The sequence below is a fragment of the Lytechinus pictus genome, chromosome 5 (genome assembly GCF_037042905.1).
Source record: "Lytechinus pictus isolate F3 Inbred chromosome 5, Lp3.0, whole genome shotgun sequence".
Lineage (NCBI taxonomy): Eukaryota > Metazoa > Echinodermata > Echinoidea > Temnopleuroida > Toxopneustidae > Lytechinus > Lytechinus pictus.
The window spans coordinates 31,676,885-31,733,158 of record NC_087249.1 but is presented as its reverse complement, the minus strand read 5'-3'; the positions used below and the strand labels follow the sequence as shown (position 1 = coordinate 31,733,158).

General features: G+C 36.9%; 1 protein-coding gene across 1 annotated transcript; it reads right to left on the bottom strand.

The window, feature by feature from the left end:
• Positions 1–19,504: 19,504 nt before the first annotated feature.
• Positions 19,505–38,343, bottom strand: LOC129262090 (glutamate receptor 1-like). The gene is made up of 10 exons (XM_064100245.1): positions 37,609–38,343; positions 28,887–29,075; positions 28,193–28,441; positions 27,161–27,336; positions 25,839–25,892; positions 24,918–25,211; positions 24,270–24,389; positions 22,816–22,962; positions 21,836–22,036; positions 19,505–21,551 (listed from the first exon to the last, which is right to left on the bottom strand). Exons 1-10 carry the CDS (start codon positions 37,679–37,681, stop codon positions 20,322–20,324), a joined length of 2,733 nt encoding a protein of 910 aa, XP_063956315.1. The 5' UTR covers positions 37,682–38,343; the 3' UTR covers positions 19,505–20,321.
• Positions 38,344–56,274: the final 17,931 nt, after the last annotated feature.

Genomic DNA, 56,274 nt, shown 5'->3' with positions numbered 1-56,274 from the left:
CAGGAAATACAGTGAATATATTTCTTGAAGAGGGGATTATACTCAACAATCAACAGGATGTATCGACGCAGAGTGATAGGGGCTTACGAGATGGAGAACACAACCAAAGAATATCACAAAAACAACGTATGAATCGTCTTGATATGGACAGTGCTCAGAGGAAAAAAAAGAAAGATGACTACATCGCTCAATTTGGTGCGTGTTCCTTGTCTCTTCTGCAAAAACTAGATGAAATCGAAATGGTAGACACACAGATTGAGGCCGAATACCAAAGAGGAGCACCTTTCCTTCAGTACTGTGACACATCTGATAACAAGCCCGCTGGTGGAGAGGGAAAGGGATCAACGATGAACAGAAGAAAAAACAACTCGGAGAAGTAGATAAGGGAAACATCAAATCCAATCGGATGAAGAGCAATGCCAAAAGACTTCAGAAGAAATATCGCATTGACGATAAGACCCGTACTAGGACAACTGCTATAGGAACCCTCAAAATGAAGATAAATGCTCTCAAACACCGTGTTAACATGGTTAAGAGATACACAAAGAGTAACAATTTCAAACGGCAGAATAGTCTTCCATGGAAACAGAAAGAAATTCTTTCGTGAGCTGGATTCAAAGATGACTGAGGCGAAAGATGATCCATCGGCAGATGATATGAAGAACTACTGGAAATAACTTTTGGATAATGATATCACTAACGAAGAAACTCCCTGGATTCAGTCGGAAGCAGACAAATGATCCAATGTGCCAGCTCAGCAGCTAGTAGACCTGACCTTACCTGAACTACACAATATTATAAGGAACACTCAGAACTGGAAAAGCCCTGGACCAGATGGTGTACAAAACTTCTGGATAAAGAGGTTTTGTAGCAACCATACTAATCTACTGAAAATCGTCAATGACATTATCAGAGGGAACAGGACTATTGAGAAATGGCTGCCAATTGGAAGGACATATCTACTGTACAAAGGCATGGACCCAAACAACCTAAGAACTATCGTCCAATCACTGGCCTCAATACTATGTATAAGCTGCTGACATCAACGCTTGCCATGCACATCGATGATCATGACATAATGGAGGTCACTCAGAAAGGTTGTCGGAAAGGAAAGAATTTGTAAAGATCACCTAATGACAAACAAAGCAATAATCGGTAATGCTCGCCAAAGACAGACCAACCTATCCATGGCTTGGATAGACTACAGGAAGGCATTTGACAGCGTACCACATAGTTGGATCATCAAATTTCTAGAGATAGTCTGATGTATCACATCAATCCACACATAGTCAAGTGCATATCAGCAGGTATGAAACAATGGAGCACTACTCTTTCGCTTACGATAGGCACCCGTTTGATGACAGTGGAGGGGGTCCAAATCAAGAGAGGAATACTTCAAGGAGATTCCTTATCTCCTATTTTATTCTGCTTAGCTCTCAATCCAGTATGCTCTCTCTTATACGCTACGAGTTATGGCTACAGATACAAAGGGCAATATGTATCTACGACAATAAATCATCTGATATATATGGATGATATCAAACTCTTTACAAAAAATGACGATGAACTTCACAAGATGATAGCAGTAGTTAAACACTTCAGCGATGACATCAAGATGTCGTTTGGTATAGACAAGTGTGCCAAAGTTACACTTATACGAGGAAGGAGGGTAAACACAGGCGACATGTTTGTGCAAGATGAGGAAACATCAATCAAGGAACTGACTAAGGATTCGACATATAAATATCTAGGCATAGCTGAGAATGATGTCATTAGTCATAACACAATGAAGGAGAAGGCAACATCAGAATACAAAAGAAGACTCAGGCTGATTCTGAAATCCGAACTGAATGCCAAAAATAAGATTGAACCGATCACACTCTAGCCATTCCTGTGCTTAGATACAGTTTTGGTATTGTTAACTGGAGACTAGCTGATATATGTGGCATAAATGTTATGACCAGAAAGCAATTAACGATGCACAGATTACATCACCCAAAGGCCGCAATCGAAAGGTTGTACCTACCCCGTGATCTTGGAGGAAGAGGTCTACAACAAATTGAGATGGTCTGGAACATGGAAGCAACGAACCTCGCCAACTACCTATCCAATCCACCTGATATACCATGGACCTATAGGTCCATGGATATACTGACGAGTATATCCCTCGATTATGATAAAAGTCAAGCAATATACTCCATTAACAAGCAAGCATCTATCTTATTGGTACAACATCGACTGACACTACCCTACGGTGAAAAAGAGAAGGCAAGACTTAAATACCCCTTTCACAAGAAACTTCAAGAGCAACTTAAATCCAAGCGACTTCATGGCCACCATGAAAAACAGACGCATCGGGAGTTCGTAGACCAGAAAAACACCCATCAATGGCTTAAGTCGGCGAGACTAAGAGGTGAAACTGAAGGGTTCATCTATCATGTCTATGCTATTCAGGACCAGGTGGTGAAGACCCGTGCCTACGAAAAATCTATCCTCAGAACAGACACAGACGACACTTGCAGGATGTGTGGAAAAGACACCGAAACAATCATGCATTTGGTATCAGCATGTTCGACTCTTGCTGGAATTGAGTACATCACAAGACATGACAATATTGCCAAACTTATCCATTGGCAACTACTGAAGGATCGCGGTAAAATGACTTGTGATCACGCTTGAGAACATCAGCCACAAACGATCACCGCGATCAATAACTGGGGAGCGTTTCATGAAAGGACATGTCGGACGTTTTATCCGACAAGTCCCATTTTATCCGACAGTTACCATAGTAACAGTGCTTCTCAGCCAATCATCAATGAAAGTGTCAGACGTGACAACTTGTCGGACAAAATGTTGATTGAACGCTCCCCTGCACCATATATTGGAACTGTGGCATACTAACGGATAGAACCATCAACTGCAACAAGCCGGACATCATCGTCATAGACAACGACGTAGTAAATATCATTGAGGTCTCTGTTCCCCATGATATCAACATTGCTGTAAAGGAAAGACTGTAGGATTGAGATCGAGAGGATGTGGAACGTAAAGGCAGAGGTCACACCAGTCATCATTGGTCACTCAGTTATGGCGAAGAAGGGAATGGAAGCCTGCATAACCAAGATCTCTCCTCACCTTCGGATGTACGACATTCAGAAGGCAGCTATCTTGGGTACAACCAGATTGATAAGAAAGACTCTCGGACATTAGTAGTGTAAAGTTCCTAGCTGCACTTGAAATTACTTGGTGCTTTTTGTTAGAGCAAAGTTATTCAAGAAAAAATACGGACTTGATCCTGTTTAGAGGAATAATAATAAATAATATAATAATAATAATTATAAAAGAAAAAATAGAAATAATAATAAAAAATTACTAATGATAATAATAATAATAGTAATAATAATGATAATAACAATAATAATTACAATGATAATAGGATGTTTGTATAAAGCAAATATCCACCTTTTTAGGTGCTCAAGGCGCTCCTATATTACCCGGTTAAGCGAGTCAATAGATTTCGGTGCTTTGAGGAATTACTTCCTGCCGGTACCCATTTACCTCTTCTGGGTTCAGTGAAGCACATTCTGGATCAACTTTTTACTGAAGGAAATTACTCCAGAACTGGGAATCGAACCCATAACTCCCCATTTCAAAGTCCGGAGACTAATCCACTGGGCCACGACCCTTTATACGCTGATGTTTTAGTTGTGGAAGTCACTCCTAAAGATGGATTCTAGTACCGACAATACAAGCATATTCCTAATTCTATATGAATTGCACTTGTCTTGAAACATATCTCTGAACATTTCGAATTCTCTCTGAATTCGGTTGTAATTGGGGGATTTAAAGTAAAAAATTAGATTACAAGTCAGTCATTAATTCAACTCAGTGGTGATTACGTTAAAATGTCAAAATATCATATTTGATTCATCCCTGTGTTCATCCATAACTGCGACTCTTTAGGACGTTTGAGAAAACACTAGATTGACTCTTCTCAGGCACTAAAAGTTTCGATTTTCTGCCCTTTTGTTTAACGTCCTTCACTTTAAAAATCTGAGGATGACAAAACCCTGAAGAGCAATAAGTTGATTTGTGAGTTGCCCTCACAACGGGTCGAAGCCCGGTCAAACATACCAAACAGGACGAAAATCATGTACCATGGCTACATTCTTGGATGGCTGACAAAAAAAGAAGTTCAAATAGACCTGTCGCCAGACACATTCTGCCTTGCAATTTAATACCATTGAAAAAACTCATCGGTTGAAATAATGTGAGCAAACACGGAACATTACCGAAAAGGCCGAATGATATCCATGTTCTTATAGAAGGGAATACGATATAACCAGCGAGGGGGTGTTATTCTCTATTATTCGGCTTTGTCACCGTAAAATTGAAGAGACTTTTGTTTTCTCTTTTAAAAAAATGTTTAACAAAAAGTGATTGAGAGGAAATGTTGGCGTCGTTTGTTTGTTATGAAGGGTTCAGAAATCAGTCACGGCGAAAATCAAATAAAATAGATGGCAGAATAGAACACTTGTGGGGAAAATAACAGATAATTTTTCATATTTTGTGAGAGAAAAGGTGCCGTGTTTGTCGCTTAACCTTCGACAGTGGAACACAAATAATCTACAGTATGGCAAGCTTTTCTGGGATTATGATGTTTGATTTGTAAAGCGGGATAATACTTGAAATTGATCAAATAAGGCAACTATCTTCTTGGTGAAAAATTAATCTACCGATCATTGCTTTGTCTGTATTATCGTTTCTTCACCAGTTTATGCAGTGACGTGATTTATTGTGAGGCTTGCAGTATTGAAGAATGTTTACTGAAATGATCGTTTTGAATGTTATTATGTTTTTATGATGTAAGAAATTTAAGTGATATATTTTGTTCGTCAGTGGAATGGGGGAGGGGTCCCTTACTTCGCCAAACCTGCATTTATATGTGTCCATTTTCTCGTCATAAACACCAAATATCGACGCGAACATTATAAATGAAGAGCCCCTCTAACTTTGTATGTTTTAGAGTGTAGAATAAGCCGAGGTAGTCCTTGTTGCCTGTATCAGACACCCCTCATAAGGCATTTCCTTCCTCCATCATGACATTGACAGTGCATGCTCATCAAAAACAATACCACGAATTTTACCCTAGCTCATCAATCCAACGAAAATAAAAGCTAGGATGACCAAAGACCGCAAAATGCTGCATATGCGATTTTAGTGTGATATAAAAATAAAGATGATAATTATAATGAACATTCATAACAATGACAGTTGAAATTAAATCCCAAACCACAAACAATGTCATGAGGGATTGTGTAGAGCTTTTTCAAAATAGTAGTTTTGTCACAGAATGGCTGTGATTAGCCTCCAGCTGAGAAACTGTGCTGATAAATTTGAAGAAAATTGTAGAATAATAAGAACTTACCCTTGGTTGCTAAAGGTAACATAAACGAGGAGCATCAGTTTTCATGAATGAGTAGTTTAAATTTTATGAGATTGACGCTAAGTGGTGACGGTGGTAGTGATTGCTGGAAATGTTGACGAAAACGAAGATACTGGTAACGATGGTACATATTGTGGTGGTGGTGGTGGTGATGATAATGATGACGATGATGACGACGACGACGATGATGATGATGGTGATGGTGATGATGATGATGATGATGATGGTGATGATGACGATGATGACAATGATAATGATGATAATGATGGTGGTGGTGATGATGATGACGGCGACGATGGTGGTGATGGTGGTGATGGTGATGATGATGATGATAATGATGAAAGTTGTGGAGGTGGGAATTGTGAACATTGTGAAATTAAAGAATAATATTCTTACTTGCTAGATTCGTTTAAATTTCTAAAACTATATACCAAATCATGGAAATGTGCTGCTCTAATGCGTGAGTTCTCAACATAAAAACCCTTGAATTTTACTGTTTTTACAATGTATTTTGATAAGACCACCCTTTCTTGTTAAGCCCATGGCGTAGTTGCTCCTTCGGTATACCTCATGTATGTCATGGGGGGGGGGTCATGGTCCACACGATATCCACACGATATGACATGACCCGGTTCTCAATATTTAGAAAGTTTTCCTTCTTTAAATCTTTATGGTGAGGTCGATACGAAACTGACCCGTATTTAATTTATTGGAGAAGAATATTGTCAAGCGGTCAGTTCGAAATATAGGTTCTACTTGACCAAACAGGTGGTCTGGGGAATTAGACCATCGAGGATTCTTCTCTGACCTACAATCTGCAGAATCTTGAACAAAAATATAACAATATTGTTATGGTTTGAAAAGATGACCCACATCATATTGTTCAATTTTCTTTGATATAATACGATGGAATCAATCAAAGTAATATATCATCATCATTATCATTATGAAGTGCAAGCAATGGTGCCTATGTCTCTGGCAATCCTGTCACACCGTACAATAATACTGGGACAATAATGGCCCTGTTTATCCAGACAAGAATAATTTTTTAGAAGTTTCAATCGTGCATAAAACATAATGCCTAAAGTGTTCAAAGTGTTCAACTTTTAAAGTGTTGAAATATATATATATATATATATATATATATATATTCAAAATTACGAAATGATCCCTTTGTCAAATTCTATGACTTGTCCTTTCTGCATTGGCGCCAAATCACCATACTTCGTTTACACCGTATTAAAGCATGGTAAGAAGTGGTCCGTTGCAGAAAGAGTTGCGTTTAAACGCAAGTCAGAAAATCAATTTCAAGTCCCAAATGCGCGCTGTTAATTTGGTTGAAAATCAAGTTGCGCATGATTTTTTGAGTTGCGATTGATTGCAACTCTTACTGCAACAGGCCCCTGGTGAGGAAGTTCAGTTGAACCTCTAGTATGTCTAAACTAAAGATGGAACTGGAATGATTGATCATTCCCACGAAGAATGAACTTGGACCGTGCCATATCTTGACCCGACAAGCGACGCCAAAGGAGCTGTATTTTAGTTGACCTCGAGAAATGATTCCCTATACCTTACACCCATGCATGTACCCTTCACAAGTCATAATGCACACGCATAGAAATGATAATGATATGATTTTATCAGCCTAATTTGAAAACTTAGCATATAAAGTAGGTAGGGTTCAACAAATCAGTACATTCTGTATATCAGAATTATCATTTTCACCTTAATCTTGTCATTCCTCATCCAATCTATCAAATGCTCGTCTGATGTTGATATTAATGTTTGAATCTTACTTGATAGTTTTGGAGTGTATAATCTAAAAATAGTATGTAATTGAAAAAGAAAACTTGTTGAAACCCTTTATGCTACTTATTCAACCAATTTAAACGTGAAAACGTGAAAGCCTGGTGAACTTTTTCGCTGAAGAGCTTTGTTCAGTTGTTTCGATCAACCATTACTTTTAGCATAGCAATTTACTATAGGACGGGGCCAAACCTTTCCCCATGCCCCATCTCTCTCCCTAGCCATTTCATCTCTTTTCTTTTGATATCATATTTTTTTAGTTAATCTGTATATCTTTATCTGCAACGCACCCCACGTACCCCCCTCACTCCCACACATATCGTCACCCGTCCACCCCCCCTCCTTCCTTCTTAAAGGAGAATGAAACCCTTGAAACCAGCTGAATCCATATCAAAGAGAAAAATCAAAGAAACATATTGTTGAAAGTTTGAGGAAGATTTAATGAATAATAAGACAGTTATGAGCATTTGAATATTGAGATCACTAATGCCATGTAGATCTTCCTATTGGCAATGCGACCAAGATCTGTGATGTCACACACGTACAACTCCCTCATTACTCTAGTACTTATTTCACTTATATTCTCACTTTTATAGAGTCTATCACAAGGTGAGGTGTTCTCTTTTATATGAGAGGACAAGTACAGAGGTTTCACAACATTATATCATTGATGAATCGTTTGTCATATTAGAATGAGCAAAAAGAGATGTTTTGGGGTATATTTTCAGTGTCCAAAAGGGGAGAGTTGTTCATCTGTGACATCATAGATCTTGGTCGCATTGCCAATAGGAGGATCTCCATAACATTAGTGATCTCGACATTCAAATGCTCATAACACTTCTATTGCTAGTCCTATTTTACTCAAACTTTTATTGATCTTATTCTTTTATTTTTCTGCTTTCACAAAAGCTAACTTGCTCCAAGAGTTTCATTCTCCTTTAACATCCAAAGTCCCGACCAAATATATTGACTAGCATACATAAGTTCAACTTCATATATTATATAGAGTCTTAAACTCGAGTATTATTCGCCTGCGCTCTTATTGAGGTCAGCATCGGAGGTAAGGGGTTAAGCTCTTGGCCGATATATGTCAACATTTCAAAGCAACTCCTTCTTTGCAGCATAATTTGTATATTTTGCCCCTGACAAACAGCTCCTAATATTATAGAAGAGTTTCGGTTTTTCATAATAAGCAACCCAGCATTCGACTGACTGTTACATTAAAAATACAATGCAACCCCTTAATTTTTATAAGTTGCCAATGATTGTACAAATTCAAGGCAAAGCATACATCTACCAGTTTTTGTGACACTTGCACACGACTATATTGACCACGGTGACTGCAACCTTCTGTCACCCCAAAATTTTAATCATGATATTCACATTTTGTTGGTTTGGTTGAGCCTGAGGGCACGTACTCTACCATGAGAATGTCAACTTGTAACCCTAACCTGCCCAAAATATGGGTGCGATATTGAACCAAATCAGATTCATCTGTAATAAATATTATAAGTAACAGTGTCTTGTTCTTTTATCCTTTGAAATTGATTCTAAAGCATGTGTTAAAGTGAGAAAACCCCCACCATGACGGATGACTCCTAAATGTGTGACATTCTAAGCTTCAAAATTGTTGTTTGTCAAAATGTGACCCGAATATTAGAGGCCCCATATTTAATCAAATCTGATAGTAGTTTTAACAAAAGGAATTATTTCTTCACCATTTTCACCCTTTAAAGTTAAATAAATATATAAATATAAAAAAAAAAAACACCTACTTGCCTGAAGCAAGATTCAGGGGCAGGAGAAAGGTAAATCTGTTCGCTTAATGTTGAATCGTTGCAGATAGTTCAAAATATACTTTGAATTTGAAAATGTTTACTTTTATATATTTTCTTTGATATTTGCGGTGAAATGGGGGATACGGTTGTTGCAAGTATACAGGTTAGCCCTGCCTTGATATATAATACTAGTAACTGCTCATTACTCGTGAATTCAACCGATATTTTATTTATTTATTAATTTATTCATTTATCTATTTATTTGTTTATTCATTCATTTATTTACTTGTTTGTCATTGTTTTTTCTTTTATTCATTATATTAATACATTTATTCATTAAATACTTATTAATAATTATTTTTGTATTTGTTTATCTATTTATCTAATTATTTATTTACTTTGTATTCTTTCATTTATCTCAGTGGTGGGGCCATTTCTATGTAACAACATGGAGAAAACCTCTTACCTCCATGATAACAACATGCATGTACCATGCTATTGATTCAAACGTTACATAAATTCAGTTGATTGGGCAGAGGGGGGGGGGGTGTGGTTCCCCCCCCCCCCATAAACCCTGTTTAACCCGTTGCCTGCTGGAGCAAATGAATGAATTATTCCAAATGCCTGTATGGAATCACGTGATCCAGTAGCCAATGCTTGGGCCAAGGGTGTACCTGACAATGCTGGGATGATATTTCCAAAAATGTATAAACAAGTCATGATCTCAGGAGATAAATCTATAATTGCGAGGCTCACTCAGTCAATAAGTAAATGATTATTGCCATGATTGTGACTCCCTTATTGTGTTTCTTGGTTGGTAGGCAGCAAAATAGCATTTAACAACAAATATAATCATCATTGTTGGTTAGCTATAATACCCCGTAATGGTTTCATGACCTGCTGTTGCCCTTGCGATTATCGTTTAATAAAATATTCGCAAATAATGAAAACAAAAAGATCTCAGACAATGTGATGCAAGGCCATGTGACCTAATAAGTAAGCCTTTGTAAGGTTGAACTGTCGTAGATCTGTGATACAATGAAAGGGAAAACCATGGAATGCAGTTAATGGGAGATTTGCTTGACTTAGATTTGAAAACTGGTCCATTCATTGAGTTTAATTACTTGGGGTTGAACGGCGGTCAACTGGTAAGCAACGACATCGTCAACAGAAGTAACAAAAAAATATCTAAAAAAGGAGAAAGATTGATAGAATCAAAAGGAAACATGTCACTTGAACACACTGTTTTTTTTCTCTCTGTGAACGACACAACATGACATTATGAGATTTTCTACATATTGGCATAGAAAACCGGACTGGTTTTTTTTTCGAACAAACGAGCGACTCAAATTAGCCATGAAAATCAAGAGCTCGAGGATTGCTAATTTTCTTATCAAATGAGCCAAGTACAATACATGTATTGTGAAAATAGGCTAGCATCTTAAAAAAAACAATCCCTTTCTCACAGACAGTCAACAATGATTTGGCATAAAAGGAATGCTTCAAAGTTTCCTTTTTTTCAGACGAACTCATTTGTAACTAGCAGTCTCACATCCGATTAGATTGGTCAATGGGACACCAGACATTTCAAGTTATTGGTAAATATGATAAAAGCATGTACTCGATTTGACCTAATTTCAATCTGTCAGTGGTCTGTCAGTACTAAGAGCTGAAGCCAACAAATGCTTCATAAGTTTAACGTATAGCATATTAACATGATTAAGAAGGCAAAATGAAATATAGACAATAGTTAGAGTTCTCATAAGGATTCAGATGGATTGAGGGAGGGGTAAAAGGTTTCTTCGAATTCAATTGTCGATCGTGACTTATTAGCTGAAATGCTTTTCTCATCACCACTTGATCATCCCTTTCTCATAAGGATTCAGATGGATTGAGGGAGGGGTAAAAAGGTTCTTCGAATTCAATTGTCGATCGTGACTTATTAGCTGAAATGCTTTTCTCATCACCACTTGATCATCCCTTTCTCATTAGGATTCAGATGGGGTGAGGGAGGGGTAAAAGGTTTCTTCGAATTCAATTGTCGATCGTGACTTATTAGCTGAAATGCTTTTCTCATCACCACTTCATCCCTTTCTCATTAGGATTCAGATGGATTGAGGGAGGGGTAAAAAGGTTCTTCGAATTCAATTGTCGATCGTGACTTATTAGCTGAAATGCTTTTCTCATCACCACTTGATCATCGGTTCGTATTCAATCTGTTATTGGCATTTAGCGACAAAAGTCAGATTATTTAAACCATGCTATCATAATCCATTGGATATTTGTTTATTTAGACTATTATGACGACTAGATTTTAAAAGTTCGTCTAACCCTTTAGAAGATAGTTGTACGTACATACCTTCTCATATCTCCTATTTGTGTTCAACATGACATTGACATACTTGTGGGCCCCATAAATTCAATAACTTCCAGCAAAATTATTTTCAACAATGTAACAATCATTGTTATAATCATGATAATCGTTCCATTGGTGCCAGGATGTTTCTTTCTCTTGCTTCGGTTTCTTTGTAATGTCATTGCCTTGTTTGCAATATAAATGTTGAACATACCAGTGGTGGTATAGAGATTCCCCCCCCCCCCGAAAAAGAGAGACTCTTTTAAGAAATACAAATATACGACTCCATAAGGGCAATATATACCTATTTAATATTGGTCTTTGCGCCAGATACACTTTTCAATGTATCAAACGCTACAACCCCTACGATGGTAGTTTGGGGATCGAGCTTTGTGCAAGTTCCAGAAAGATTACTTCTTGTCGCGTCTGTTTAACTTTTGTTATAAGTGAGGGATTTTTGCCTTGCCCTATAATTCATATCTTTTATTCGAAGTATATACAAGGAAGAGACAAATTAATAATCAATCTTTAAGTTCATAGTATACGGTGGAAAATACTAACTCATTTTGTTTCTTAGTGCTATTGAATCCCGAATAAGTTCCAAACTCTTTTGAATTCGGCATTTTAAACGAAGATGTAACAATAGATGTAAGTATAATGAATATTTACATTTAAGCATGGGTTAAATACACCTTTACGATGTATTTAATTGTATACAATATGCCATTGTTAACTGAGGATAACAGTTTTATTCAAGAACATAAAAAAACTTGAAGAATTGTGGTTAATAAATTCTTTATAAAATCATGTGGTTTTTTTTATTAAAGAATGTAGACAGGCAATAAAAATCGAACATTAGAGGACACGTTTTTAATCGTATATTCATATTCATCGCGCGAGAAGTCGACATGAAACTTTTATCATGTCTTAACCATTGTCAAATGTCCTTCGCCTTCTCAGCTTAACAAACAAATATATGTATACGGTATACATGGTATATGCGACATGACATGTTGGTTATGATAGAATTGGGCGCGCGACTCACAGACAGGGAGGTAATAGATTCGAACTCAAGCTGAATCAGTATCAAAGAATAAAAACAATACAACAGAAGGAGGGAAATGCTCGACGGACGAGCTCGACCAAAACTTTTTTTTTTGCATTCTCACTCTCTCTCTCTCTCTCTCTCTGACATTTCACGTGCCTTACGCATGAAAGTTCTGTGCTATCTGAATGTAGACAGCTGGTAAGTCAAAGGGCAAAATAAGGACTCATGATTCGCTCTTAATTGTATAATGTGACATTGATGTAAGCACAAACTTAGTTTTGAAGTGCCATTAAAAGTAATATCTTAAAATAGGAATGATTAAGTAAAAATCCTACCCAACGTAGTTATTTGTCTCCAGTGAAAAAAAAAACTTTGTTATTCCCAATAGCACAGAATTATGGCAAAATAAGTATATTTCCAGCATATTGCACTATGTGCTTATTGAAAAAGATGGGGCTATTTATGCGTAAAACGATGTATATGCATCGTTTGTAATACTAATATTCAAGTGCGCGAAAGTGAATTGCGATATGTATGTCTTTGGTTTGTCAATCTTTCAGCTGTTTTGATAGTCCTTATCAACGGTGCACCCCCCAAAAAAAAAATTGACAGAATTCACCACCTCGAAGATGAGAGGCTAAAGACATCATAGCCAAAGCAATAGAAAACACACACCCACAAACAACAAATATATTATCATATCATATCACTTGAGAAACTAATCTTCCCAAAACAGACCCTATATGACGTGTTGCAAGCTGATGAATTATATAATTTACTAAATAGGCTTCAAAGATGAATATTGTAGAATGGTAGTAATCATGTAGATAAATGAGTGGCCTCATTCTGAGCTGAATACCATCATAGTATAACTCAAGATAGACAATGAGCTGAAAATGACGCACGTGTTATTAATACAAGCAGAACGAAGAGAAAAAAGGGGGAAATAAATATATGTTAGCTCGTGAGAGATAGGAGTCGTGGGTCAATGTCACAGAGCTCCTGTCCTATGTAAGAGTTTGGAATGCGAGACTATCGGAGCCGAGGCATCCAATCATAAAGTTCAATTCCATACAGTCGCAGTCTGCATTACGTCGTGAGCCGTGGCTGGCAGACCTGGCAAAACGAGCCCCTCCGAAAATTTCACCCTCAGAAGAGGAGCTCTGAAAGAAAAGCCCCTCCATCCAAGTACGTACAAAAGATTTGAATCCCACGTCGAACGAGTCAATTCATTGATAAAGCAGAGTTGTCAGTTGACGTTTTCATCTATCTTTTACTCTTCATTACGTGCGAGCATCCCAAAATGTCTAGACTGCTGGAAAAGCCGATGTTTGGGCGAACTTTGCCGAATTTCCTCATAACTCAACGTTTCGTCAACATGGTCAAGGAGCTAAAGATATCCGGGGAAGATGATAGAGATGATCTCTAATCAGGTAATGATACTCATGGAGTTTCTTAATTTCTATATTTCTCGACAGCGTCGCAGTTACAATGCTAATGTATAATTTAAAGGGAACTGATCTGGTTACTTAAAACCTTCTTAATAAACTTTAAAATGTCGTTATTTACGTTTCATGTTATAAGTAATTCCAGAACAGAATAGTCATCCAAGAGTTCCAGTATTGACAGAAATAAGCCACTCTTATGAAAATGAGAATCGTATGAACTGTAATCATAGTTGAAGAAAGAAAGGGAAAATCTGGTAGGAAACTGAACAAACATACACTGTTAGAAAATTTATCCTTAAAATAAAAGAAGTTCCTGCAGCAGAGTCTCGAGAACACCTGTAATCTTACCAGATTGCGTAATCTTACATTTTATCATGTAAAATTACAGGAAATTGGTATTTGGTGTATGTAACCATTTTCCCCATTTTAACAGAACTGTTCTGTTAAATTGCAGAAAAACTCCTGTTTTCGAATTTACAGAATGATTCTGTAATTGCTTTCTGCAAAATCTTGTTTTTTCTGTAAAATAAGGGTTTTTTTTAACAGTGTACAGCTGAAAATGAAAAATTATAAATGTTTAACGTGTCAGTTTGTTTGAATGTGAAAATTACATGTATGATGGTGACGATGGTGGTGGTGGTACTGATTTTGTTGTTTTTGTCGTTGTTGTTGATGTCAATGAACGATAATGGCAAAGAGGAGAGGGCAGAAGAAGATGAGGGTCCTCATCGTGACGATGGAGAAGAATAAAGCTACACGCTGAGAAATAGGGGTTCAATACAATATCAGCACCCCAAAGGGTGTGATAATTCACCTGTTATGTACCTTATATGGTGGAGTTGGGTGGAGTTAGCTACCTTATGCACACTAAAGGGTGCAAAGTTGTACCCATTGAGGAATTCAAATTTGCACCCTTTCAAACGTAAAATGTTATAAACCGACTATTTCCAAGTGCAAACAAGAAAATTACAATATTTGTTACCTTTTATTTAAAGGACAAGTCCACCCCAACAAAACTTTGATTTGAAAAAAAGGAGAACAATCAAACAAACAAAACACTGACAATTTCGTTAAAATCGGATGTAAAATAAGAAAGTTATGACATTTTAAAGTTTCGCTTAATTTCACAAAACAGTAATATGCACATCCTGGTCGGTATGCAAATTGGCAGACTGATGACGTCACCCACTCACTATTTCTTTTGTATTTTATTATATGAAATATTCTCCTCCTTGTCAAGTGAAAAGAAATGAGACTCTGTGTAAAGAGTTTTAGGGATCGTCCCATCTAGAAAATAAAAAAAAATATTAAGAAAATAACAAGACACAAAACACGGTACAATAAGCCGATGCGGTTAGGAACGTTCTTGGAATAATATTCAAAGATTTGTCTTATTAGGGTTTAACAGTTAGGCTGTGCATTTGTTGTTTCTTGTGGGGCTTTAAATCCCAATAGCTGTACAGACATGATGAAAGATTAAAAAATGAGGAGAAGATGAGCCGATACGTTGTTCTTGGTGAAAAGAATTTTGCCTCTCTGTTCATCCATTCCAGAAAATAAAGCGAAATTGAAAAAAAGTAATGGGAAATAGAAAGCCGGCCGATAGAAACGTTCGAAGAATAGTGTATTGTTCCATTTCTTGACTTTTCAAGACTATAAAAAGTTAGATAAGTAATATGAGTATTCCCTTTCCTGTAGGGCTTCGAACCCTAATAGCTGTCAAAACGTGATATCATCGGGGAAATGTGTTAGACGATAAGCAAATCAGAAAGAGAAAAATGAAGGAGAGAATATACCATACAAAGCGCTTCGTGAAATGAAAATACGGCTCCCTAACAATTTAGGAATTCTAAGGCTCATCTCTCTGAAAATAAATAAAAATGGAAAGAAAATAATGGAGGAAGGGACACGCTTAGTCGATATGTTAGGAACGTTCCACGAAAAGTATATTGACCTGTTTTTATTCTGTTAAGGTCTAGAAAGTAGGTTTGGCACTTGAGTTTTTGAGGGGCTTCTAACTCCACAATATTTAAAAGTGTGTTATAACAATGTCATGTATAAACGGTTTAAGATGACGAAGGAAAGGGGGCAGGCAGAGAGGGAGAGAGAGAAGAAAAAAGCAGGAGAGTTGATTCGCTGCAGTTGGTGAAAAGAAATAAGACATATTAAGACAATAAGAGTTTGAATCTTCAGAATCATCCATTCTTGCTATCCGAGTTAAGTATTTAGGCTGGGGCACTGTAATTGTTTCTTGTCATGCATGTACATGATGTATGGCTTCGAATAATAGATGTAGAGACGCGTTATCAACCGGGGAAAGTTTATAATGAAGTGAAAAAAGAGAAGAGAGATAAAATGTGGGGGAGAGTCGATAGCAGTAGAAGCACCAACAGCAGCAGCAGCATCAGCAGCAGCAGTAGCAGCTGTAGTAGCAGTAGTAGTAGTAGAGGTGGTTATTTGTTATAGTGGTAGTTGTAGTAGTAGTAGTAGTAGTAGTAGTAGTAGTAGTAGTAGTAGTAGTAGTAGTAGTAGTAGTAGTAGTAGTAGTAGTAATAGTAGAAGTAGCAGCTAGCAGCAGCAGCAGCAGTAGTAGTAGTAGTAGCAGCAGCAGCATCAGCGGCAGTAGTAGTAGTAGTAGTAGTAGTAGTAGTAGTAGTAGTAGTAGTAGTAGTAGTACTGTAGTAGTGGTAGTAGTAGTAGTAGTAGTAGTAGTAGTACTGTAGTAGTGGTAGTAGTAGTAGTAGTAGTAGTAGAAGTAGTAGTAGTAGTAGTTGTTGTAGTAGTAGTAGTAGTAGTAGTAGTAGTAGTAGTAGTAGTAGTAGTACTGTAGTAGTGGTAGTAGTAGTAGTAGTTGTAGTAGTAGTAGTAGTAGTAGTTGTTGTAGTAGTAGTAGTAGTAGTAGTAGTAGTAGTAGTAGTAGTAGTAGTACTGTAGTAGTGGTAGTAGTAGTAGTAGTAGTAGTAGTAGTTGTAGTAGTAGTAGTAGTACTGTAGTAGTGGTAGTAGTAGTAGTAGTAGTAATGTAGTAGTGGTAGTAGTAGTAGTAGTAGTACTGTAGTAGTGGTAGTAGTAGTAGTAGTAGTAGTAGTAGTAGTAGTAGTAGTACTGTAGTAGTGGTAGTAGTAGTAGTAGTAGTAGTAGTAGCAACAGCAGCAGCAGCAGTAGCAGCAGCATCAGCAGCAGCAGTAGTAGTAGTACACTGTAAAAAATGAAGTGCTAATTTAGCACTTACAGTGCTTGTATAGTGCCTGCACTATGAGTGCTTATTTTCTAGTTTAAATTTGAAATAGAAAATCAGCACTTATAGTGCAGTCACTATACAAGAACTGTAAGTGCTAAATCAGCACTTCATTTTTTACAGTGTAGTAGTAGTAGTAGTAGTTACACGAAGGAAAGGAAGAATGAATGAAGGAAAATGTATCACCTACCCCCACTAGCGTACCTACGGGGGGGGGGCAGGGGGGGCACTCTGCCCCCCCTGACGAGTCACAACCCATGCAAAAACGTATCTTTGCCCCCCCCTGACGGGCTTGAAAAACTTTTTTTGCCCCCCCTGACGAGCTTGAAGACCTTTTTTTTTTTTTTTTTTTTTTTTGCTTGTCAATTTTTTTCTGGTACGAAATCCTTCATTTGTGATCGAAGACCTTTTTTTTTTTTTTTTTTTTTTTTTGCTTGTCAATTTTTTTCTGGTACGAAATCCTTTATTTGTGATCGAAGACCTTTTTTTTTTTTTTTTTTTTTTTTTTGCTTGTCAATTTTTTTGACGGACGGTTTTGCCCCCCCCTGTGGAAAATCCTAGGTACGCCACTGCCTACCCCCCCCCCCAAAAAAAAAAAAAAGAGAGAAAGAATGAAAGAAAGCGGTAAGAGTAGTTCTAAAACAACTTTGCAAAATGTCATATATACGTTCAGCTTTGCTTGTGACCGAAATTGTATCAGGCTGGTAAAATGTCTATTTTTTCAAAGAGAATTATTTAGATGTAACATGAAAAGACTGGTATACTCAAGGAGGTTAATATGACATGTGAGGTCACATTTAAATATCAAATCACGGTCCAGGTATATATATTCATCTTAAATGAGGATTCTACTCTCTGTCTTTTTGTCTCCTTTTCGTAGTTCCGAGGTTATCCACTGACGTAATACTGTAATAAGGATTAATTGACCTCCCTATATATACCCCCTACAAAAATGGCTGGGGAATCAGATTTTTTTTTTCAAATAACCTTTAACAAAATTGTTTTAAACGCCCAAATTAACCCCCCAATAAAAAAAGTCATTGATTTTGATTTTTTTTTTCTACTCGTTCGCAATTTATCAAAAAAGTGCGTTTATTCGAAACTCAGCTATGCTTAACATGCTTGCCTCACTCATCCTTCGTGAAGTTCATATAAACCCTATAAACGCCTTTCACTCTCATATTCCCACCAGCACCAAAATCACCCCTTACTCACTCACGAACCTTATATTATACATGTATACATCTACATTATTCCTTCACTTTGAAAGCCAGGTCTACCCCCAAACAGAAAATATAATTTGAATAAAGACAAATGAAACAAGCACAACACTGAAATTTCATGAAATCGGATGCGAAAAATGAGAATATTTTGGCAATCGTTAAGTTTGCAAAGTTACACAAAACAACGACATGCGTTGATGGAGCCAATGGTGGTTTAACACACCATATGAACTTATATAAACATTTAAGTATATAGCTTTTGCTAAAGAAATATTTCGGAAACAGAAAAAGGTAATTATTCCCTCTGATTATGTTCCAGTGTTGAAAAATATGAAGCAATGAAATTACATACATCGTGATATTGCAATGTGTGTGTAACATCGTCAACTTTCTCTTTTACATTCCGAGTTTGATATACATATCACTGTTTTCTATTTTAAAAATACCAATTAAAAATGAATTTATTTTACACCCGATTTTGACCAATTTTTTTACTTGTTTAAAGTTTCGCTATTTAAATCAACTTGAAGCTAGGATAAATAATTGAATTTGAAGTTGTCATCTGCTGTGTCCCACGTCGTATCGTCTGATTTTTTTTGTTCTTTCTGTCAATATATGGTATTTTTCTTTCGCACCCCTAGTGGAATTTCAGCTTCTTTCGACTCCCTTTACCCGTTTCTCTATTAGCCAAATAGGCCTATATCGCCCCTTTCATCTTGTCGACAGGATTTCAACAGTTTATTAATGTTACCCCCCTCTCTGTCTTATCTGTATCTTTGCATCAATACATTTCAATGATTCTCTATTTCCTCTCTCTCCCCCTCTCTCACCCAAGCACACATCCCTTATCCCATTCCACCCCTGTTCCTTTCTCTCCCTTTCCCTCCCTTCTCTATAATTATCTTCATCGGTATCTTTCTTTGTTTCTCCCCCCCCCCCTCTTGCAATGACAGACATCTATTCTCCCTTTAACCACTCTTCTCTCTGTCTGTCTGTCTGTCTCTCTCTCTCTCTCTCTCTCTCTCTCTCTCTCACACACATGACATGCTATGCCATCTTTCCAGATACCCTCACATTCTCATTTCTTTTGCATATTCTTTCCTTCATCTATCCACTATACCATCTGGTCAGGTACACATAATTTGAGTCACCGACCTTCAAGTTCCTGATAAAAAGACACATTTATTGAAAATGTACACAGAACTACAAAATGGTACAAGTGAAAGTTTCATCACTTCGAGCCAAACAAAATACAATTTCAGCCATTGTGTTTAACAATCAACAGGCATTAACGACATGATTTTGAAAACTCATTCCAGAAAATGAAACATCCCCTCTTCCCAATATTTAGAAATAACCCCCCCCCCCCCCGCATTTTATGTTTTCTGAATCCTGGATAGAAAAGTCTAATTTATTTCATATAATTTGAAATATCCGAACATATTAAAACACTACACACTAAGAGATATCTTAACCTTAAAGGTATTGTTTAACTTTGTGAGCAGCCGATTAAAAAAATTCTCAAACCAAGATGAAACATGTGTACAAGTGCATGTATTAGAACTAATAAACCCTGAAAACAACCATTATTGAGAATGAAAAGCTAAAACTACAAGGCAAACCCCGATTTTGTAAATGGGTGTCTAATAGACGCCTAAATAGTACACATAAGTGTATGGGATGAAATTAAGATGGTGTTTTCGGTCACTTTATATTTCAATTTTTGAAGCACTAAAAATTTATTTTCGAACGCAATTTTTTCTGGGCTTCATTTTTGTAACATATCACAGACACAGGTGACAAGTGTGACCTTCTAGCTCAGATTTTTTAAAAGTCAAAACAATGTTAACCAATCACTTTAAGCATTTTAATACCAGTAAAATAGGGAAGAGAATAGTTGAGAATAGAATAAGAAACAAACTTCAGGACACAATTTTCAAAGTGTTTAAAAGAGTGGTGGGATAAGGGGAAGGGTTGGACTAGATCCACATTTTGCCATCGTTGGCACCCCCACTTGCACCTCCCCCACCACCACCACCACCCATTCCACCACCGACGCCACCACCAGAAGAGGCCTGAACGATGCGCATTTCACGAGCATCGTTCCGACTGACCCGTGGGGCGTTGGTACCTACACCTAGCTGGAATGCGAGAACTTCGAGCGCGAAGATGATGACGGCAGAACCCATCCCAATGATCATGAGGTAGTACATTCCTTGGAGATCGACAGCGGTGAGTGAATAAAGCGCTTGCCGCTCCCAGTAAGTCATTCGTTCATTGTTGCAGGGTCCACGGCGTTGTGGATCCACCCAAGTATTGTTGTTCCACAAGCTTTCCAAGGTACCGCGTTCCTCGAGCCGCTCGATACACCAGGACAGCTGATCTCTCAAGGGTGACCCTGACGCAACAGCCAATCCATATTCAACAGTAGCAAAGCTTCCCCCAGTAATGACCAAATTGCAAGGCCACTGCCGGGATCCATGCTGAAGAACGCGTCGGTCGTGGATGAAGGCGTACTTGCCGTTGGAGTGTCTTGTTCGCAGGACACCATCTTCAACCTCAAGGACAATACCACTGTCGTCACGGTACATGGAAACGGCAGATTGAACAGTCTCCCAGAGACGACGGTACTCTGGGATACGGTTATCACGGAAGAAGTCGTAGGCAGAACTGTCCTTGACGAAACCGACATCGACTGTGGTCTGATCGAAGAGATCGCCGACATCGCGCACTTGGATGATGCCTTTGGATGCCCTAAGGAAGGGGGTCAGGTTGATGAGGTACAGGAACACCATGACGAGCATGAAGAGATACCAGAAGGCACTGAGGACTCGTCCAGCCACAGAGCGAGGCGAGACATCGTAACTCTGCAGGTACATGGTTGTGATCATATACCAAGCCGTATTGCTGAACTTGAAGCTCTCACCCTGCTCGGAGGAAGCTTCGCCTCGCTTCGACTTTGCGCGCCATTCGTAGGGGCTGAAGTAGCAGATGAGGAAAAGGAAGACACCGCTTACGAAGAGGGCGGCGAAGTTGCAGATCCAGACATTCCAATCGTAGGGGAATACAGGCACGAAAGGATGTTCCCACACATAGCTAGGATGCTCGATCAGGATACCCAACTCACTCCTCATGAAGGGGACGGTGTAATCAATGTACTTGTCTCGCTCACTGGTGATAGCCATTGGGGCAGCGGCGATATCAGCGTACTGTTAAAAGAAATAAAGATAAGAAAATAATATGATAATTAATATAGATTCCTTTATATAAATTCCTTTATGTAGTAACGTTTCTTTTTTCATGACATAATGAAGTTATCCTCACTGATGACTCCATTAGTTTGTTTATATTCATCATATTCGCTATATAAGATCAATTTTACGAACAGGAAGTCATCAATCTGCCTTCGCTGACCCTCGCTGAAAATATAACATGGAATGAAGTTTTTCTGGAAGCTTAACCTCATAAATTTATAAGTCAATCATCAACTCACTCCTTCAACAAGCTTCTCCATCAGACCGCTCCATCGGCCAGTGGTAGCGTCGAGACGTCCGTACTCGCCTTCACCGACCAGTTCGATCTCGTAGTCGAAGGGGAGTCCGAGTTCGTTTTCCATGACGATCTTGATGTTTCGGAGCAGTTCAGGGACGTAGCCGATGAACCCCTGGCCGCTGTCGATGAGGTATGGCGCTTCCTAAAATAGAGTTTGAACAAAATCAAGTCAAGACATGGAAATATGACTGGGTTTCGATTTTACTTTCTTTTGAAAATGTATACTTATACAACAATATATATAATATGAATTATAGTTGTGGATAAAATAGCGATGACGTGGATGACTGTGACGCGGAGAAAGGAAGGGGATGACGGAGTAGGAGGATGGGGCTGTATTTGTTATGGTCTTATCGCGATACGGTTTTGACGATGATTGTAGAAAAAAATTGTAATGATAATGAACAATGATGAGGATGTTAAACATGATGGGGATGGCAATGATGAAGATGAGGACGATAATAATGATCATGATAATGACGACGACGAGGATGATATCGGTGATTGTCTATGAAGAGACGATATGATTGGAAAAGAGGAGATGCATATGCAATTCTTCATAAGATTCTGAGCTAAATAGAAGAACCCAAGTACTACTAGTATTTCATACATTATCAAATTGCTTGCAAATCATGATACATTATGCTTGAATAATATTGATGGTACGAAATTAATCATAATGTTGCCTCTGCTGATGATGGCGATGATTATAGGTGATGCATATGATGATGGTGATGATGATGATGATGATGACGGTGATGACAATGAGTCAGTGATGACGATGATGACAGTGATGACGATTAAAGTTTATTTATGATGCAGGGAAGAATATTTCAACGGTTCATAATACAACCTCTGAGAGTGATGATAAAGGCCCATGACTAATATGGGCGTGGTGGGGGTGATGGTACTCTAACTCACCTCTAATGACGTCACAATGATGCTCTTCAGTTCAGCATTTCTGAACTCGTACATGTTGAGTCGAGAACCAGGGTTTGGCCAGGACATGCCACGATTAGCTTGACGCCATAGCGAAATACTCTGCACCCATTCGCCTGCAGCTCGATACTGGAAGGCGGAGAGGAATTGGAATGGCAGATAGAATAAAGATAAAGGAATAATCAACACAAATGATATCAGGGTCCCGTAACACAAAGGTTAGCGATTAATCGTACACTTGATTTTCACGATTAATTGTACATTGTAGTCAATGCAATCAATCGTAGAAAAAATGTTCTGCGATGATTGCTAAACTTGTGTTACGAGCTCCAGGTCATGCAGAATGGGATACAAAAGATAAAGGAACAAAACATAACGAAAACCTGATTATACTACATGTACATCTCTCGCAGAAGTACTTATAACAATCAAGTGACTATTTTTAAGACATAATTCTAAGACAGAATCGGCAAGTGGTAGGGGATGGGAGAAAATATACACACGGGTTTATAACACGGGCGTTATCATGAATGAAATATGACTTATCATCCATATTTCATTCTTTCTAGAATATTGATGGTTGGTATAAAGTACTTCTTATTTTATGACACAATTGAATCGACCAATCATGTCTACCCTTTTAAAAATATTCTATTCCGTTGTTCTTTACCATTTACACATCGAGCATACTATAAATAAGAAATCACCTGACAAAATAATCAGCAAAAATAATATGGCGGAAATCAAATTTCAATAGTACTAAAAACTTTCAGTGCTATTGTTCTTCCATGGGGTAGATAGGATCCATCTCCCGCACCGAAGACTTAACGAGCGCAAAATCTTGGTTTTGGTACAAGCATGGACCTACTACTCTTAGTAGGTCCATGGTATAAGTAACTAGTAACTAGTATTGTATAATATCTATTTTCTTAGAGAGAGAGAGTAGTTTTTTTTTTTTTTAATCTACCATCAACAGTGCTTGGATATAACATCGGGTTATTTCAAGGTTAGTATACGGTGTTGAAATCTGGTGCTGGTGTTGAGATAACACACATAATGAAATCCCTCATTATGACTTCTTTCTTCAAATATATATATATATATATATATTTGTCATTGTTCGAAACCCACCTTCACCCGACAAGGGAAATTATAATTGGTATAGTGTCGAAAATCTGTCTATCTGACGGTCAATCGGATCGGGGTCGCCCTAGCCACTAACCCGTCTCTGTGGTCTAGTGGTTAAGGCACCGGCGTTCAAAGCTGGGGGCCCGGGTTCGATTCCCGGCAGAGACATTTTTTCGGCATCACCAATTTTTCCAAAGGGTAGATAGCTCTGGGGAACCTTGATTTAAGCTACGCCTACCATTGTTCTCTTCATCCATTTCTTTACAATATATATATTATATATATATATTCTGTAATCTTATTCCTACCTGATTGTCAGTGTAGAAATAGACAGTCTGACCCTTTCCTTGGTGGATGGTGATGGAGTAGTTGGTTCGTCGATACATGTTATCAAAAGAGATGTGTCCACTCAAACCCTCAAAGTTTACCTGAATAAAACATCAATATCAAAGAAAAAATTAATAATGCAACATTGCCAAATAAAAAAAAACGGTGTCTTTTTATACGTATATATTTCCTTAACGTTTAGCTAGCAATCGTAACAACATCATCAGAATCTAAAATCCATCAAACTCTTTGAAGAAATAAGATGTGTTACTCTACGAATTGTATCATTTAATCACATTTCAATTTATTGTTTTACGTATAAATTGAAAATGATGTAAACTATGTCAAAAATCATTTCTATTCAGACTGGTCACAGACACCAAAAGAAATTATTTTTTTACATAGAAATATAACACTAGGGCCTTGTTACCTAGATATGGAAGTCTTACCAGGGTCCCTGGTGTTACGGAAAAACTTGATATTTATTAAGATTGTGTTTTATTTAAGTTGATTATAATGATTGTTGCATCATCAGGCATCGACATGTCTTTTGCCTATCTTTTTCGTTGTTCAGCGGCATTCACATTCGGACAACTAAAGCACAAGTACACAAAGTTGAAATATCTTACCTCTTTTATATCTTGCATAACAGATGAAAGTTGAAATGACTCAGAGGCAGTCGGGCACTGCGCAACCTTGGTCGGGAAAGTACCAAGACGTTGAAGATGACTCTCAAAGGCCTCGCCGAGAAGGACGACGGCGTCGTAGGCCATCTTAAGACGGAAAGGCCATTCCTCTTGGTTTTCTGGTCGTGTGGTCGTGTATCGCACATTGACGTTCGATTGCTTGTTCATCTGGAGTCGGGTGATGTAGGCGCCATCGAGTCGGATTTGACTAACTTCTTCCCAAGTAAGCGGTAAGTCCTGAATATGACATAGATGACAAAAATATGCAACATTGTATTAACAATGGTCTGTTATTATTTGTTGGTATATATTGCAATGTGTTGAATGAATATGATCGATATCATATATTCAGTTGATAGAAGAAGCTAGGAGGGGGAAGTCGCTATTTATTTCTCACTCGGAAGAAAGTTAAACATTCATCTTTTTATAGGTTTGAATTTCATAGTAGAGTATAGAAGTGTATTTCCCTAATTTTGAGCTACCGCGAGATCACCCAAAGGATTCAAAATTATTCGTGTTGTCTGAATCGCTCATCAAAGAGTGATTTTCTTTTTACTCTTATATGCATCTTTGTAGCACTTGCTGTTGTTATTGTTGTTGTTGTATATAGAGTATATTTAACCCTATCTATATACATACATACTTCATACGACATAAAGACAATAATTTCGTGATACAAAGGATCATGTTTGGTATATATTCATCAAATCAATTTTCCTTTGTTTGTGATTTTCATCGCCTTATCTAAATAATTCAAATGTAGGGCCATACTGACCATCACCAGTTTCCCACAAATTAGCTTGGAGCAAAGTTGTAGTGAAGGTAAATTCTGAGATTTTTCTTTATCGTATTCGCAGTACTTACCAAATTCCCTAAGAACCAGTGGTACCCGTCTATCATCAGATTTTCATCAATGGCCTGAAAGAATTGAATAAAAACATAACGCATATATATAGCATTTACCAATAAGAAGACCATTTTATAACACACATTACAATCTATAACATTAGTGGACAGTATAAATATTGTGCATATCGCCATTTATTAAAAATTTGGAACAATGTCAGAGGGGAAAGTCCCCAAATTGCATGTTTTATCTTTTCCAGGTACTTTTTTTTAGTTTTATTTGATAGTTTGAAACAATACTGTCCTCTTTTTTTTCTCTCTTTTTTCAAGAAAATGGCATTCGAGAATTCAATTAAGACGAGTGTAATGTATCAGGAGGCGAATTTTGGGAAAAAAATATATGGATTTCGTCCCTTCGTTTGGGATTTTTCTCAGAAAGTGAGTGGAAGATAAGAATGGAGACTGAGATAAATACAGTGTGTTTTAAGAACGGTAGGGGCAAGGCGACGTAAAGGTCATGCCTTTCTTTTCTTTCATTTAAAAATAATGATTACAGTGTGAAAAGATCCAGACATATATCACGTTATGTTAGCTTTCTATCTTCTTTATTTAATATTGTACTAGTACTTCCTATTTCTCTTTTTTCCCCACTTTGTCCCCTTACTTGAAATGCCATAGGAATGTCCCCTCTTCCTCCCCTGTAGCGCCGCCCATGACAGGAATAGAGAGACATTGGGAAGGAGGAGGAAGATATGAGGGGGTAAGAGGAAGTCGTAAAAAGACGATGACATGGATGTTCTATACGAATGAAAGAACATTTGAAGCCGACACTGGTAAAGAAAGATGTAAAAGAGTGGATTAATGAAGGGGGATATAGCAAGAGCAAGATGGATATGAAAGAAATAAACAGAAAGAATAGGAAATGAGAATGAAGAGGAGGAGAGAAATAATTAAGAAAAAGAGGAGGAGGAGGAAGAAGAAGGAGAAAAAGAAGGAGAAGAGGAAGAAGAAGAAGAAAAAGAAGGAAAGAAGAATAAGAAGAACAAGAAGGAGAAGAAGAGGAAAAAAGAACAAGCAGAAGAGGTAGGAGTACAAAAATTAGAAGAAAACAGGGGAAGAGATGGAAATAAAAGAGAGGAAGGGGAGAACGGTGATGAGGACAGGAGAAGAATGATGAACAGGAGGAGCATTACAGAAAAGAATGATTAGGAACGATAGAAGGAAAACAAGTCCGTTCATGGAACGCTCCAAAGAATACTCTTATGAAAAGCAAGAAGAGCAAGATGAAGATGTCTTTAGTTGTCGAAATAGAGTATGACACTGATGTCGCAAGAACGTACCATTTTGACAACATCGAGACAAATCTCTTCGTACTGGCAGAAGAGTAGAATGTTCTTGATAGAGCTTCCTGCAAGTGTAGTATGTAGCTCTGTCAAGTCTTCAGGAATAGGTAGCACCTTAATGGTTTGGTTCCTGTCATTGGCCTGTGCGGTCATCTCCTCAACGATACCTTGGGCTGTGCAAGAAAAGGAAATTAAAAGAATAAATGGACGCGTCTCGCTTCAATGTTCCAAGCAGATTCTGAGACAATGGAAGTGAGATACAATTCAACGTAACAAGATCTAATAATCTAAATATTAGGCATGTTAGGGCGGATCACATACACTCATCATTTTAGATTTCGGAAAAGGCATTTCAAGGTATTAAAAAGTTGTACTTCAAGCTGGTGTTGATTTAATACAATAATTTTTTTAAGTAATGGATCAAGCAACACTATGCCAAATTAATTCCTTTCAAATTCCGAGAAACAGTGCAACAAACAATCATAAATTTGTAATGAATTATAGGAGTTATGATGATTTAGGGAGCCATCATTGTTTATTGATAACAGCAAAACTCTTTTCGACAGGTAGACACTGCATTCTGTCAAGGACAGAGTGCCGAAATTTCTAGCGTTTGTTTTGCTAAAATCTAGCTTTTTCGAATTGTGACTTTTTTTTATTGGTTCAGTTAATAAGTCTGTCTACACTTAGAGCATTTTCTGTGATTAATTTGCCAAACCATGAAGTTGTTATTTCATATTTGTAAGAAAATATGAACAAGATTGTTTTGAGGAGCTGGGAAAGAAATCAACACTCCGTTGTATAGGGTCAGATTATTTTAAGGTATAAATAACATTATAATCTGTGTCTATATTATCCTGTAGATGATAGTATTCAGGGTGTTTTATAACAACGATATTGATAGTAATTAATCATCAGTTAGAGATGTATGGTTGCTTGCTGTCAGTGATATGAGGCATAGAAGAAAATCAATCCCCATAAAATGATCCATGTGACATCATGTCTAGAGCGACGTCGTGTTCGTCTTACCATTGTCACCGTCGTAGATAAGGAGGAAATCACGCCACTTGGTGTAGTTGATGACTTCGGCAAAGAGATCAACGAGGTCGCCGACATCGGGGTAGAGCTTGACGGAGTAGTCTCCGCCAGCCAAGTCGATGGCGACTGTTGGGTTGATGGCGTCACCGATGACACCGCTGATGTCATTGCAGTCCATACAGATGTCGTGCGGGAGAACGATGCCACGAAGACTGCTGCTACGTGCATGGGCGCAGACCTCTGTTGGGAAAGGCAAATAATATTGTGATGAGTATTAGTGACGGGGTCATATCATTAATTTGAAAAGGGAATCACTTTTCATATATAAAATATCAAGTCATAATATTTCCAATTTACTATTTGAATGACTTAAAATTCGCCTTTTTTTTGCATCCATTTACTTTTTAGAGAGAAATTCTGAGAGAGAAAATTACAGAAAGATTGATAGAAAAAATAACGATAGATAGGAAAGAAGAAAGGAAGATACATGAGAGAGAGAGAAAAAAAATGGGGGGGGGGTTAGGGAAGCACAGTTAGTAGTGCAACTTCGCACCGTCCAGACCAAAAAGGTGCAAAGTTGCATCTGTAAATTTGCCCCCGATGTAATTCTAATTTAAAAATATGAAATAATTAATAATATAGGATCAATGTATTAAAAAAATATTAGATAAAAATGACCACCTACCAATCTGGACAGCCTGGAAAATATTGGTACTGATCTCAGGTTCTCCTAGCGCATTCATCTCAGGCTGAAAGTGGGTAACTCGAAGGGTGTTCTGGTTGCTCCATGCTTGCCTTGTTACGTAATCAACGGCGTCGTCAATGATTCTCTTATACTCGTCATCCTTGTCGGTCATGACACCGTAGAAGGAACCTGTGGCAAAGGTCAAAGATCAAATCATTGCACATAAGCAGTGGTATATATAAATATGGGGGATGTCAATATCAATCACTACAATAGGTCTTTTTAGAATATTTTATGTGCTCAGTGTATTGGTTTTGACTATCCGCTTTATATACATATTATATTGTACATTCCTGAAGATTGGATCGAAAGCTATCTGGGTCAAACGACAAAAACTTAAATATCGCTCTCTAACCAGGGGCCGCGGAACGGTTTTCAAAGTGGGCGGGGGCTGACCATGCAAAAAATCACAATCCTATGGTCATTTTTACGTTTTTGTACACGGTTTTGGAAAAAAAAAGTGGGGGGTTGAAGCCCCCAGCCCCCCCCCCCCCCTCTTCCGCGGCCCCTGCTAACACACTTCGCAGCGCATTTAACAGGAATGATGTTGAGATGTAAACTTTAATCCATATTCCATCGCTAAGATACATGATCGAGTTACGACTCGTCTTTTTTGCATCAAAATAATGATGGATATGTATTTCGAGATGTGTGATTGAAAAGGGGTGGTTGTGCATTTCCTTCCCTTGGTTTAAATCAAGTAGGCATTTTTATGAAGATTCACAGGATTATATGTCTGTCGGTTTTCTCCAAGATTAGCGATCCCTCCACATTATCAGTAGTTTGCCCGTATGTATACTCTTTCTACCAAGAGCTTACTCCATCATCATGGACACACTGTAAAAAATATTTGGCATAATTGGGTAAAATTTTAACCAACACGAGGGTAATTATGTGTCCAACCAATGTGGCAGTATTTTACCCACTGCGGGAAGCGTAATATTGTCCAGTAAGGTTAAAAAATAAGCAGCTACTTTAGAATGGACAAAATGCCCCAAAGAAATGCCCAATGTTGGTTGGACACTTAATTACCCTCATGGTGCATTTTACAAGATATTTTTTAGATTGCATGCCTGCATGGGATACTTTTAAGTTTTATCGATAACTAAAAAAGAATAATGACTACATTTTTTTGCCCAAAATGATCAGAATTTATAAGATCATAATTTTTAAACCAGAATCTCCAATCCACAAAAGTTTTCTTAATGGGTGGATCGTCTTTTACTTCCTCCCCACACACGTAGTAATGCAATTTCTGGAAACCTTACATGAGGGCGTGGTCGTTAGATCTTGTCTTAATTTTCTCATTATACAGTGGGCCTATACACATCATGTATGGATGTACTCAGAGGCGCTGGCGGATCCAGGTGGGCACAGCCCGCCCATGCCCCCCCCCCCCCCTTGAGAGCACCATTAAAATTTGTAATGTAAAAATGCAGTAGTGTGCCCCCCCCCCCTTAGAAAGTGAAGACTTTTTTTGCTTTATAAAATTTTTCTTCGGGAAAATGTGCCCTCCCCCTTATCGAAAAATCTTGGATCCGCCCCTGCTCTAAACGGGGAAATCATCATAATCTCATTTACTATGAGGTTTATAATAATCATGTGCAATCAATATAGGCATTCGATGTGAATTCGTGGTTAAATATTTAAAATCCATTTTTGCACGTGCTTGTAATTGCCTTCCCATGGAAATCGTACCCATTGCCTTCCGATTTTTATTGAAAGTTTTGCCTGTTGCTGTTTAATTAATGAACATTATTAATGAAAACATGATTTGTCAATAAATGGCAAATCTCTTCTTTTTAAATGACGAGGCCATCATAACAAGAAAATGGCGACCTCGGTTTACCTTTTTTTATCAATTGAACAACTCACAAAAGCTAGAGTACCCTGACCCGATTTATGGCTCACCCCCGCAAAACACAGCCCCCCCCCCCCCCACCGCCTCGGGTGCCAAGATGACTATCTGTATACGGATTCAATTTGAAAGGATATAATAGGCTAAGGCAGCCTTTCATGATATATTATCTATTCAGGGTTTAGAAGCCGCAGCTGCTATTCAAAATTCAGTTTCTATACCCCTTTACAAGGTTCCTGGGTAGTTTTCGGTTTTTTGAATGTGTGATTGTTGAAACGCTTCACGGTCGGTGACGCTTCACGGTCGGTGACGCCTGGACAAAAGGTTGTTTTCGAAATTCCGCGTTCCTTTTTGGTTTGCTCATTTCAAAAGAATTCACGCTTTCTCGACATGCACACAAATTTTGAACAAGTACGACCGATAGATGGCGACATTTAGCCAAGTGCAATGTACCCACCGGTGTTTGTGTTACACTTCTTTGATTGTATCATGTGTGAGAATTAAATTACAGAATGTATTTGGTCTACAGAATTATTCCTTCATCAAATCCATGGTCATGCAATTTATTCAGGCCCGTTTACCGATTTGTGCAAGTAATAGTATAAGTTTACAATAATATCTAGCATATTGAAACGCGAATTAAGCAATCTATAAAAAAATAATCACTTGTGTAAATAGGTTTTAAGTGAAAATATTTAGTCATATCAAATTTTGGGATACCTGAAAATCGGTTCGGTTTCAAGATAAGAGCGCATGTCATTGTTTTTCAATAATTTTGCACTTGTATTGACTATAAGCTGATGTTTCTGGGTAACTTAAAAGGGAAGATTATCAAGTTGCTGTAATAGGATATTGTATCCGCAATGCATTTCTCAAATTCTTTCTATTTATTTTGCCAAGAAGATTGGCTACATCATTCAAATGCATCACGCCCTTTTCGTTTGTTAATCAAAGCCTGGTACGCAACGGTACAATTTTATTGAATTGCGAAATTTATTACAAGGAAAATTCCCGCGCCTGACTCAACGGACAATTTCTATTGTGGTCTACAGACCACACTGTTCGGTGCTCCAAATATTATAATGCTGTTAGTACGTTGGGGGTAAATCGTTCTATTAATGTTAGATGTTTTATAATGTGTTCAGCAAAGCATATCAGCTAGATAAGGACATGGCGTACATCGATCGTTCCATTAATAAACTATAGCTGGCGCTATTGCTGATGAGAAAGTAGGGTTTGGAAAGCAGTGACGGGTAGTATAGGATGCAGGGCTAACATTATTTTGACGACATGTAACTTCATAAACATTCGCTAATAGAGGGAATTGATGCACAGAAAGGGGGGAAAGTTGGGTCGTGAGCTATGGTTTCTTCAAACATATTTTTCAGCGATTTTATTTATGCCATTAAATCTATCAAATATTATTTTTAGCTATTCTTCGAATGGATTATTAATACTGTAATTATTATGCGTGTATATGGTGTATATCACATTAATAATACGGGCCGATTGTATCAACTGAGTCAAAATCAACGGAATTAAGATTTATTTGTATAAGAAGTGAGCGATATATTAGTTATTTCTGGTGTGGTTTTTTTTTTCTTCAGAGAATTAGACATAAGGTTTCGATTGTTTTTCTGTTTCTCAATCGTAATAAGCATATTGTTGTTGTAATTAGATTTGAATATCTAAAATGAAATGTTTATAAGCAATGTGATTTCCCCTATTTGGTCATGAATAAGTACGTCATACATGTTTACCCAAATTTTCAGAGCATATTTGGAGCAAATAACAGCGACCCCTCTGTTGCCTGCATCGAAACTATACAGGAATAGCCCAAGAGAGGGCGACAATGCACATCGCCAACTCGGCTGCTCAAATGCCAACATAATCAATCTCGGGGAATTTTTTTCTCATATAACTTATATTCATTAATTTTACGTCGTGGTGATTTATGCCAAATAAGGAAACCAATGAGCAGAAATCATAGCATTCAGGCGAAAACACTTTATTTTTTCAATATATTTTTTTAGGTTACACCACAAATTGATGCATTATTGCAAAAGGTCTAATACTGGGCAATTTAAAAATTCTTTCGTTCAATCATGGCTCAATCGACCGGCCAAACGAATAATGCTTCGCAATGGGGAGTCCTTAGACCAACAATACACAACGCAAAGTATGCAGTCGTTTTGAATTCACTGTTCCAATTCACTTGTAAGATACAATTCTTTCATTCACCTACATAGAAGTAAATAATAGCCTTTTGTTATTCAAAAGCACTCTGAAATAGCCTTGTAGAATTATTGTAAAACGTATAGCTGCCTTGGTAAACCACTATCATTGTTATGATCGGTGAAACACATTGATTCTTATATGTATATCGACATAACTGATTTGGGCGGGAACTTCCCTTTCGTTTGAGCGTTGTCGAAAAGCATGCAGTATTCAAACTATATTAAACATTATGTTTAAAAAAATGGCCAATTTATTGGTCCATCTAAACATCCGCTTTTTCTACTTTCCGTATTTTTTCTCCTTATCGGACTCTTCCTCTTTCTCCTCCCTCCTCCTCCTTATTCTTCTTCATTCTTCTTCATCATCATCATCTTCTTCTTCGATCTTCTTCTTCTTCCTTTTCTTCTTCTCCTATTTCGTATCCCTTTTCTTTTGGTCATTATACACACTCCTACCCATCTCTGCTTTCTGCTATATTTGTCATGATCTCGTGTTAAAAACTTTCATCCTAGTATATTCTAACTCCAGTATGAGTTGGAATGAAAAGGGCGATTTGGTTCTCATTACTTTACCGCCCTTTGTACTTTTCCGTCTGTATTTTCACCGTCGTAAATAGTTCCCCCATCTCCCTTTCACCCTCATTCTTATTAACTTTGGAAGCCAATGATGAGGCCCCGCCCCTCTGTTATGATGGTTACCAGCGGTGGTGTATAAATCGTATTTTACGCTCTTGATGTGAGAACGCTGGCTCCGCGTCAAAAAGGGAGAAACAGAGGTCAAGTTCGAAGAAGCCTAGTAAACTCAGCCAGGCTTTCCTCTTACTTCAACTCTCCCTGACTCTGTTCTCTCCCTCGCTCTCTCACATTTTTAAAAAAATGTATTAACCTAAACCTATACAACTTACACGTGGTAATTGCATCTCCCTTCTCCCATCATCCACCCCTTCCCATCTCCCTCCGGCTTGCTTTGCTTACATCAATCATCCCCCATGCCCCCCGTCATATCCATCTCCCCCTCTCTGTATCCTCCACTGCACCGATCTCCATCAAAATCTTAACCCTGTATATAAGCATCACCCCAACTTTAAAAAAATATTTTATCCTTCTGTCCGGATGATTACCAGTTACGCTGTGCCTTTTTTTTTTTTTTGGGGGGGGGTTCTTGCATACAGTACAATTATCCATCGTCCCATTTACCTTTCGCCGTTCACAACCGTCATCTATTCTAAGTAGCTTTTTATCTTTCTCCCTCTCTCCTCCTCCACCTCATAATATCCCACCCTCGTTCTCCATTCATCGTTTTTGTATATATCACTGACGTAAACGAACAAGATCCTGGCACTCATACCTCTTTGCCCCCGTAGTATATTTCAAATTTCAAGTGTGTTTAGACGCCGTGACAATCTCAAAACAAAACATTTTTTTAGCAAGACAGAGGGAGTGAGGATGGAAGATTTACCTTTTGATATGTGGATCAAGGTTGACTGAGATTAGTATCATCATCATTTTAGGGGGTTTTATTTTCATACAACCAATAAATTTCTAGACTGAAGATGCAACTTTATACAGTCAATGGATGTTTGTATAATGTCTCAACTACAGTCAAAGAACCATTCACAGAAGATGTTCTGTTTTTTCTCTTCTGCTATTTTGTAAGGTAGTGGTATATTGTGAGACTGTCTTATCCGCATGTAAAACGTAAAAAATAATTGAGTGTCTTCATCGGCATCCTCTTAAAAAAACTTAAACAAGTCATACACTTGAATAATTCAACAGTTGCCGTCAGGGATACTAAATACAATGCGTTATTATGACAAGTCATAAGTCATACACTTTAAAGGAGAATGAAACCCTTGAAACCAGCTGAATCCATATCAAAGAGAAAAATCAAAGAAACATATTGTTGAAAGTTTGAGGAAGATTGAATGAATAATAAGAAAGTTATGAGCATTTGAATGTCGAGATCACTAATGCCATGTAGATCCTTTCATTGGCAATGCGACCAAGATCTGTGATGTCACACACGTACAACTCCCTCATTACTTTAGTACTTATTTCACTTATATTCTCACTTTTATAGAGTCTATCACAAGGTGAGGTGTTCTCTTTATGAGAGGACAAGTACAGAGGTTTCACAACATTATATCATTGATGAATCGTTTGTCATATGATTAGAATGAGCAAAAAGAGATATTTTGGGGTATATTTTCAGTGTCCAAAAGGGGAGAGTTGTTCATCTGTGACATCATAGATCTTGGTCGCATTGCCAATGGGAGGATCTCCATATAGCATTAGTGATCTCGACATTCAAATGCTCATAACTCTTCTATTGCTAGTCCTATTTTACTCAAACTTTTGTTGATCTTATTCTTTGATTTTTCTGCTTTCACAAAAGCTAACTTGCTCCAAGAGTTTCATTCTCCTTTAATAATTCAACAGTTGCCGTCAGGGATACTAAATACAATGCGTTATTTGTGTTATGCTTTAAAAGTTCTGATTATCTTCTGTGACCGTTTTTAAAGGACTTCGAGACACTATGAATTATTTCACATAATCCCGCCCTATCCAATTTCCGATTTAAAAGTCTTCATCATTTGCTTTGATTTTGATTTAAGAGAGCTGCACAAGTCTGCACAATGTTTCTTGGTATTCAATAAGCAGTTTTAAATATCCCATTTCGAACTTCCCGGTAGTGACAAGGACGAACTCGATATTTAGGCCTAAAATGAAAGAACATTTCGAGAGAAGGGTTAGACCAGAGACGTGAGAGGGTAAAGATCTGCCTATTATATAGTCAAATTTATTTTCCACAAATTGGAGAAAATGCAAATAAAGTGAGTCACTGTGTCTTTAGAAAAATCAGACCCTACAGTAGAAACCCGCTAAATCCATATATTCCTGGCCTAGTTAATTGACTATAATCTCAATCTTATCTTACCTGGTTAACTTGACATAATGTGATGATAAAGCGGTTGTCTCGGAGAGAGTTAAACAAAGACAAGATTATAAAAGCTAGGGCGCCCAAACAGTATTTATTATAGTGAAAAGGAGTATTGTATTTTTACCGTTAGGCTAATTTGTTCCAGAAGATTGAATTTTCCACCGTATTATCAAACTGCATGGGATTCTCAAAAGGTACATTGTTCAGGGATCACTTTATTCCATTGGGTGTCATAATACTGCACAAATTTTCTGCACAAGATAATGTTCTGATTTGTTTTGCTTTAAACACAAAACTTTCAATTGTTGGATCCCAGCTTTGGTGTTGCAATATGTAATTTCTATACTGTTCTTTGTATTTCTTGTAGTTTTCAGATGGAAAAAAAAACTTTAAAAAACACGAAAGTCTGCCAAAGCATGACTATAAGATGTCTTTAGACAGAGTTTAGTTATGAAACATTTTGAACGAGTAACTTAGTTGAATTTGAATTAATTTATATGAAATTGACAATAATATGTTTCGGACACGTCACATAATGAAAGTCACAATGTCTGTTTTGTAACCCCTTGACCATGCATGCATGCACGGACAACATTCATTTCAGTGTATTCGGAATTCGAGTTTGATGTAAATGCTGTAAAATCCAAATGCAAGCAGTTTCTAACTCACTTTCTTCGTCAATGAACCACTAACAGACTCAAACTCAAACATATATCTGGGATACATCACATCTCGGTCTCGAAATGACCTCGGCATTGGAGTTCGATCCCAGTGACTATTCATTCATTTGGCCAATGCAGAGGAAATGTTTTGCTTTCAAGTGAATTGGAAAGTCTAAGGTTACCGAACCACAAAGGTGTTTTATTCTTCCCCCTCTGTTCCTTGTACGCCTTCAAGCCCCCTTTTCGTCACCCATCGACCCACCCCATCCCTTCTAATATGCCCTCGGTGAGTTTCTCCTGACCTACAACGGAACACCCGCTGCTATGGCACGGAGGAGTTCTGGCCGCGAAATCGACTGACGTTCCGTATATAATGAGGCATATACTCTACTGCATTTTCTTTATCGCATCAATGCTGTATACAAATATCGTGTTCTAAAATGCATTGTTCGATTTTTATGCAAATGGGTTCAGCTTTCTCTATCGGTATACCGTATGGGGATGAGCAAAAGGGTATTGAACGACTGCATAATGATAATCGAGCGTTGCATTGTGGCGGCTGTGAATTAGTAATTAGTAAGCGAAGCGCAGATACTGCACAACAACAGTTGGCATTGCTTATAGTACAATATAGAAAACTATACACACGTTTGATTATGATGGTATAGGCAACACATTTATATAATATATCAAGATCATGTTTGATTATGAGTATGTTTCGACAATAAAAACAGTATAAATTTCAAAAATGAGTTCGAAAGTGTTTCCTATCAAATCGAGATACAAATTGCGGCTCCCCGCATCATTCTTTTCCCAAAGAATTACTTGCAAGCATCTATCCCTCTATGTAAATACGGACGAAAAAAATCATAGCCTAGTCGTTCCATAATAATATGGATTAATATATGATATAAATTTCTGAGGTATGATAATTTAAATACAAGTAAATAAATCTTTCACTCACCGATTGAAATTTCGGCGGCAAATGCCTGTTGTAAAAACAGGATGCCCACCGTGAAGAATAATGTCTTCTCCATCTTCTCTTGATGTTGTCCGGAGATAGCCTCACGATATCCTCTTCCTCCTTGATTCGCTTTTGGATGATAAAATCTCCTCCAGAAACAAACGTTTCTTGGAGGTTATGTTGGAAATTCGAGAGCTATTTCCAAGCCGGCTTCGTGTAGTAGTCGTGAGGAATATAGTCTTTGGAAAACGGTTTAGCGAAAGCGAAGAGACGGCAAAAAAACTACCTCATTACGCATTCATGTGGTATGCTAATGAGGCGATGATTGACAGCCTGTCAATCAAATTGGCATCTCCGCCCGGCTGATGGTCGATTCCATTAGCTGGCGTGGGTGCATATTGCGGTAAGAACGGAGGGACGATGCAAAGCGTTCCACGCGAGTGGGTACCAACGTGTGCCGATGCCGAAATTATGACGTATCGACCATAAAATACTCGTCAAAACGGCATAGCCAGAAATGGATGATCAAATCATGAATAATGCACCAATTTGTGATTATATTGAACATCAACAGAGATGAAGAAATGAGAGTAGGCATTATGACTTGTCACCATGATAATATGAATTTGCCTATAGATCTACAACTAACGTTGTAGGTTTGCGTCACTATCTTGATCTAATACTAACTCATTTAGATTTTGACATAATAAGTGCCCGGATTATGTGGAGTGAAAGAATTTCGCTGTTCTTCTCTCCACCCACGATGAAAATCAAATCGTCGTCATCGTTATCGTCCGTGATCGTGCTCGTCATTACGATGACGAATGAGACAAGGGTGACGAAACCCTGATCATGACCATGTCCGACGAGAAAGATCTGCACAAGTCTTCCTTTGGAACCTTTCCCCCCAGGCGCGTAGCCAGGGGGGGGGCGGTGGGGGCGGTCGCCCCCCCCCAAAAAAAAAACGTCCCCAAAAAGAAAAAAAAAAGAGAGGAGAAAAGGAAAAGGGAAGGGAGGAAAGGGAAGAAAGGTAGCTTTGTGTTTTTTTTTTTTATTCTTTATTTTTTTTCTCAAAAGAGAAACTCCTTCACTCTTGCTCTAAATTTATATATGAATTTTGCTTCCGCGCTGCGCGCGGTTAAATGACAATACTGAAGTTCTCCATTGTTTCCCAACACTGTTTTTCCACCTCAGCTATATGTGTTTCTTGCCAGTTAAAGTTCAAATGTATACATTAGGGCATGGAATTAGAGTAAGGTTAGGCCGAAGTATATGAAGTTATCGTTTTTTAATTGATCGCGCAACTTCTGGTCGGGTCGGCTCTGGGCGTGTAAAATCTTAGTCAATTTCTGCCGTCACCTCCTTAAAGTCAACTTCTCCCGCTTTTCAGCTCATTACTAAACAACCATAATTTTGGGGCAAACAGGTTCCTAATTTTAAAAGAGGAAGGTATAAAATTCGTGTCGTATTAAATAAAAAAGTACAATATTTTTAAATCAAATTCTATTAAACTTCATGTCATTTTCCTGCACATTCATCTCCTGTCCTGTTTTGCGCCCTCAGTTTTAAATTTTGAATGACACTTAAGTTTCTGTATAATTCAAAATGAAGCGCTTCAGGATAAGTCAAAGAAATTATCCTTTTTTTATATAATTTCAATAAATCACAGAAGTTTCAACTTTTTGCGCACTATTTTCCTTGTAATGAAGTTCAATAATCTTAGAAAATCAATTGAATTAGAACCGATGGGGTATTAGAGATATCTGCATTTGATGAAAAGTCCGCTCTTTGAAATTCCAGAGTTTCATTGCTCTGCGCGGGGAGGAATATCTTCCTCCCGGCATATACACTTTTTCTCCTCTGTTTTGCGAGTTAAATATGTGCACTGTCGCTAAATTGTTTTGTAATCAAATCTGATCTTTTCAAGGGAAGTATTCAATATATCATTGAGAATACCCTTTTCTCTGGACCCTTTTCATGGCAAAAAAAAATTGATAAAACGCTTCAGCTTCCGCGCTTCGCGCGGGGTTAATATTTCCTCCATTGTATTCCTTTTTTGTGCGTTCACAATCACTTTTGAAAACAAGGTTCAAAATCACAATATAGTCAACTGAATTGGAGCTGATATAGGTACTAGAGACAAGAGGGACGGCTCCTTTTCATTTTAATTTATGAAACACAAAAAGCTTCGCGCGGGAGGGGGAAACTTCCCCTCCCTGCACCCACCCCCTAGGGAGCGCGCTTCGCGCGCTCTGTAAGTGTTGGCACGCTTCGCGTGCATTTACCGCCCCCTCCAAAATGAAATCCTGGCTACGCGGTTGTTTCCCCCATGTCACACAATAACCCTCATGGCCAAGAATATAAGATAGGAGTTTCCCCTGCCAATTTCATACCGCTATAGGATCGTTTAAAGAAATGATACCATGAATAGTAGCATGTGGCTTTAATTGCAAGCAATATACCACTGACAGTATATAGGCAGTATAATAGTCTATAGGAATTTCAGGGCTAAAACTTAGGATAAAGTTAAACATTCGATTGCGGGGGGAGGGGGTACAATCACACTCGAGATTGACGAGTTTTCTGATACTTTCATTGGTATTGCCATTACATTGGGTTTATCAGAATTTAGGAACGAAATGTAAACCAAATGTGAATTACCAGCCGTGTTAATTCACAATTCAAACAGATGAAAGACAATATCAATTCCACGTGGAAATTTATAAACAATATGGGCAAGAATATTAATTGGCCATGCAGTTGTTACTACAGATGGTCAAACCATGTAATTCACTAATTGCACATTAAAGGGGAATCCAACCCAATAAAAACTTGTTTTTATAAGAAAGAGATAAATCAGACAAGTTGATATGTGAAAGTTTGAACAATATTGGACAAACAACAAGAAAGTTATGAATTTTTATAAGTTGTAAATATTGGTAATCACTATACTCATGGAGACTTCAAATTGGCCACATATGGGATGTCGTATGATGTAAGGCAAGGACTACTCTTCCATGTACTCCACCATGTCCACTACATATTATGGCTAAAATGTAATTTTTCCGAAAAGTTTTATTTCAAATTATATTTTTCTTTCATGAGGACATTAAACAATATACTACCTGGGATATATTTAGATTACTGCCCCAGGGGAATGGGTACTTAGGAGAAAACCACAAAACCCTGATAATAAAGTACATGGCCTATGGGAAAGTTGTCCTTGCCCCTTGTCATAATTTACTTACCCAGTTGCCAATTTGAAATCTACATACTATTAGTGATTCCAATTTTAAAGCAGCTATAACTTTCTTATTGCTTGTCCGATTTCTTTCAAATTTTCACCTTCCCAACACAACATTTTATAGCCAAGGCTGGATTCCCCTTTAAATGTGATTGTGACATTTAATAATAACAATAGATAAAAGACATAATTCATGTAAACATAAACAAAATAGAAATAAATGAAATGCAGGGGCCAGCTATCATAAGCAAAACGCTTGAAACAGGGAAAAGGGCTACATGAAAACCATTTGAAGGTCAAGTCCACCCCATAAAAATGTTGACTTGAATAAATAGAGAAAAATCAAACTAGCAAAACACTGAAGACTTCATCAAAATCGGATGTAAAATAAGAAAGTTATGGCATTTTAAAGTTTTGCTTATTTTCACCAAACAGTGATATGCACAACTCAAATGAGACAGTCGATGATGTCCCTCACTCACTATTTTTTTGTTGTTTTTTATTGTTTGAATTATACAATATTTCATTTTTTATAGATTTGACCATAAGGACCCACTTGACTGAATCATATAGTAGTAAACAATGCTCACTCCACAATCATGTTCCGGGAGGAATTTATCGTTGTTTCACTTGACAATGAGAAGAAAAATAGAATATTCCCTATTTCATATAATTTAAAAAAAAAAAACGTCATCAGTCTCCTCATTTGCATACCCACCAAGATGTGCATATAAGTGTTTCGTGAAATTAAGGAAAATTTCAAAGTGTCATAATTTTCTTATTATACATCCGATTTTGATGAAATTTTCAGTGTTATGCTTGTTGGATTTTTCTCTTTTTATTCAAATTAACTTTTTGTTGGGGTGGACTTGTCCTTAAATAAAAATCATTGGTCTGTATTGTAAAAGTGATGTCACTTAATTTCATGTCAATAATTTTGTTTGTATTATGTACTTATGGCAATACAATCAGTTGGAAACTGAAATTTAATATTAATGATTTTGGTTTAAGTATTATGGGAAATAATGCCAATTATCATGATTATAGCGTCCATATTAGGTGGACCAAACGCATCACAGAATGGAGACCATGGCTAGGATCACGAAATCGGGGTAGACAAAAATTGAGATGGAGTGACGAGCTCACAAAATTCATTGGCATAAAGTGGATTGCATCAGCAAAAGACAAGCACCTTTGGAACCAACTTGAGGAGGCCTTCCCCCTTGCAGTGGGGTGAACATGGCTGATATGATGATGATGATGATAGCGTCCATGTCTTCAATTCACCATCAAACTTTAACTAAACATGGGGATATCATATACATTAAATTGAAATGGTAAAGCTCTCAACAGAAACGCATTTTATTTAACAATGTTTTATATTTCTATGAAAATATACATTTAGGTCGGGTTCAATAACTGACACGCGATCAGATTTGCTTATTCATTGTTAACTTTTCAGATATACCAGTAGCCAAGAAAATGATCCCATGTTTATACCGAAATGTGATAATGATTTATAAATAGTAATGAAAATCTTTGTCTGGTTGTGTCAACCTTTGATCCAATGTTTCACCTTTTTATGGGAAGAAACTTGAAGTTGATTGTAATTCGATAAAGTGTTGTCGATTCATTTCAAAGAGTTGTCAACCTCACGTAGATGACATAGCTTCACTAAAAGTGTATCCTGCCAAAATTGCATCAGTTTATAAGTCATCTTCGTGATAATGCATTTTGTCGTATGTTGGAGATGTCAAACAAAATATTAGTAAAGTTAATGATAGGGTCTATATTTATGCTATGGCCATTTACGAAATATTTTTTGCGGTAGATGACTTTCTACATATTGTATATATTAAGAAATATTTGACATTCTCTTAAAATGGCACATTGTGAGTTTTTTTTACATTAAGTCTGGCGGACTTGATTTCACCTGAAAACTGCTATTGATATGTACTTGAATCAGCCAATGACGTCATCCTTGTACCTTATTGGAGTCATGCTAGCTTTAACTGATGTATTTTTCTCCCTGAAATTTATTTTTTTAAATATAATTTTTATTACTCAAATGTTTATATCAGAATATAAAGAGATTGAGTTGACTTAGTTCTGTCAATAGATTTTTGTCCATAGTCTAATAATTGGTATCAGATTATTGTTTACATTTCAACCTACACAAAGTGTCTACTTCAGATATAGGTAGCGATTTAAGACAATAAACATTTAGTAATATTTTTATGGAAATTATTCTTTTGGTTTGTGTTAAACGGCACAAAGCAAAACTTTCCAAACTAGAATGGTATATATTAACCAACACTAGTATGATCTTAGTTCAGGGCTTCAGGCCTGTGTGAAAATGTTCTACAAGCCCTATGTTTTGGAAGCAAATTTCCTTCCATTCTTCTGGACTTTTCTGAGGGACAAATGGTCATATTTTTGTAACATAAATTGATGTATTTACTGATCTAATATCCGAAGGTGACAGTGTCATAACATTACATTTGGTAAACTGATCGCAAAACAGTAATGCGAAAACGTGGGCTTGTGTTTGATCTAATTTGACTTGAATTGACTTTTTTATCTAAAATTAAAATTTGGATTGGAGGAAAGAGAGAAGGGATGAAAAGTTCCATCAAATTGTTTAGATAAGAAACATCAAAATGACATTTTGTTAAAGTACTGATCTCTAATTGCAACCCTAAAATTTACAAAGAATGATTTCAAATACGGTGTCGAAAGCTGGGGTTAATATTTTGGCTCGTTGTTTGTTTTGGAGCAACACCAACAGCAGTCGGTCACAACACCGTACTTGAAATCACCCTTTTTGGCAGCTAAATAAAATGATTAAATTGTTTCTTTATTTTCACATGATGGTAGATGCTTGAAATCTGAGGCATCGGTATACCCCTCACAGATGTACATGTATGTTTGTCCATGCATGGATCCTAATTATCCACACTGTAAAAACTGTGGTGTTAAAACTGACACCAGTTGGTGTTAATAGAGGACCACACCCCGAGGTGTTAAAATTACACCCTAGAGATTGAACATAACACCAAAGAGTGTAAATGTAACAGCCAAAGGTGTTGTAATAACACCTATGGGTGTAAAACTAACACCACTAATTCAACACCGGTGTAAAACAACGGGTGTGGCCCTCTATGTACACCGGTTAACACCACAGTTTTTGCCGTGCATGGTTTGTTGGTATCAGTGGTTATTATGGGGTCGTCTTTATAAGGCTTCAAGATGTTTGAAATAAATGGGCCTATCGGACTGTATTTCTTAAATCTCCTCATACAGTCATAGGTGAACGAAACTATTTGAATCCGTAGATAGCTCTCCATTTATCCTATTTTCTGAGTCAGAATAATGCTTGGATTTATAGACATCTCAATTATCATGTGATCACCATGTGAAAATTCGACTTCGACATGTGATTTTATCAGACTCAATGACAAGACTCGTTTTTAGAATAGAATTAACATCAAATTTTTAAGGATTCCGGGATCCGATTTTTCATTCAATAATTGCGACAACACGAGATCCACAAAAGGGAATTCATTCATGCAATTGAGGACTAGTGGTTTACACGTGTTTCTACAACTAAAATCCATGTCTGAATTTTGGTTGTGTCTATCAGGAGCACATTTTGGCGCAATTCCTTCCTTATAAAAAGGTCCATATTAATCAATTCCAGAAAAGGTGCATGGTTTCAAATACCACGATTATTGCATAGGCCCCACTTTTCACCAGCTACATAGTGTTGGTTTATTTCTTCATATTGGTATACTGCCGTCAATATGCAAAATATATTGACGGCAATTAGGCAAACTATTTTATTCATTGTGGATGAGGGTTTGCGCACTACTGATTAACATAAAATTGTACAGTTCATTTTTATGAGATAAAATTGGTAATAAGTATACAGTGATATGCCTACAACAATAGCTTTCATTATATATTCTTTTAAATATTTTTTCGAGATATTGCATAACTACAGTTAATGAAACATCCATGTATACCCATACTTCTAACGTTTTTCCTGTACAATTTTATATCTACCCTCATGCACACGCGAACGCGTGTACAGAGTTTACAGATAGACTAACAAATTGTGGTCGATCGTTTGTCACATAAAGTTTTGCCGTAAATATGGGCATAACCGGAAGTCAATATACTGTTTATATCATGGAAGTTGTCAAACTGTCAATATTTCGATTTTCTTCCTAAACCAATATCGTGTCATCGAATAATTATTTGTCCCAAGGGCATGCGATCTGATGGACAATGCCTTGTTTAGCAAACAATTGGTCAGTTTGTTGGCTTCTGGTGTTTATGACAAACAATTTCGTCATTCGGGCGTCACTGGTAAAACATCGTAAAAATCAACCATCCGAATACTATGAACAATTAGGTGACTGCAAATTTGCTATGTCCAAAAGTAGCAGTCATTTCTATGAACAACGTAAATACACCAACCCGTGTCTTTATCGGGGTCTTTATAACATTTTGTCATTCTTAATTTACGTAATTTTCAATTTTCAATTTTCTTGGTCAATTTTTAATTTCTATCTGATCTCATAAACTGTTACATCAGAAAAATTAATGTATTGAAAAAGTATAGTCATAGTATCAAACTTTTCTATCATTTCAAGCTGTAATCCTGGAACCATTCAATAATTCCTAATTAATACTACCCCCACGCCCTCATATATCGACACCTTTTTTCTTTTTTTTTCAACATGTTTTTATTAAGGATTGCTTTCAAATGAATTACATAAACTCCAGATAAATACCAAAAATTACAAATCTTCATTTTATATCAACAAGGATATGCACAAAAAAATACATATATATTCACCAAAAAATGAAGCAAATAAGGACGGAATGAAATTCCTTAAAATTATACTTTTATATCTAAAAAAAAACTTACTTAACTGAGCCCCCAACCCTCTATGTATTATAATAATTAATATCAAATGACTAAATGATTAAATGATTTGCAGGAGAACAGAAATCAACCTACATGTATTATCATTGCATCCCATTTTACATGAGCTTCAACATAACTTTACATAATTATACACACATACACACACCCCCTAACACCCATACACACATGCACATACCATGCATACGTAAACAAACATAATATATACAAATCTGCATATGAACGTTTAACATTTTGGCGAAATAGGATACAGAAAGAAAAGAACCTGCAAATCATATTCCTTTCAATTGTATCAATATGATTTGCAGGTTCTTTTCTTTCTTTTTTCTTTTTTTTTTCTTTTTACTAGTCTAGTAAAAAGAAAAAAAAAAGAAAAAAGAAAATCATCAACATTCACACCAGGATTCACACTCGCACCACACTAGACACATCCACCTGTTCACATTCAAATCTCTTTTCACTTTCAGTTCATCCCATTTCTGTAAATGTAAATTTAATTTGCCTGACTTTGTTGCCAGGCGACTTTCTTCTTCTATACAACCCGTAATATATTTGTGTATTTTAATGAATGAAGGTACCCGGCCTTCAGCTCTGGAATTAAAAATTGCATATTTAATAAAAAGAATAACAAAATTGACACATTTCATTCTACAAGAATTTCCAGGTAATCTCAAGAATATTTCCTTCCAATTCAAAGTTCTTAATTCAGCTAAACAAAAATGAACAATACAAAATTGCCACAGAGGTTTAACTTTTATGCAATCCATGAGTATATGAAAGTACGATTCAGTTTTTGTACAACAAAACGAGCAGTAATTATCTCCCACGAAACCAAATCTCATCAAAAATTAATGTTCTTTTGTATATATTGCTCCATGTAAAAGCATAAACTTAAACTCCCTTTGTTTTCTTATAAGAGTTGTACTCCTGATATATCCAAATAATTACACACACACACACACATACAATACACACACAATTTTAAATTTTAAATATACATTTGCACACACGCACACGTTTGCACATGCACAAACACATGCAAACACGTCAACTGTGCACATAATATCCGGCATACAAGGTCCTTGCATGTAATTATCGTATTAATAATATCTGTTTATAATTTATGTAAGTCAATGCCCGATTTGTATTTGACTTCGTTTTCTTTTTTTGTTTATTTCGCTATTACGTTTGAGGCCGCTACCCTAGTCAAGCACTGCTTATGGTAGCGGTCTCCAGCATTTTTTTTTTGTCTACTCAACAAAGTACAACTTATGATATTGCAAATTAATATACATTTTTATGCCAATTAATTACTATTTGTATTTTTTTTGTAAAAAGAAATGTATGTATTTTTTTTATGTTGTACACTATGTTTGTTAATAATTTCTGTTGGAAAAATGCTGCAATAAAATCAAATCAAATCAAATCAAAATGTGGTAAGATTGGGACCGGCTATTTGGTCAATTACCATGGGCAACCTACTGATTTTTTCTTGCACTGCTTTTTAGTTTATGATGGATTGTATCATGAAGATTTCTTGAAGATTTCTACCCCTGTGTTTGCATCAGTCATTCTCCTTGTGTTATAAACCAAGACTAAGTCTAACTTTAATAAAATAATAGAATATCAAGTTTATCATAATTCTCACAAGATCATGTGGGTAGCATGCGTCGGGGGGGGGGGGTACTCCCGGTTTAGATTCCACTTCCTTGACTTCCTCATAATCATTGTCATTATTGTTTACGACTTCTTTCACGCGATCGTCCACGATCACCTTCTTCCCCTGATCTAATTCGGTTTTCTTTCCTGGAGGGTGTTTCATAAAGCTGTTCGTAAGTTAAGAGCGACTTTAAGAGCGACTGGTGAACCTTTCTTACGCGCTAAGCTATCACCAATGAACATTGAATGGTGCATATTTACCACAAGAAAGGATCACCAGTCGTTCTTAAAGTCGCTCTTAACTTACGAACAGCTTTATGAAACACCCACCAGAACTACAAGGTTTCTATAAAAAAGGACCCGCCTGTTTGAACGCATGCCCCCTACTTGTAAACGGAAATTTTACCCTGCAGAAAAATTTGTTTGAAAAATACCAGAAAAAAATGAAAATCATTACAAATATCAGTGAGGATTTGAGGATAATCCATCAAAGATTAAGAAATTTATTTGAATGTGAGGGTTTTTTTTATTTGTGACGTCATATACGAGCAGCTGCCCCATACGCTATGTAATATCAAATGCATACTTTTTATCTTTTAATGGTTTTTATTGTTTTTTTTTTTGTTGTTCAATGATCCCCTTTACATGACGACTGTAATGTTTATTGTCACAGCCTTTGCCGAAATTAATGACCAAATTCACACAAGCGATGATTACTTTTTATCCTGAACAATTGTTCCTTTTAAACTTCTATACTTTACGAAAACATGTTGTAAAAAATTCATACGTAACGGCCCCTGGAAACTGCAATCAGGATAAAACGTTGTCAGCACTTTATAGTAATGTTTTTATTATTCACAAAATCAATCTACCCCTGCCTTAGGGCAATTAGAACATTAATTGTGATTGCCGAGTCCCAGACAGTTATTCATGAGTAATGTTTCCCAGGCTTTTGACGTTACAAAAATACCGTTTTGGGCAAAATGGATACAGATGGCTAAACATTGCACGTACACACATGAAATGATAACAAATGCATTGTGAATGGTGTTTGATTTTTTAAAATGATTATGAAAGTGTTAACATGGAATGTTAAAGGGAATCGTAAATGCAAACAAAACAAAAACTCATGTTCAGATGTTCTATATTAACCCCTTTAGTTTTGGATGAAAACATACACCGAACATGTTAAAACAACAATACTGACGAATCGGGGCGTATCAAAACAAGACAATTAAGTTTGGTCGGAAGCAAACAAGATATAATTTGAATTTGAAATCTGAAATTTGAAATTCTTCTTTATATTGGTGAAAGACGACTATCGGGATTCTCTATTTGTTTCCAAATTAAAAATTGAAATTGAAGTTGAATTAAAAAAATACAAAATGTTGAAATGCTACCAGATTAATATTAGCAAATAAGATAACCATTGATTACGGTATAATTATGTTTGACCAATCGTAAAGCTATAATGATTTTTTTCGTTTGTAAATGAAAAATATTTCAATGATTGTGCGAAAAATGATGGATATCGACTTCAAACTTGACTGTTAGATTGGGGACATAGTAGAACCACGAGTTTGTGAGTGGCGACTACACATACCGCGTAGACGAGATGGTTGAGACAGTCTTCATCCCCTCTAAATTTAATTTCGTTATATTTCCCTGGTACAATATTATTCTTGTTTTAACTTCAACCTTGAATCCTATACGAAAGAAAATTAACGCCTCATGTCACCCTTTCCCCTTGCATGCTCACCAGGATCATTGCTCTACTCATATTCCTGTATTATTCTTCATGATGTTGCTGAATAATGCCTAATAAAAACCATGCAAATAACTAATATCGTAATGGGGTTAGAACAGGAGGGGGGCAGTTTTGGATACCTTGCACTAGTCGGAAGAATGATTGAGAGTAATCGCAAACTGAGCGAAGCAAGAGAGTCGATACACAGCTATTTTAAAACACGTTCTACAAATTATCGATTTTTTTTTTTCTTCTTAGATTTGGCGTTTAGAAATAATACAATATAATAATGTGCGTATAATGTCACACTCTTATAAAAGCTGATGCATGTTGTGCTACTAAATATGCAGGACATTTAAAAGAACGATAGTGGTTGTTTTACAATTAGCGAATATTAAGCCGTTTCATTTCACTATAAAACATTACTTTGATTTTCCTCGCTTTTTTTTTTTGGGGGGGGGCGGGGTGTAAACAATTAAAATAGTATTTAATTAAAACTATGAGTCATGAGGTCGCATATGGATTTTATAGGGGTTCAATCTTTTAATTACATGTCTAAGTATGCGTACAATGCATGCCGAATTCGGAGAGGACATTTTCTGGATAGAATTGGCACCACATCTTTGGTTAATAGTAAAAAAAAAATCGAATTAGGCAAACGAAATCAATATGCCAGTATTTCATTCTAAAAGAAAAGTTCAAAATTATTGATTATTATTCCTGTAATACCTACATAAAAAGCAATATATTTTTTACAATACGAATAGTTATTCACACTTCTCTGCCTTTTTAAAAGTCTTATTCGATGAAGGGTTCACACGAAAAGGGCTATAAATTTAGTAAAATCCATATTCATATTCTGTATTTCTTTTCTTTGGGGTATGGTAATTAAAAAAAATATCAATAATGCTCACTCGAGCAAAAAGGCAAATATGAATACAATCATGGTGATGTGTGAATAATTAACTCCTAAATAATGACAAATTAATATTTTTGATTTGAACTACTCAATTAATCTAGACGGCTGCTTTCATTGTGCCAATATCCTTCATTCATTTTGACCATGCTGAGTGTGACGCTCTGGACATGCATTAACAGTTTTCGTTCAAGCCTGGATAATTTGTCTTTCATGTGTCATCTGAAACAATAGACCTTAGAATGTCTATCAACACTCAAAGAATATGAAAATATAGTTTTGATTTTTTTAATATGGGTGCATCAGTACTTTAGAAAATTCGACAAAAATGATGATGATGATGATGAACACACCCACTCACAAAAATGATTTTTGTATAATATGATATATGTGTGGATGAGTCAGTGTCAATATCTATGGCAACTTGTGAATATTTCCGACAATAAAAGAAAAGTGAAATTCCTGACGTATACTGAACATATTATTCAACCAAAAGAAGACTTATATCACTAGTGCTTAAAATTGTAAATTATTCTCCGCGAAATTTTGATAAGAAAATATTAGGGTGGTAACAAGGCAAAATGGTTGAAAAACGGGAAAATATTTATTTTCACAGCTTTGGGTTGGTTGACTGGTCAGTCAAAACTCAATAATTTATCTTATTTTTTTAAATAATGAATATATCTGATTGTGCATGCGTCTGCGTCTGAAAGAGCGCGCCATGAACGCCTGCTACCCAGTCCCCAGTGGTCTAACGGTCATGACACCCGATGTATGCGTGAGTGTATGTCGGGAGATTCTGGGTTCGATTCCCAGCTGGGACTATTTTAGGCAAGTGGTTGCTCTCTGAGATATACGATGCACTGTCCGGCCAGCGATATATGTCATTAAATTGCTGAAATGTTTTTATACTATGAAGCTAGGATATGTGGAACTTCAGAGAAGGAATATCTGCTTATGTTATCCAAGTTTTTCCAGCAGGGAGTATGTTCTATGGGACCCATTGCTTGATTGCTAGAGATATTGTATGAGAACGTAACCGCGTTAGATGATAACTTGACTTGATTCAAGCAGAAATGGCCAATATTCTACTGAGGCAACTCGGCTTTATGAATCCGATCTGTTTGCATTTGAAGTTTAAATCGGATAAATTAAAATTGTCGTTTCGCCTCTGATTAGTATAATTTAATTAGTCTGATAATTGTATTTTTTCAAAATTTTGGAACGAGGAAAGTTTTATATTGACTGAGCGGTGTTTTATCAAAATAATTGTAATGATAAAGAAAGTCAGAGTATTTGGAAAATACTCGGTTTCGAATTATTTCGATAAAGCAAATCGCATGATTTTCTCTGACTTTTCTTCCTTCACGTGGTAATTGCCATTGTTTTTTTAGTTTGCTAGTACTAAGAGCTATATATAGAGTTATCAAAATGATGAAAATTTGCATTTATTACTACACATCCCGAATGTAATATTAGTAATACAAGTCTTCTTTACTTCTTTGCACTGGATAATACCAGCAGAAACTCTTATCTCGAAATTAATGCTGCATGGCATTCCAAAGCGTTCTCCTTCTGGCACATACCATTGTCCCTATAAAGAGGATTTCGGTGTTTTTAGGTTTGCCTGTCCACTGATCCCTCTCGATGTGTTTATACATCGAATCAGTTTGCTGTAAAAATCTGGTTAAATCCCTAATGAATCAGCCTCCAATTTACAAAATATCAAGAAACTAGGGAACATTCATAGCTAATCATAACATTACCAATCCAAAGCAGAGACAATGGTTGTAGCATGCCAAGTTTCATCTCTTAAACTGTCATCGTGATAGGCTTGATTCGTAAACTGTCACCTTTCATTTTAAAGTACATTCGACAAAGGGGACAAATGCAGTTATTTCATTATATCGACTCTTCATCGTGTCCATCCCAAGAGGAAATGGTGTGAACTATTACCCCTATCACATATTAAGAAAAATCATGTTGTATTTCTATACCAAAGTTGGGATCATATTCAGGGCCGTAGCCAGAAGCATTTTGTTGGGGGGGCGTACCAGCTAAATTTGCCAACTAAATTTGGCGTGACAGCGCAAACGTGAGCACAGGGGGAGTCTGATGGGGGATGTGCCCCCCTACAATAATCACATGCTAAAAGATTAGAATTGAATTAGTGGCATTTGGTGAAATTATACAAAGATATACAAAGATATTTGCACTGCAAAAATAAATATTTTGGATCAAAATAGAAAGGCTAGTGTGCCGTAGTTGCTAACTTGCAGTACAGTGCCCTATATGCATTAATAATATCAAAATCAAAGATTTGTTAATTTTTAATTGACCTTCTGTGCAAGACGTCTCAACTAAAATTTCAAGAGTGCTACTGCTAACAGTGGCGTACCGTGGGTCACGGCATTGGGGGCGGCACCAGCAAAAAAATTGATTCATTAAGTGGGCGCGCGAAGCGCGCTCAATTGCCAGGTATACTGACCTAATAGAGACATTTTAAGGACTGTGCCATTAAACGGATATGTATCTTAGTGATCAAATAATGCGAGCGCGAAGCGCGAGCTGAAAATGTTTGATATTCAGTCCTAAAAAGGGACATTATAAGCAAAGTTTTGTAATCACGATATGTACCTGTCTCACAAAACAAACAATGCGAGCGCGAAGCGCGAGCTGAAATTTTTGGTATAACTTAAACCTAACAAGGGACATTTTAAAAACTATCTTTTGCAATCTATGAAGTGCGTACGTATCTCATCATAATCATCTAATGCGAGCGCCAAGCGCTTGCTGATTTTGTTAGAATTACACTGGTACATGAAGCACTTTTTGTGGTCATTGTAATCATGAACATGATACGTATTTCACTAATGAAATATTACGGGCGAGAAGCGCGAACTGACAATTTTTGAAATTCGGACCTGAAGAGGGGCATTCTATGGCTTGTTTGTAGGAATTTACTATTTCACTAATTAAGTGATGCGAGCGCGAAGCGCGAGCTGAAAATTTGTTATAATTAGATCAGAAAAAGGGAAATTTTAAGGACTGTCTTTAGGAATTCGTCCACTGCAAAAACGCCAGTGTTGATTTAACACCACTACCAGCCCGGTATCTATATCGGTCCACACCAATGCGAAGGTAAGCACAGACTGGAAATGTTTTATTAAGGCCTTAAAAGGGGGCAATCACTTTCAGTATATAGTCATGAAAAAGGCATATTTCACTACAAAAAACAATAATAACTTGAAGTGCGAGGAGATAATTTGGTGCATAATCTTTATGGACTTAAAATACAACAGGACTATATATCTCATTAGTCAGACAATGCGAGCACCAGGAATGATGCAACCCCAACCTACCCCCACTCCCACCCATCCCCACCCCAAGCACATTCTGACACCATATATTAAACAAAATTCTTCGGCGACAGAATTTAGTAAAAATAACTTAGAACATTTTTGTGTTTTTTGCTAACTGCAAACTTGTAGACAAGTCTACAAGTTGTAGACTTGTCTTCATGAATTTGCCAACTACAGAGTTACCAGTTTTGTAAGTCTTGTGTTCTGTTCTTTTCAGATCTGAAACGGGGCAGTACTTGTACATCACTTTGCTGACTGGTAGAGCGTATAGTGTTCTGCCACTTTAATAGGCCCACTTTATTATTTGCCAACTATACTTTGGCTTTGATTATTCAACTTATACCTTGGAAATTCACCCCACTCCATATTTATGTACCTAGTCTTGCCTCTAATTTTACAAAACTAATGTGTTTGTTAAATCGTCAATAATTGTGGTATAATTTGCAATCTCACAAGCTTGTTTATATTGGGGGAGGACCGGGGGCTTACTTTGTGTGTCATTATAGCTCCATCTGTTTTGTCCTTTGTATATTGCTGACTAGTAGGGCTCTAAGCCTGGCTACATGGACTTGGATTTGCCAACTGGTTGTCAAAGTCGTAACCTTCTTCGAAGTTATTACCCCTATTTTTCTTTCCTTTTTTTTTCTTTCTTTCTTTCTTTCTTTCTTTCTTTCTCTCTTTCTCTCTCTCACCCCCCTCTCTCCCTCCTCTCTCTCTCTATCTTTCTTTTTCTTTCTCTCCCCCTCTCTCCTTCTTTCTTTTTTTCTCTTCCTTTCTTTCCCTCTTTCTTTTTCTCCCCATATCCTCCATTTTGCCAACTACATGATTTTGCCGACTGCCATGAATGTTGGGGGGGTGTCACACCCCCCCATACCCCCCCTCTAGCTACGGCCCTGATCATATTGTGCTTTACGTGTAGGTCAAAGCTTGTTGAAAAGTCATGTTGTTAATATCCACAGGGAAAGGTATGTGCTAAACAGGTCTACAAGTTTGTCTCCTGTATTGCAAGCTCATTTTACAATCTATCAAGTTACTCCTCAACACTCTGATATCAGTTTCGAGATCATTTCTATTTTTATGGGCATTGCCCTTCCCCTTTATCACTTTGCTCACTTCTGAATTATAATTTTTTTTCGCGAGAATCTTGTGAAGGACCATCAATGCCCCATCGCCATTTATTACCAATGAAGAATGGTGCCTTTTCACCTCTACACTTTCCTTCAGTTCATGTTCATTGTTTTAGCCAGGGCCTTAATTTTTAGAACATTGGTATGCCTAAATGTGATGTGTTAATTTGCACAATTTAAGTATTGAAATAATGAGAAACAAATGAAACCCCATGTCCTCCGATCTTTTAAATTTTTATCTCGTATACATGTAGGCTTACACCCCCCCCCCCCCACACACACACACACCCAACTTCATACGGGTTCACCTACTTCCTATTAACCCTTTGCACGCTGATGTTGCAATCTTGCACATTCGTACAATTAAATTCAACAATCGTAATAATTAGTTTTCTCCCCTACCTTCAAATTAGATAAGCTAATAAAAGGCAAATAGTTCTTGGATAACATCTATATAATAATAATAAGTATCAATGATATCAATATGGAAATCTTGAATTAAAGAAATAACATGGAAACAATTGTTATTATTCCCTAAAAAAATAATTCAGCATGCAAAGAGATAAAATAAAACTCTGCTTTACGTATTGAAAATACATGGATTACATATATTTATTTACTTTAAGAACGACTGCATTTAGATGTTTTTTTAATCCCTATTAAGCGTTTCATATTCATAAAAAGTGTTTTCTATTAATTGCTGATTTGAAAACAAATATATTGTTAAAAATAATTGTTTATGTTTGCCATTGTAAAAACTTGAATAAGAGGAATAAAAAAAAACAAATTGTTTCCAGGTTTCTAGTTAGGATCCTAATATGGAGAATATACCAATGTCGCCATTGGGTGTAGTATTATCATACCGAGGTTTTTTACCTGACTGCTAAGAAAGCACGAATATCTGTTAGCAAGCAACCAGGGGACCAACGGAGTATTATAATATTATGATTTCATATTTCGTTTTGGCAACAACAGCGACTTTAATACTCAAGAGATTCAATGAATGACTTTAATCTAAATATTTCGAACGACAAAGATTGTGAGAGAAATCTTGTAATATACCCCGAGGGCCTATTCCCGCGCAACACAATACAACAAAACTGCTTTCGGATCTCGATTCTCGTAGAAACATTGCGCCTGTTAGCAATATACAACAGATGCAACCGAGCCTGAAATCTATCCAAATAATTCCCCTATTCATAAATCATGTTATGTGTGACTGCATACAACGGTCCATTGCTATGTAGAAACCCCCCTCTGGAGAGTAACAAATATAGAAGTTCTTAAATTGGGGCCCCTCAGTGAGGGTAACACAATAGGTATACGGCGTTGGTCCTACAAGTAAACCAGAGAATTAAGCAACGGTTGCTGATTTCGTTTATATTTTGAGTACATATACAAAGAAAAGATAATGCATGCTACAAAAGTAAACTATATTGCACGCTACCATTTTACTATGGCAGGCGCAGATTTGATATAGCACACACTGTATGAACAGTATAAAGTTGTAAATGAAAAGAATAGATGGACGGTGAATTAAAATACCCAAGTTAAATAACAAGTCTAATCAATGTATTTCTTGCTTACTGCACATATGGAAAAGAAAAGGAAGCTTATTACTGAAATTAACAAACAATAATGATATTTTATCATGTTT

Bases quoted from the DNA above. Each gene is read 5' to 3' on its own strand.
- LOC129262090 (XM_064100245.1), bottom strand. From the start codon at position 37,681: ATGGAGAAGACATTATTCTTCACGGTGGGCATCCTGTTTTTACAACAG. The intron at 22,963-24,269 runs GTAGGAATAAGA...TCCGCCTTCCAG, and splicing joins ATTTCTACACTGACAATCAG to TATCGAGCTGCAGGCGAATG. The intron at 22,037-22,815 runs GTGAGTTAGAGT...ACTCTATTTTAG, and splicing joins TCATTGTGACGTCATTAGAG to GAAGCGCCATACCTCATCGA.